Source organism: Rattus rattus, chromosome X, assembly GCF_011064425.1.
Source record: "Rattus rattus isolate New Zealand chromosome X, Rrattus_CSIRO_v1, whole genome shotgun sequence".
NCBI lineage: Eukaryota > Metazoa > Chordata > Mammalia > Rodentia > Muridae > Rattus > Rattus rattus.
This window is the reverse complement of record NC_046172.1, coordinates 58,332,606-58,403,446: the sequence shown is the minus strand read 5'-3', so window position 1 is coordinate 58,403,446 and position 70,841 is coordinate 58,332,606. Positions and strand designations below refer to the sequence as shown.

The 70,841-nt window shown below is 41.6% G+C and overlaps 4 protein-coding genes and 1 long non-coding RNA gene across 7 annotated transcripts; 3 read left to right on the top strand and 2 right to left on the bottom strand.

Moving 5' to 3' along the window:
* Positions 1-11,453: 11,453 nt before the first annotated feature.
* LOC116887921 (chromosome-associated kinesin KIF4-like) lies at positions 11,454-27,256 on the bottom strand. Its single transcript, XM_032889387.1, has 7 exons — positions 27,145-27,256; positions 26,717-27,045; positions 26,485-26,599; positions 16,832-17,022; positions 14,718-14,810; positions 11,865-12,031; positions 11,454-11,643 (listed from the first exon to the last, which is right to left on the bottom strand). The coding sequence occupies exons 2-7, from the start codon at positions 26,834-26,836 to the stop codon at positions 11,454-11,456; spliced, it is 876 nt and encodes a 291-aa protein (XP_032745278.1). The 5' UTR covers positions 26,837-27,045; positions 27,145-27,256.
* A 48-nt stretch (positions 27,257-27,304) lies between these two features.
* Positions 27,305-30,319, top strand: Pdzd11 (PDZ domain containing 11). 2 transcript variants are annotated; one of them, XM_032889696.1, is made up of 7 exons: positions 27,305-27,486; positions 27,929-28,028; positions 28,359-28,442; positions 28,646-28,702; positions 29,223-29,321; positions 29,547-29,607; positions 29,774-30,319. In XM_032889696.1, exons 2-7 carry the CDS (start codon positions 27,942-27,944, stop codon positions 29,806-29,808), a joined length of 423 nt encoding a protein of 140 aa, XP_032745587.1. In that variant the 5' UTR covers positions 27,305-27,486; positions 27,929-27,941; the 3' UTR covers positions 29,809-30,319. The 2 variants fall into 2 exon arrangements, with proteins under 2 accessions (XP_032745587.1, XP_032745588.1); XM_032889697.1 differs by lacking the exon at positions 28,359-28,442 and having other exon boundaries at positions 27,423-27,486.
* Positions 30,320-36,799: 6,480 nt separating this feature from the next.
* Arr3 (arrestin 3) lies at positions 36,800-44,545 on the bottom strand. Its single transcript, XM_032889386.1, has 13 exons — positions 44,527-44,545; positions 43,338-43,537; positions 43,177-43,236; positions 42,417-42,484; positions 41,538-41,673; positions 41,261-41,345; positions 40,982-41,054; positions 40,464-40,601; positions 38,273-38,356; positions 38,003-38,026; positions 37,781-37,845; positions 37,544-37,553; positions 36,800-36,956 (listed from the first exon to the last, which is right to left on the bottom strand). Exons 1-13 carry the CDS (start codon positions 44,543-44,545, stop codon positions 36,899-36,901), a joined length of 1,020 nt encoding a protein of 339 aa, XP_032745277.1. The 3' UTR covers positions 36,800-36,898.
* Positions 44,546-49,892: 5,347 nt separating this feature from the next.
* On the top strand, positions 49,893-51,046 carry LOC116888427. The gene is made up of 3 exons (XR_004386311.1): positions 49,893-50,511; positions 50,637-50,746; positions 50,843-51,046. It is a non-coding gene; the product is annotated as an uncharacterized LOC116888427 (long non-coding RNA).
* An 11,113-nt stretch (positions 51,047-62,159) lies between these two features.
* P2ry4 (pyrimidinergic receptor P2Y4) lies at positions 62,160-65,409 on the top strand. Of its 2 annotated transcripts, none has more exons than XM_032890390.1 (2): positions 62,160-62,421; positions 62,695-65,409. In XM_032890390.1, the coding sequence occupies exon 2, from the start codon at positions 62,701-62,703 to the stop codon at positions 63,781-63,783; it is 1,083 nt and encodes a 360-aa protein (XP_032746281.1). In that variant the 5' UTR covers positions 62,160-62,421; positions 62,695-62,700; the 3' UTR covers positions 63,784-65,409. The 2 variants fall into 2 exon arrangements, with proteins under 2 accessions (XP_032746281.1, XP_032746282.1); XM_032890391.1 differs by having other exon boundaries at positions 62,185-62,209.
* Positions 65,410-70,841: the final 5,432 nt, after the last annotated feature.

Sequence of the window (70,841 nt, the reverse complement as noted above, 5' to 3'; positions counted from 1 at the left end):
GGCGGATCAATGGCATGGCTGTTACTAAGTGTCAGCTCATGGGAAGAAAGCATTGTGCCCTTACTATGTAGATAACTCTCATGGCAAAGCAGCCGTATGTGAGCCTCAGTGAACAAAGGAAAATCATCTACCTAAACAGCCAGAGTAGAAGCAGTATACTAAAACATAACTTTTGCTTTTGTTTTTTTTTAAGTTGAAGGAAGAAGATAACTTAGTATTGAAAAAAAAACTCTTAAAAGAACTAAACAATTAGCTACTATTTGCAAAAACAATACCATTTATCATTCCAAATAATAAAATACTAAAACAATTCCAATTTAATTTGGAAGCTAGATTCCCACGAGAAAAACAACTTCATAAACCCAGGGTATATTCTTCGACACCCTTCTTACTCACAAATAAAAAAGGCAAGAGAAATTATACCAATAAATATTGGCAGAGGTAATTTTCTTTTTACCAATTTCATATCAAGAAAACTCAAGACTGTAATTAATAAAAATTGTATTGGAACAGAAATATATTACCAAATGGATGGATTTCAAGAACATAATGTTGAAGAAAATAAAGAACACACATACATAAAAGCCATTTATGTGAAGGAAATGGCAGAGTATCAGTACATGTTGCTAAAAAGTACAAGAATAGAGAAATTAATGAAAAAGACAAATGTGACAGCCCTCACTTAGAATAGTCATTAAATCTGTTCCTTAATCCAATGTAACCTGACCTAATTCCTTAGACTGCTTTGGCAAAAACCCTTGAAAACCTCAGTGGGAAAATCTATCCTTTTCTTGGCTTTCATTATGTAACAACAATGAAGCATTCGCCACAAATGACAATGCCTTATGCATAGAAACACAGACCTGGCCTTCCATGTATCACACCAGGCTCTGACTCCTCAGTGTCCACATTTGACTACTTTATTCCTGGCCTTACATTGTGAGTGTTCCTCACTAGTATGTAGTGCTGCTTTCTCAGTATCTAATTTGCATAATTTTCAAATATATGTCTCTAGGCCAGATGTTCCTAATATCTCATCTGAAATTTACTACCTCCTCCTGGACTTTTTCTAATATGTATTCCAAATCTGACATACTCCGAATCAAATCCAGAAGTTTTTCCTCCGTGGTTTCCTTTCTACTAGTCACTTGACAGCAGAGGGCATTGCAAGAAGCAGCACATTAGGTAATGTGATTATTGCTGTAAACATCACACTCACGTAAACGGAGATGACTGCAATGCCTCTAGGAGGTACAATCGCCTGGAACCAAAGTTGTGCATGTGGCCCACTGTGGATAGTCATGATTACGTGACATGGCTGTGCTTCATTCGCACCTTTCTCTCAGTTCTTAACACCTTTCACTTTATCTAGGACCCAACTGTGGCGTTTTTTCATTACCTTCTTTGCCTCAAAAATCAAATCAGCCACTTAGATATGCCTGCTTTCCTCATTCTCAGTAATACAGCATGTAGCAATATTCTGAGGATATAGCCACCCTCTCTGCAGGTATTATAGATGAGTCTAGCAACTTCTGTATTTCACAACAGGTAGAAAGTGGTTCCTTCTAATAGAGGAAGACTTATGTTTGAGAATGGAAACTGACATAATTCCATTAGTAAAAGCTACACCCATAAGACCCTCTGTCACGCTCAAAAAGACTTTAAATGCTAACAAGCACCTACCAAACTCCCCACAGTGTTAATTTAGCTGACAAAGTACAGAAATATTATAGGGTACTCTGTTGTTTATTAGACACAAATAAGAGAACAGAAAAAGAATTAATAGTTACAATGAAGCTACCAGTTCCTAGGACTTCTGCTAGTTTCTAACTATGAATTTGTTTAATCAGCATATCTCTCAAGAACATGCTTTTACAAGTGAAGTAAGTGGAAGTAGTAGGTCAAAGATAAGGCAGGAGTAAGCCCGCAAGTACAGTCAGTGAAATTCAGACTGGGGATTCTGTACGACAGCCTAGGTTCTTCAGTCAATAAGTTCCCATGGATGTGAGGGGAAGGAAAGGCTGGAGGAGTTATAGACAGATTTTTAAAGGATCAAGGAATCAGGATGTGGCACCTCACAACTGCAACCTCAGTCTTTAGTGACAATGGTGACAGGGACAGTAAGTAGGAGCATGAGTTCGAGGCCAGCCTGGACTTAACAGTGAGACCCTGTCTCAAACAGAAAACAAAACCAAGGGCCTATCAAATAACAACAAAGTATCCGTCTTATTTATATTCTTATTCAAATAAATAAAATTGGAGACGATTTAATTAAGTCACTTTAGGCAAGAGTCTTTTAAAAAGAGTTCTTTCTTTTTTTTTTTTTTTTACATATATACACTGAAATGAAACAAGACATCTGGGATTCATTTAAGAATATTATCCATCTACGGCCCCAAATCTGCCTACCTCACTAAAGTGCTATCAGAGAAAGAAAGTAGGCAGGATACAGAAAAAACAAGACTGGTCACATATTAATCACCATTAAAACTGCGTCACATGTCTAGGGGAGGCACCACTTTTGTACATGCTTGTAAACTTTCTAAAGGGGGAAAAAAAGAGGCAAACTCGGTATCAACCCGAAGATCCATACAAGGAGTACACAATCCAACAACCCAGGCACCAAGTGAAAGAAGAAAACTAAAAACATAAAGCCAGTCAACCAATCTCAAATGCGACGCGAAAAGGGAGAGAAAAAGTACAAACTAAAACAAAACACAAAATTAGACATGGAGTAAAATACAAAGTAAGCCTATTTGCAATATTATGTCAACAAATTTAAGAAGCTACACAAAATGAGTAATTTTCTGAAAAATACAAATTAGCACAATCGAATCAACATATTAAAATTCAAATCATCAAAAACACATTTGAAAGTAATTCAAATATTGTACAAATGGTATTAAAAGCAAAACTGAAAGCTTTCCAAATCATTTATTTTCAAACTAATATTAGATGGGAAAGCACATATACAAAAAAAATTACAGGTGCTTTCTCACAAGGCCAGATTAGCAAAAGTTCTAAGAGGTAATTAAGACAGTAAATCCATCAGCAAAGAGAAAACATAGCATCTCATGGACAATTCAGTACATTATAGAAAACCTATTTTTAGAATTCTATCAACAAAGTGTAGGAAAAAGAGTATTTCCTCCCTTTTAATCAATGATAAGTGATAAAATACAACACTATTTTATTCCTCTCTTTTGTTTTGAGATTGTTTCATATAGCCCAGGCTGGCCTCCAACTCGCTATGTAGCTGAAGATGGCCCTGAACTCCTGAGCCTCCAACTTCTATTTCCCATATGTTGGGAATATGGTGTACATATTATGTCTACTTGGTACTCATTTCTTCTTTGAAAAATATACAACTAGGGCTGGAGAGAAGGCTCAGTGATTAGGAGTACTAGATGCTCTTCCAGAGAACCCAGATTCCATTTCCAGGACCTAAATTGTGACTTATAACTCTCTCTTTTGGCCTGTGTGGGCACTAGGCACATATGTGGTACACAGTCACACAAGCAGGACAAACAGCCATAACACATAAAATAAAATAATAATTGAAAAGTACAAATGAGCAATAAAAGGCCACTTTCTTAATAAATGTACAGTAGATAGACAACAGTGAGACACTGGGGACTCTCTAGCTAGAGGATTAAAAAGAACACCTTTATCCCTGGCACCACCCAGCATAACCTTAATGAAGCTTATGAAAGAAGTGAGGCAGAATGAAATGAAGAGACCAAAGTGTTTAACTGAAAATAATGTGACATCACTCAGGAGGCAGGGGCAGAGGCAAGTGGCTCTTTGAATTCAAGATCAGCCTGTTCTACAGAGTGAGTTCTGAACCAGCCATGGAAAAGCTGAAAGAAAGAAAGAAAGAAAGGAAGAAAGAAAGAAAGAAAGAAAGAAAGAAAGAAAGAAAGAAAGAAAGACAGAGAGAGAGAGAGAGAGAGAGAGAGAGAAAGAAAGAAAGAAAGAAAGAAAGAAAGAAAGAAAGAAAGAAAGAAAGAAAGAAAGAAAGAAAGAAAGAGAGAGAGAAGGCAGGCAGTCCATACCCACTGAGACAATCTCTGAAACTCAACTGGAAGATGAGAGAAGCTAAGATGAGAGAGGCAAGGTAGTTAGGTATCAGACCAAGATCTCAAGAGGAATATTTTCCTAGACAACAAAGAAAACAGAAAAGCCTCAAAATATCAATGAAGCTATAATATGCTGGAGTAAACCTAACACGACATGTAAATAAATAAATTGTATCAAGATGGCTGCAAACTTTACCCAAATTCTCCTTAATTTATTAATTGAATTTCAATTTTTAGTCCTTGACAATCTCATTCTAAAGTTCTCAGAAAGCAATTCTGACAAAAGAAAAGCTAAGGGAAACTTGCCTTTCCAGAGTTCAATATAATACACACCTGACTCATAAACAGATCAATACATAGCACAGAATAGTCTAGAAATAAATCCTTCCTTCAAGGGTTTTGTTTGTCTGTAGTGTGAGGCTTGAACGTAGGTCCCTGTGCATGCTAGACAAGCATCCAACCACTGAGCGACACTCCCTGATTAATGAGAATACTCTTCAGAACATCAATCAGTGTGCATGCTCTTTTGGGAACATGTTTTAATTTTACTCCAGGACACACTTAGGAGTATAAGAGGGTAAATATGTGCTTAAAAAGGAACTTCTTTTTAATAAGTAGTGCATAAACCACAGGATATCCATGTAAAGGAAAAATGACCCTTAGTTCCTGTCTCATTTCATAAGCAAAAACCAATTTAAAACACATCAGAATATTAAATGCAAACTAAGTCCATGAAACCAGGTAGGAACGCACTTAATAATTTTGTAGTAGGCGAAGATTTAATGGATAAGACATCAAAAACCAGAATGTTATTAAAGAAAAAATTGATGGCTTAAAACACATTGAAGTTTTTTGTTCAACAAAAGACATCATTAAAATAGGTATGATGGGTCTGGGCGATGTTGGCACATGCCTTTAATCCCAGCACTTGGAGGCAGAGGCAGGTAGATCTTTGAGTTTGAGGCCAGCCTGATCTACAAAGCATTCCAGGACAGCCAGGGCTACACAGAGAAATTGATCTCAAAAAACCAAAGACATAATGATCAGTAATATGGTTTGGTGGGTAAAGGTGCTTGCCACCAAGCCTCATGATCTGAGTTTGATCCCCAGGACCCATATAGTAAGAGAGAAACAACTCCTACAAGTTATCCTCTGACCTTTACATGTCTATTGTGGTTTGTGCTTGTGGCACATATATACAAACACAAACACACATACAAAAATTCAAAACAAAATAGGCAGGAACCGAGTGTGATGGTACCCACCTATAATCTAGCAGTCGGGGGGCAAAGACAGGAAGATCCACAGCTCAAGGCTACCTCAGGCTACCTAGTGAGTTCCAGGCCAGCCTGAGCTACAAAACAAACTCCTATTTCAAGACAAAAAAAAACAAACAAAAACCAGGAAACTTGCAATCTGAAAAAGAGGCAACCTAAGTGCTTCCTACTGAAACCCAGGAAATATCAAGGTCTACAAACCTCAGCAAAAGATGGAAAATTCAAAGATCTGAGCAGACACTTAAGAAACAGCAGATAGTCGGTAAGAATACTAAAAGAGAGCCAGCAAATACCATCTAGAAATCTATAAGAATACAGTTTGACACCTATTACAATGTAATGAAGCCCCAGCTCCAAAAAAAAAAAAAAAAAAAAAAAAAAAGAAAAGAAAAAGAAAAAAATACAATGTAAAGCAATCTGAATTACACAGACAGGAACAAGTGGGAACCCTCATATATTGGAGATATAAAATAGTACCAAGCTTGTTGGACAACTGCTAATCAAGTAAGCACATATTTACCCTCTTGTACTCCTAAGTATGTGTTGAAGTGAAATGAAAACATCTTCACAAAAGGACACACACACAAATGTTCTAAACAGCACTTTTCATAATGGCTAAAATTTGAAATAATTAAAAAAAAGATAATGGAAATTAAATCATTGTCTAATCAAAGGCTAAAGGCTAGAACATTATTCAGAAATACAAAGAGATAATCACTAACCAAAGCAAGAATATATATAAGCCTCAAAAATATTATGCCAGGGTGAGGAACACAGCTCAGTAGTATAGTCCTTGTCTAGCATGTGCAAAGTCATGGGTCCAGTTGTCAGCACTACAAAGCAAACCAATGGAGCAGAGAAGCCGTTATGTAAAGCTGTGAAGGCGAAGCCTGGATTACCTCGAAGACTCCAAGATGTTCAAGATGCTAGAGTTGTGGGATATTTGCCAAGGAGAGCTGTTAACAGGGTATGGAACCAGCCCGAGAGAGAAGTGTGCTATCATCAACAAAGTTGAAAGGAGCTGAACATCTGAAGAGAGCTTTGACATCAGGCAGAAAGGCGGAATTTTAAGTTTGTTCTTCTGGTTTTCGGCCTTTCTTGCTTTGGTCCAATAGTTCCTCACTCTGCTCCCTTTCTTCCCTTTTGGAATGGTAATGTCCCATTGTATGTTGGAAGGATGTGATCTGCTTTTTGATTTTCGTTTTACAGGGGATTACAGTTAAGAGACTGTAGGAGTCTCAGAAGAAACTTTGAACTTTTAAACAGTGTATAGAAACTTTTGAAGTTGGACTGAATACAGTTTTGCATTATGATATGACTACAAGCCTATGGGGCCAGGGAGCAGATTTTGGTGGTTTAGATAAGAATGGTCCCCTATAGGCTCATATACTGGATTTTCTACTTTTAATATGCATACACACACACAGACACAGAAAAGATTTTATATGTCTATATAAAATCTTGGATCCATAATGAGAGAAAACATATTTTTATTCTGACTGACTTATTTTACTTAATATAATCTCCATTTGGTTCCATTTTCCTGCAGTGCCGAACAATTGTGTTCTTTGGCTACAACTAAAGTCAGCCTTAATAAATGAATTTTCATGATTCATTTATTTATATGTGTGCATCTGAGTAACTGTGCACGTGTGAGCATGGGGCCAGAAGATGACATGGGGTATCCTCCTTTATAATTTCATGCCTCTTCCTCTGAGGCAGGGTCTCACCTGAACCTGGGACTCGCACTTTCACTAGCAGGACGGAAGCCTGCAAATCACAAGGGTGTTCCTGCCTCCACCCTGTTCTGAACTGCAGACATTAGCAAGATGTCTGGTTTATTCCAAGAGTGCTGTAATCCAAACTGTGGTCACGATTGCTCTGCAAATTCTCTAAACTTCTGAGATCTCGCTGTAGCCCCAGTCTTAAGGTCTTGCTGTGGGCCTGGTCTGGCCTAGAATACATAATCCTTTTGCTTCAGCTCCATTTTTTATCTTGTTAATCTTTTTAGTCATCCTTTATATTTGAGTGGATTAGGAGTGTGGCCTTTTTGGAGGAAGTGTCACTGGGGAAGGCATCAAGGTCTCAAAAGCCCATACCGAGCCCAGTCTCTCTCTCTCTCTGTCACCAGCCTCCCTCCACTTGCGGATTAGGATGTACTTCTCGGCTACGTCTCCAGTGCCATCCCTGCCTGCCTGCCACCAAGCTCTCTGCCATGATGACAATGTGACTAAGCCTTTGAAACCGTAAGCAAGTCCCTGACTAAATGCTTTCTTTCATAAGAGTTGCCTTGGTCATGGTGTCTCTTCACTGTAATAGAACACTGACTAAAACAACTGTGAAATTATGGATATATTAATTAGCTTTGATTGTGCCAATCATCTCATAATGAATTTATATTACTAAAATACTGCACTATCTTGAACATATATGATATTTATTTGTAAAGAATAAAACTCGAACTTAGAGGGGAAAAATCACTCTAACAACAGTCAATTCTAATTGGCAAAACAATTGATGAAAAACATGTAAGATTTGAGATTTGCTTAAGCAATGAATAAATGCTAACACAGAGCTATAAAGTGCCTGGGTGTAGAAGGTATACCCCCCCTCCATACACAAAGCCCTTAGTAACTAATGGAAGCTTTCTAAGTCCAAGCATTTAAGGAGATGTGAGACTAGCCACTAGCCCATCACTAAGCTTGTGTGAGGGCAAACTAGACAGAATACAGACTACAGGATTAGGTCAAGAAAGCTACAAGACTGAAACCCACTAAGCAACACAACCAGAAACAAGGAATAAATGAAAGCACAAAAATAATGTCACCATGTCAAAAATTATGAAAAGCTCTTGGCAAACAGCCATACATAGTAAAAGCAATGCTCACCAAACCAGACATGGTGCTTCCTCAGCATGGGCAGAGGCGTCTACAAAAACTGCACAGCTAACAAGAACGCGGCAATATTCACACTTACTACTTCTACCAAATAACGTACTGAAGCATCTTCTACAAGGACAAGAAGGCAGAGAAGAAATGGAAAGCATCCAGATTGTAAAGAAAGAAGTACAATTCTCTCTTCACAAACCCTATATAGATTGGCATCCAGAAAGATCTAACCAAACTATTAGAACCAACAAACTGCGTAGGCCAATGGATACAAGATCAACTTATTAAACTCAATAAACAATTTTAAAATGAAATTAACAAAACAATTCCATTTTAATAGCTCTGAAAAGAATACTTAGAAATAAAATTAACAGAACCATTAAAGTAATACTTTAAAAAAATGAAGCTCATTAAAAGACAGGAAAGAAAACAAGCCAGCATTCTCAACTGTGAGACTGAACACTGCTGAAGGCAATGCTCTCCAAACAGATCTGCCGACTGGATAGGACGCCTATGACAACTCCTGCTGGCATCGTTGCAGAAAGCGATACGCTGATCCTTAAATTGCCATGGAAATTTAAGAAACCTTGAAGAATCAATGCAATCTTGAAAAAAAAAATGTTGAAGGTGTCACATTTTTTTCTCAACTTCAAAAGTCACTACATAAGAATAGTAATCAAGTTAGGGAGGGACTGGTGAAAGCAGAGAGCCAGATCCAAGGACTAGTCCCATCACTTCTCTACAAGGGGGGGCCACCCAACAAAATTCAGTGGGAAAAGAATAGTCTTCGAACAAATGATACTGGACAACTAGATATCCACATGCACAAGATTGGAAATAAGGAAATAATCTTAACCTCACATGCGAAAATTACTTGAAATGAATCAAACATAACAAATGGTCATTTTCCCTAAGAAGATATACAAATTGTCAATGAGTATGTCAAACAATTTTCATCATATAGGCATCTCTCCAACCAATATTTATGTCCTAGGAGGACTAGAATTAAAAAGGCATAAATATGGGTTAGAGAGATGGCTTCGTGGTTAGGAGCACTGGCTGCTCTTCCAGAGGTCCTGAATTCAATTCCTAGCAACCACACGGTGGCTCACAAGCATCTATATTGGGATATGATGCCCTCTTCTGGCTTGCAGGTATACATGCAAACAGAGCACTGGTATACATAAAATAATTAAATAAATCTTTTCTAAAAGACATAAATACCCAGTATGGTGGCAAAATGCCTTTAATCCCAACATTCAGGAGGCAGAGACAGGAGGATCCTTTTTTGAGTTCAAGGACAGTGTGGTGGTCTACAGAATGAGTTATAGGACAGCAATTCTATTCACACACACACACACACACACACACACACACACACACACACACACACACACACACACACACACCCCAAAAAAGAAATAAATATTCATAGCCAATATGGTAATGACACATGCCAATAATTCCTGCACTTGGAAGTTAGACATATAAAGATTAAAAGTTCAAGCTTTTGCTACACAGTAAGTTCAAGGCCAGCCTGGGCTACGTGATACTTGATTGAAACAAACAAACAAACAAACAAGCAAGCAAGCAAGCAGCATTAGTCATAATGACCAAAGAAACAAAAGACAATCAAACAAAACTTGGAAACCACTCAAACATCTCAAAGGAAGAATGCATGCAGTAAAAAGTGTTATCTCTAGAAAATGAATTATTGAATTCCAATAAAAAGGAATGAAGCATTGATACATGCTATAAATGGATGGATTATGAAACCATGATTTGAGAAAACCAGTCAATGAAGGAAGGGCTAGAGCTGTAGCTCAGGATTAGCATGCACAAGAACCTAGATACTGACTCAGTCAATGAAAACAGGGCACATACTATAAAACCTTCCATATGAGATGTTCAAAAGAGTGAAATGTGTAGAGGGCGAGAATTCATTATTGCCAGGGCAGAAGCAGACACTGACAGGAGTAGGGAGTGACTGCCAATAGGTATCAGGGTCCTTCAGGGAGGAATAAAAACATCCTAAAATTTATTTTGCTGATGGTTAAACAACTCCTTGTGAATATACTAAAATTCACTCATTATATATTTTAAAAAGGATTGAATTTTCTTTATAGAAAAAAGGTTAAAGTGGAGCTAACCAATAACCCAGCAATTCCCTTCCTATCTATGTTCTCAAGATATATTTACAAGATTGTCTGAGGTCAGGCATAGTGACACACACCTGTACCTCTAGCACTCAGGAAACGGAGGCAGTGGATCCCTATGAGACCCTGGCCTGGTCTACATATTGAATTCTGGGTGAGCCAGAAAGAGAGAGAAAGCCCCTTTCTCAAAGCAAAAACAAAACCAGTTTGTTTGTATAAAAACTTATATAAAGAGGCTCAGAGAACAATACTTACAACAGCCAACATTGGAAAATCGATGAACGGGACAAAATGTGGTATATCCATATAACTGAATATTATTCAGCAATGAAAAGAATGAAGTACTGACTACATGCTACATGACTGTATGCTAAGTGAAAGACATCAGTCACCAAAGCTCATATATTGTCTCTAGAGATAGATGGGGAATGGGGATTGGGCACTATGGGTTATGGTGCTTCTCTTTGGGATGATAAAATATTCTTAGATGAGGCTATGGTGATGCAGGCATAACTCTGAATATACGAAATCCATTGACATATACAGTTTTAAATACAATATGTGAGTTATATTTCAATTATGTATTCTCCTCCCAAAAATCAACTCAGAACTAAACACTTAAAAACAAAGAGGGCAAGAATTTTTAAAGGTAATATTAAGAAGGCTAAAACTCAAAGTGTGAATGTATAAAACTCATCCAGAAATTAAAGCCAGATGCCAAAGAAATAACTCATGCACATCACTGGGTTGCTGTCATATTAGAAGTTTCCAATGGCATCAACTTTCACGTGACTCGAGCAAAGATATGAAACCCATGTTAATAAGGTTTTCACATGGCAACATCTGCAAGGGACAATGGGTACACGGAACAATAAACTGGAATATTTTAATTATAAGTCGGTAGAGATAAATTAAAGCTAGAATTTACTGGACCAGACGTAAACCAACTTAAGAAGAGATTCCAATTTCACACCTGAACTTGTGAATCGGTGTAAGGGAAAGGATCATTTTTCACTATTTCTGAAAGTAATCTCCAATTTGAACTGTAGACACTTAGAAGAAGAACCGAAATAGTTCCTTCAAAATACCAACAGTAGCCACAAAAGCATGCAAGTTTTCACCGAGAGCTATGGCCATAATTGTCTCACCCTCTTTCAGACGATCTCCCTCGGCCTTGGTTTTCTTCTGTCTTTCTGATCCAGCAAGGTCTACAAGATGCAGCTTGGAACGGAAACTGCTATTTCTGTGGTCATAACAGGAAGACACAGTGAACACAATACACGAGCTTAAAAGTAGTTGAGTTATCAGAGCTGATTGGCCAGCTCTCATGCCTTTTGAGACAGTAAAATTAGCTCCAGTGATTATTAATGCTCATCCTTCTAAAGTTCGAATGTCAAATCAACCTAGGCAGCCACCTGGCATTTGGCCTTCACAGGACATGACAATTGTGACGCTGCAACTTACTTGTCATTTTTCTTCCTTTGCTCGATGGAGATTGTAAAGATGGCATGAGACCGAGATGACTGGGAGTTCATAGCTGTGGAGGCCACAGTCCTGCAGTTGTTACCCTGCTCTAGACAGGAAACAGTGTCCGAGGCAACTAGCACAGTCTTCTCCGTCAGTCCCACAATCTAATTGCAAGAGGAAAAAAAAGCCTTCCTTGATTCCTTCTTCTAATACTTGAATAGAAATATAGGGATTAGCAAGTGCAAAATGTCTTCCTGTTGTAGGAAAACATCAGTATACACAAGGGTTGTAAAAGGAGGACTTTTTAAAGCAGGAACTCTGTGATGATGTCTAAGAAGCAAGGTCTCCAATGTTCCCTAAGAAGTTGAAACAAAGGGTACTAGATAATACTGGAGTCAGAGAAGGTCTCTAGATCTTGGAGGGTAGCTAGCTTCTAAGGAGTCCCCAGTCAAAGTCAACTTTTACCCTGAAAGAGATCAAGTACAACACAAATTGCTACAGCATTCCTCTCTGCTCCACATTCCTTCCTGTACCAGCAATCCATTTTACACTCCATTTTCTTTTAAAGGAAGCAGCATGGCAGTTTTTACTGGCCTAGGAAGTCACAAAAAACAAGTTTTGGGCACAGTACTTTAACTAACTGTGGGAATTTACAGAAGTCACTCTCTTGGACTTTGAAGGTCATGTGATAGGACAAGGGAATTCAGGAGGTTCCTGCTAGTCTTAGTATGCTGTGAGCATATTCCTAATCTGTACCTGTGGCTCTAATTTCTCTTCCTTTATTTCTAGCTGCTGACTACATATCAGCCAGAAATCAGCACATTATAAACCAAATTCATCTTGCTCCTACTGATACCGTCTCCTCACTGCTGCTCCATGTCTATTAAAAGCTCTATCCTCAAAACTTTAAATCATTGTCAGCTCGTCCCACTCCTTCATATCCATGCATCACCAACTCAGATATTCTTGGAAATTGATTACTTCCTTTTTGTTTTGTTTTAAAGCACATCCACAGCAATATTACATCCCTAATCACATCTTTATCAGCCTGGTCTTTCTCCCTTTCAGTTTATTTCCAGTGAGCCTTTCTAAAATGCCACCATACTACTAACCTATACTAGATGATGAGGATACAAAAATCATTCTCTCTGAAGGTCCAGGAGCAACAAAGTTAAGAGATAGGCACAGAAGATAAAAAACGCAGTATGAGTAGCCAGGCAATGTTTTCTTCAGAAGTCTTGCACAACTGTATACTGTTGGTACGAGTTGAGGGTAGGGAGAAACTGAGCTGCTTCACAATCTTTTCCTGAGAATCCCCTTTCAATTCCCAGAACAAGTCTTCTGTCCCAGACAGACTGGTCTAGGCTTATTTAAGTTTCCTGCTACAGTTACTCCTCACTGTAAAGCGGCTTTCTGTTTTATTGTACAAGTGTATGTGTATACACGCCCAGCTGCTACTGCAAAGTGTCTGCCAAAGTCTATGTGCAGACGTCAGATGACAACTTGAAGGATCAGTTCTCCACCTCCGTCTTGTGGGTTGCAGGGATTAAACTTAGTTATAAGGCTTGGTGGCGAGCATTTTTATCTGCTGCATCATCTCAACAGATCTTTTATTTCTTAAATGCTATCTTAAAAATGTTTACAAACTTGCTCTTGCTCCAGTTTGTATTAGGGACACATACTTTTTTAATTACACCATCTTGCCTCAAACAAGGCCTGGGATTTAATTCCTGCCTTCATGCTGAGCATATAAAAAATCTTATGACATGGTCAAGAGGTAGTTCAGCACCCACATTCTTCTTGGTGATAACATATATTTTGCCTAGGTTTCTTGTCTTCACTATCCAAATTATTTTCCTTTATGTTTCAAGCTCACAGGGTCTAATATTTCAAGTCTGGCTTTAATACCTGGATACCAAAGTAAGAATCCCGAAGGAAAAGAGGCTCAAAAGAACAAGCACCTATTCTTTGCTTGCGCCCTGAATGGTCACTCTCTGTTCTTTGTGAAGAGAAAGTGGGGAAGAAGAAGACAGAGAAGCTATGATTTCCCACATTTCCCCAAGTCTGTACTCCTTGATGTCATCCACCTGTAGCCCAATTCTTCCTGTCCTGAGTACTCAACTACAGGACCTAGACCATGGAGCCAAAGCTCTCAGAGAAGTGATCCCCTCGCTACAGGTATGCGTGCTATATTTGTGTTTAATTTCCTCCTTTGTTATACCAGTCTAGAGCCCAGTATAGTATCTGCTGGGGATATGCAGTAGAATTGTCTGTGATCACGGCTATCTCTCACATCTGTTGTAGACTACAAAGCAGTCAGAAGCCACACAGAAAGGTGTCTCCTTGATAAGTGGTGAGTGTGCCTAAGGAACTGCTTGTCCAATTTTAATTAATTATACTTTAAATGCCTTCTTGCGGCACGTGGCTACCACACGAGAGAGCTTAGTTTCAGAATCCTGTAAACAATTAATGTTTAATTGCTGCTACATGCTTTAAGAAGTAGCAAGAAAATGAGGAAGCTGAATTCTCTTCCCATAAGAACACTCATCTAATAATTCTAGATTAAATAAAGGAATTAGTGCTAAACAGAACCTGAAAGACTGAGATGTTAGCAATCATTTAAAACCACAGCGGTAAAGACAAGGGACATGAGCTTTAGTAGTTATCAACATTTGCAATAACGTCAAAAAAGGAGAAGGAAAGTAGGGGTTGGGGATTTAGCTCAGTGGTAGAGCGCTTGCTAGGCCCTGGGTTCGGTCCCCAGCTCCGGAAAAAAAAAAGGAGGAGGAAAAAAAAGAAAAGAGAAACAAAGAAAAAAGGAAGGAAGAAAAGAAGGAAGGGTAAACACACCTTTATGCCTTCCTTAGGATCCTCCCGGATATTTATTTGAGATGCTTTCTCACGAGATGAACATAGAAGGTCCAAAATTTCTTCATTATAAATCTGGTATTGTTGAAAGGAAATGACAAGACATGTTAACAGTGGTCATCTGTGTGTGGACTGCAAGACCATAAGTAATTTTTGATAACATTTATAAAGGCTGTAATGGGCACGGGTATAACTCTGTGGTGGAGGCTCTTGTCTTGCCTGCCATTCACAAGACCCTAGCATTGCAAACAAGAGGAGCAAAGAGAAAACAAAGGGATGCGAAGAGGAGAGGACGAGAGGAGACGAGAGAAAGAGATACAGGAGGGGTGGGGACAGGAGGAGACTGGAGGGGAGGAAAGCAGAAGAGGGGGAGGGGCAGGAGGAGAGAAGGAAAGAGAAGAAGAGGAGATAGAGGGAGAGGAAAAAAGAAGGAAGGGGTAGAAGAAAGAATAAAGGGGAAGAGGAAGAAAAAGGACTTTATATGTATGAATTTGGTATTATTTTTAGGGTTAAGTTTATATAACAAAATTAATAGTGCTTTTAAGATAGTCTCTTGGAAACAGCAAGCACATGAGAAGTTATGTTTGGTGTTCAAATTCAGTTCTTTAAAAAAGATTTGCATTATTTAATTATGTATACGCTTGTATATATGTGGATATGCATATGTGAATGCAGGTTCCTGTGGAAGCCAGAAGCATCTGATCCCCTAGAGCTGGGGGAGCCGAACCTGGGCATTCTCCAGGAGAGCATGTGCTTCTCTTCAGAGATACCTCTCCAGCCCCCAAAGTCAGTTCCTTGATATCATAACAGCATCACTTTTACCAATTTAACCGACTAAAATGTAAGTATTAGTTGCTTACAGGAAAGCAGGGTGGAAGTTGGGAGCAAGAGAAGGGTTGTAACTGATATGTCAATAAAACAGTAAAACTTTTAACTAATGAACAGAATGATCCATATGTGATATGCGGGACGCTTCCTTACTATTATTGCTGACGTCACTCTTTAATATGCCAGTTTCTGCAGTCATTTGTATGTTCAATTATCTTAAACAAGGCTGGACTAATCAGGACTAAGAAGGCTAATCTGGGTGGGGTTGGAGAGATGGCTCAATGGCCCTCTACTGTTCTTGTAGAGGACCCAAATTTGGTTCCCAGCACGTATGACAGGCAGCTTACAAGTGTCTCTAACTCCAGCTCCAGGGGATCCTATACCTCTGGCTCCCTCAGGAACCTGCACTGATGTGTACATACCCACATACATATGAATTTAAAATAAAACAAGAAAAATAAAGGATAATTGTAATCATCTTTAACTCCCCTTCTCATTATCTCTTATATTTGGTAACAATGCAATTCAACATCAGGATTACATACAATTTATGAGTACATGCATAAACTTTAGAAGTTTAATTATAATTCCTCATATATAGATATCACTGCATTACTTTAGTAGAACCAATAAGTTAGCTTCTCAGAAGCCAGATTCTCTAAATATGCCTTCTGCCTTTGGGTGTCATGAGGTTAGATGCAATTAGACAGTCAATTTTATACTGATGTACACAAGAATTCAGGTCCCTATAAGAACAATGTGTTTAAAATCTGTTAGTCCACTGATCTCTCCCAAATACATGATCTAAGTACCCAGATCATGGTCTGGCGCATAGTAGATGCTCAATAAGTATCACCACTTATACATGGCATAATATTTTTGCCTGATTTTTAATAACATTCTCATGAACCCGCAGCAGCATTGTAATTCAAGCCTTAGCACTGAAGTGAAACGGAGCCCTTTTCTGCAGTCTCCAGAGAATCAGCGATAGAAGCCAAACTCAAATTAAAGAATTCCTATCATATTTTTGTACGACAGTGCCAATTCTTCTAACAATCAGATTAAGTAGATAATTCTAATTAAGAAAAGAACTGGGTAGCATCCAGCTCCAACTGAGCAAGTAAGTTTTTGCTATCAATTTATTAAAATACAATTTACGAAAAACTCAATTTGCTGATTTGAGTCATGCCAAGAAAAACCTCATTTGGATGTATTTTCCTACTCAAAGATGATCTTGAATTCAGAATAACTGGAGAGAAACCACTTACCTCCAAGTAAGACACTTTCAGAGTAAATTCAAAGTCAGTCTTTTTATTAATTTCTTTGAAGAGCAGTTGTATTACCCTGGGAATAACCCCAATGGCTGAGTCATGTTCTTGTTCTGCAGTGTATGCACCTCCCATTGAATAAGTCTTTCCAGATCCAGTCTGCCCATAGGCCAGGACAGTTGCATTGTATCCTGCCAAGATAGAAGCCATGCAGACAGTAGTGCTCAAAGCTATTCATCCAGTAACACAATTTCTATAGCCATCGCTTGTAAGAAAATTGAAGTTGCTTTCTTAAGAGAGAGTCTATTCAGAACAGCAAATACAAAGGAAAGTTCTGTGTGTTCCATGGTTTTGAATTCCTCAAGAAAAGCAAAGAAAAGTACTAACCTCCGACTGTGCCAGCTTTTAAAGCCCTTAAGAGCTAGGAAGTCAAATACAGACATGACTAAGATAATAAAGGCAGCTAGGACATGGTAAAAAGCCTTTCCAAGATTTATACTTGAGTATTTGTACTTCCAATCTTGAATAATTCTAAATTATGGAAAGCAAATACAAGTCTCAGCCAGGCAATGGTGGTGTACACCTTTATCCCAATGCACTGGAGACAGGCAGAGGCAGAAGAGGCTAGGGGATCTCTGAGCTCAAGGCCACCCTGGTCTATAGAGTGAGTTCTAAAAGAGTCCAGGGTGCATTGAGAAACCCTAATCAGCCACAAGGAGCAAAAACGATTCTGGTATGTATTTTTTTTTTATCAAGGCCTTGCCAGATATGGAAGCACACACCAGTATCTAGAAATTGGGTGTCTAAAACAGGAGGATTAAGAGTTAGGATTAGGACTCAGTGATTAAGAGCACTGTCTGCTCTTCCAGAGGACCAGGTCGATTCCCAGCATCCATATGGCAGCTCACAACCATTTATACCTACAGTTCCATGGGATCTCATGCCTTCTTCTGGCTTCTGTGACCAGCAGCCAAACATATGGTACATAGACATACATGAAGGCAAATAACCTGTACACATAAAATAAAATGAAATAAGCCTTTAAAGAAAAAAATGAGTTGGGATGGAAAGAGAATTGAAAAGAGCAGTATTTTAATTTTTTTTATGAGGACTAACAAGTTCCTATCTGGGGACTCCACAGGAAGATCAACAGAGTCAACTAAGCTGGACACTTGGGACTCCCAGAGGCTGAACCACCAACCAAAGAATGAACATGGGCTGGACCTAGGCCCCTACACATGTAGCAGATGTGCAGCTTGGTCTTTGTGCCATTTCCCCAACAACTGGGGGCAGGTGGGTGCTGTGCCTGAACTTGTCACCTGCCTTGGATCCTGTTCCCTTAACTGGGCTGCCTTGTCTGGCCTCAGTGGGAGAGGATGTGCCTAGCCCAGAAGGGAACTGATGTGCCAGGGTCGGGTGATATCCAGGGGGGGCGTCCATCTTCTCAGAGGGGAAGGGGAGGAGCTGGATAAGGGTGAACTGGGAGGAGAGGGCAGCCTGATATTGGAATATAAAGTAAATAAATAAATGAGAAAGAAAAATCCCTATCTGACTCCATGCACCCATAGCCTTTAAGTACACGTAAACATGACATAGACCCCTTGCTATTATGGAGTATTGGTACAGAATCATCCTTTCAGAGATGTTCATGAACCAGGCCTGGCAGAGTTTTCCTGATAATGCCAGCACTTTCAAACAGTTCAAACTAAGCTGGGTATGATAGAATCCATCTTTAATCCCAGAACTCTGGGGACAGAGGAAGGAGGATCTCTGAGTTTGAGGCCAGCCTGGTCTACAGAACAATAGTGAGTTCCAGGACAGCAATGGTAAAATAATAAGACCCTGCCTAAAAAACATCAAGACCAGACTGAGTTAATAGGGATCCTCTCTCTAAAACAGGACAGAATTTTTTTTTTCTTTTTTTCGGAGCTGGGGACCGAACCCAGGGCCTTGCGCTTGCTAGGCAAGTGCTCTACCATTGAGCTAAATCCCCACCCCCAGAATTTTTTTTAAAGTTCAAGATATAATGGACTAAAAAAGTGGGTTAAATGTAATCCAACTGTAAGTAAAAATAGAAAAGATCAAAAGGATATCAACTCACATTGTAACCATTTCCTGTGACCAAGAGTAAGGTAAACAACTGAGGTTTTTCTATTCACATTTTATAATTTATTTATTTTATGTATATGAGTACACTGTAGCTGTCTTTAGACACACCAGAAGAGGGCATCAGATCTCATTACAGATGGTTGTGAGCGGGTTGGGGATTTGCTCAGTGGTAGAGCGCTTGCCTAGCAAGCTTTAAGGTCCTGGGTTCGGGTCCCCAGCTCCAAAAAAAAAAAAAAAAAAAAAAAAACCAAAAAAACAGATGGTTGTGAGCCACCATGTGGTTGCTGGGAATTGAACTCAGGACCTCTGAAGAGCAGTCAGGGCTCCTTAATCTCTGAGCCATTGCTCCAGCACACATTTTATAAATTATTACATTGGATGCACCATGGAATAGTGACAGTGTTTTCTATTACAGTCCATATAATTTGTAATGTTTGCAGAAAGACAGGTAAGATCTATATCTGTTTGAGCTTAGTTCAAGTGAAAAGTGTTATTTTCTATATCTATTTTTATATTTTGTCTTGCTGGAGAATATGAATTACTATGGGTGCATTTCATTTTATCCCATAAGCCTTAAGTTTTGATTGGAACTGGAGACAGATAATTCTAGCTATAACTATAGCAATATCTTTAAAGAGAGAGAAATAGACAACAGATGGGCTATTCACACTTTAATTATTATAACTCGCTAATTGATTATAAAGTAGGGACTAAAGAAACTATAAATTCAAATGTGCTTCAACATTTAATAAATACCTCAGAAAGCCATCCTAACTTAAAAGAAAATCAGACAGTCTAAAGGAAACTCTTTTTTAAAAAAGAAAATCACTGTATTTTTGTTAAAGCTGTCATCTACTATTTACCCACATCATTTTGGAGCCTGACAAGAAATATCTCAGGGCTAGAGAGATGGCTCAGCATTGGCTGCTCTTCCATAGGTTTTAGGTTTGATTCCCAGCACCTGCATAGTGGTTCACAACTATGGGAATAAAGCAAGCAGACAAACAAAAAAAGACCCCTTTAAAACCTAAAAATAGAAAATGAAAAAAATCTTTAAAATTTGAAAAAACATATTACTTTAAGTGATGATTATGAAGTTTTAAAAAGAACTTGCTGGTATGGTAGTTCACTATCTTGAATCTCAGCATCTGAGAGGCAAAAGCATGAAGATGTGTGTGGGTTTTAAAGTCAGCTTGATCTACACAGCAAGTTCCAGGCAAGCCAGACCCTGTCAAAAGAAAAGAGAGGAGAGGAGAGGAGAGGAGAGGAGAGCTTTCTGCTCTAAATGAAAGCTCTTAACCTGTAAATTGAAATATATTGCTGTTATAATCTGATATGACTGTCATAGGGGCAAGGAAATAACATTTTATAACTTTCTATAATACTGCAGATAGGTATAAGCTGCAACATCTTGGAAAACCAGGTTTTAGTACTGTGTCTAAAACACTCTGGACTCTGGTACCAGGAGTCCAGAGTATAAAAGTATACTATTGAGCTGAATATAAAAAGACCAGATTTGTTCTTACAAATAAGGATGGTGTTAAAAACATGTATATTAGAATCACTTTATTCTTGCCACTGTCTTCAAATAATACAGTTTAATTCTCACGTTTCCCAGGTTAAGAACATAAGAGAAGGGGCTGGAGGGATGGCTCAGTGGTTAAGAGCATGTACTATTCTTCCAGAGGACCTGAGTTCAACTCCTAAGTACCCACTTCAGGTGACTCGCCACCAGCTCCAGGAGAATCTGACACTTCTGGCCTCTATGGGCACCTGGACTCAGAGCACATACTTATACAGAGAGAAAGGCAAGGAAGCAAGCAGACAGATGGACAGGCAGTTAGACAGACAAGACAGATACACAAACAATTAAAAATAATAAAAATAGATAAAAAAGACTACAGAAGTACAACTATTGACACCTTTACTAGACTGTGGAGGTACACATTTGAGGAAACTGAACTGACAGTGAAATCCAAAAAAATATTATTTCAGAAATGGCTAAAGAAAATGGTACCTGGCCATGGTGGCTCGGGCAAGCACAGGACTTAGGAGCTCACAACTAGTCTCTACTGCATTACAGAATGAGTTCAAAGGAGGCATGCACTCAATGAGACTGTGTTTTCAAAAGCAATAGCAGGATACACATGATATGAAGGGGGAAACGGAACAATGTTGAGGGCTCTAACTGCAGAGGGACTAGCGGGGGTCGATATGGGATAGGGAGGGCAGGGACAAATAACACTAAGGATGACTGAAAATCCCTAAGGAATCATGGTATTTTTATTTACCTAAAATTACATATAATACATAGAAATGTATATACATGTTCCCTTTCCCCTAAACAGCTCTAGATTAACTTAAAAAAAAAAAAAACCAAAAAACAAACAAAAAAATCTAGAAGTGAACATAAGACACTTCCTTTCAAGTTGTTGGTCAGGAAGACAAGAGATTCCCCAAACAGCACAGGTTACTCCTGCTGTATTCCAAAGGCTGAAGGTTAAGTGCCAGTTACTGAGGACAACATGCATTTTACACACTGGACTTGGAGGATCTGAGACAGATTTGACCTGGAAACCTCTTCCCCAGGAACTGGCTTCCATAGAACTGCAGGTATTATATAAAGTGCCAAGGGAGGGAAGTAACCAACAGCCATGCCTAGCTCTGAAGCCTATGGACCACAAGAGTTTAGCAAGATATCCTAAAGGTGACACTCATATCTGGGTGGTAGCCAACTGTTTTCTAATTGGACAAAGGTCCTTTCAACAGGAAGGAAATCATGCCTGACACTGGAAACCTAGCCGACTACTCAGGGATAGATCAGAGAATAGAACCTACTATAGCTATTTTCCTAACCCATATACTTCCTAACTGCACTCTAAATACTTATCCTTATACCCATAGGGAAGAGTACCACTCACGCTTCAAAGAAGCTTCTCTTTGCAACAGATGGAGCATTACAGAAAATCATAACTGGTCAAAATGCAGAGAACACCTGCTAAAGGGATGCTCACCCCTAATGGACAACACAACTCCTGCACCTAACTAAGAGCCAGGGAACATGGCAGACAAGGAGCGGAAAGACTGTGAGAGCTAGAGGACCAGGAAATCTCATGTGAGTCTGTGTCGCCTAGAAATGACAAGGTTTCACCCACAGTACCTCAACAGTATGGCTGCCTAAACAAGACCAGAAGAACACCAGCAAGTGACATGCTAACATGGAAGGGGCCCTTCCACAGAGAACTACAGGCAACTAACAACTGCTGAGTGAGGAAGCATCTGTCTTCTCCAGGGACAGCCCCCTTAATTGCTATCCATACCAAGTGGTCAGCCCTGAAATCATGTACACATGAGCAACACTGAGTAGACCCCACAGGTTCTATTCATATACCATGCAGTTGAGTGTGTGAGTGTTATATGTAACAGGAATTAAAAAGAGGCCATGGACTTAAGGGGGAAAGGGCAGGGCATGGTAGGAGTAGGAGAGGGGAAAGGAAGCAGGGAGCAATTTAATTATTAATAGAATGGAATGAAGAAGAGAGTGGAGGGAAGAAATAGCAAACTAGATGAGAATTAGACAAAATCGTGCAAAAGAAAAAAGTAGAAGAGAATTAGAACTATATAATGCTTTTTCAATTATGCAAGAAGAAAAAAATAACTTTACAGGAAAGATGTGGTCGGTTTATACCTTAGTCAGATTATTGATATATTAACAATTACAGTAATAGGACAAATCGAAATCATATACTGCCTGACAGGAATCAATGAGAATACAAAAGCATGTCTGTGGTGTTTCTGCTTAAAAAAAAAAAAAGCTCAAATTTTATCATAACATTAGATAAAAGCAAATGGAAAGACATAAGTGCCTTGTAATCTTCAAGTATCAAAACAATGAAAGCTTTAAAAAAAAAAAACCCAAAGGTTCATTTTAGACTTGGGGACTAAAAAAGGGCACAGCTAATCATAACACAATTTTTGAACTAAATCCTTTGCTATAAAGGGCATTACTGAAACAACTGGCAACATTTGAATGGGGCTGAGGATTAGAAGGTAGTAATGCGACACTGCAGCTTCTATGATTTTGATGGCTGGGACAGGTTATGAGGACTCTTATTGGAAATATATGCTAAAGTATTCAGGGGTCATAGGGTCAATAACTTATTACCAATGATTCCAGAAATAAATGGCTCCCTTATGCTGTTTTTGCAACATTTCTATAACTATAGTGTTTTCAAGTTTTACAACAAGGTATTTAGTCTGGAACTATACCTCATTTGGCAGAGTACTTGTTTAGCATGTACAAAGCCATGAGTTTGCTTTCCAATACAGCATAAATCAAACCAAACCAAATCAAACCAAAGGAGGATGGTGTACATCTGGAATCCTGACACTGGGGAGGTCACAGGGAAACCGGAAGTTCAAGGTCATCTTTGGTTATTTAGTGAGTTCCGGGAAAGCCAGCTTTCCGGGAAAGCTCTTAAGACATGAGCCTTGTCTTACGAAAGACAAAACAGGGGCGCTGATAAGATGGCCTGGTGGGTGACAGCACTTAAGGCCAAACCCAGCATCCTGTCTTTGGCCCTTGGAACCCATAGAGTGTTAGAACTGATACCTACAAGTTATGCTCTGACCAGCACATGTACAATGTGATACACCGGCACACACGAGTTACACAAAACAGATAAATAGAAAAGACATAAATAAAGGTTGGGTCTGGGGAGATGTCCAGGTGGGTTAAGTGCTTGCTGTGCAAGCACGAGAACATGAGTTCAGATCTCTAGTGCCCATATAAAAACTGGAGGGGAGGGGTTGGGGATTTAGCTCAGTGGTAGAGTGCTTGCCTAGCAAGCGCAAGGCCCTGGGTTCGGTCCCCAGCTCCGGAAAAAAAAAACAAAAAACAAAAAACAAAACAAAACAAAACAAAAAAACAAACAAACAAAAAACTGGAGGGGTTGGGGATTTAGCTCAGTGGAAGAGCGCTTGCCTAGCAAGGGCAAGGCCCTGGGTTCGGCCCCCAGCTCAAGAAAAAAAAAAAAAAAAAAAAAAAAAAAAAACTGGATATGACAGCATGGATCTGTGCAGCCCCAGTACTGAGAGGGAAGACACAGGGGCATCCTGAGGTCTTTGAACTGTCAGTCTAGCTGAAATAGTTCAGCAAGAGATCCTTGTCTCAAAACACAAGATAGAGAGCAATGGAGGGAAACACTTAATGTTGACCTCTGACCTCTACTAGACATGCACGAGCAAAGATACCTGTACAAACCTGTGCATACACTTTACACATACACAAAGATATTCAATATCCCCTGAGACATGACATCATTTTTAAGTTGTCTTGGTTTTTTTGTTTTTTGTTTTCAAGACAAGAGTTTTTCTGTGTAGCCCTGGCTGTCCTAGAACTGGATCCATAGACCAAGATGACCTTGAACTCAGAGATCCAACTGCCACTCTACCTCCCGAGCGCTGGGATTAAAGGTGTGCACCCCCACTGCCTGGCTTAAGTGTTCTGGGTGGGATTTTAGGTGCAGTGTATGCATGCAGGTACCTGTGGAGGCCAGGGGGATACATGTGGTAGGAAAGGACCAATTCCTGTAAGTTGTCCTCTGAGCCTCCCCCCACAAACGGTGATATATACACACAATAGTAACTGCAGAAGAAAAAACTGAGCTGTCTAAAAGAAAGCAACTGTCAAGTAGGTCACTCTATGATTCTGGGACTTCTTCGTCAAAGAATAAATTTAAACAGGCACTGGAGATGGTCGTGGTGATGAATTTGTATAACCAGAACATGTTAAGGGTAAACACAGAAGGATCAGGAGTTAAGGGTCAGCTTCTGTTACATGTCTAATTTGAGGTCAGTCTGGACTAAATGAGACCCTGGCACAAACAAGACACCAAAAGTTCATTTAATTACTAGAAAGAATTTGGGTGAAAAGTTCAACTAGATTATATGCAACACATTCATTAATTTGTTATGGTTCTAAGTTTTAAGTGAATAACTACTGAGCTCTGTACAAGATTGAGGCAGCCAAAAATCCCAGCAGAAACAAACACAGGGTTACACTCATGAAGTCCCACACTTAGCTGACCAACTACTAGAAATGGATGCCTACCGAAGGAAGGACAATCAGTTTTCTTCAGAGATGTGACCAAGAAGTTACCCATGCACCATAAGATGTTCTGACATACAGGCAACACTGAACTGACTCTGGGTTTAAGAAAAAAAAGAATATATAGGCCGAAGACAAGAGAAGAAGTGGACAGAAGGAAATGAGAGATTTGATAAAAAAAAAAAACCACTTATATGTATGTATGAAATTCTCAATTAATAAAAAAATTTAATAACCACTGTAAACTACTAATATGACAAGTAGATATCTCTCAGGTCCTGCTTGCTTTAGATTCCAGCCCTTAAAAGCTTAGCTTCTGCAGTGAAGATTACTAGCTGGCCATAATACTCAAGGACTTAAGGTAGAAAAAAAAATCTATCTAAAAAAATTCAACTCATCTTTCAATACCTATCTCAAAAGTTCCGTATGCTTGGAAATTAACCTAAACTCCCCTAATGGAGTTTAGTGCCATCCTTCAATCCTCATACTATGTTGTAGGAAAACAGTGACACTTCCATAGCTTCTATAGGTACAATTCACACTCCATACACACTACACAGTTAACAGAGTCTCACTATGTAGCCCTGGCTGGCCTGGAACCCTAGATGTGTAGACCAGACCAGGCTGCTCTTGAACTTACAGAGATTCCTTTCTGCTTGCCTCCTAGGTAATAGGATTAAACACATGGGCCATCACATCCATTTTTGGCTACATTGTGAGTTTAAGACCAACCTGAGCTATATGCAATACTGTCTGGGGAAATAAAGAGGAAAAAAAAAAAAAGAAAGAAAAGAATCACCCCCAATTTTTTTAAATAGGTGTAAAAATTTAAACTTTTTCTATGTATCCAAACTCACTTATGTAGTCATCTATGGGTGCCGTGGCGCCTGGGTAAAGCACTGGTGGATGGTGACAGAGGCTTCAATACCGCCCTCCTGGATCCCAGTTCCCACAGTCATCTACCTGTTTTCTGACCCTGTGGACTTTAAACTCAAGAGCCCAGAGACTATGTTACATATCTGAATATTCTTGGCACTTCCGCAGGTTAGTACACAATCAGCACCAAACAAAAACCACATATTCTTTATTTTTGCTTTGTTTTCTGTTTGTTTGTGAGACAGGATCTCACTAGGTACCCCTGGATGTTTTGCCACCCGCTATGTAGATCAGGCGGGCCTCAAACTCAGAGATGTCTTTGCCTCCCAAGCACTGAGATAAAAGGTGCTCTGTGAGGTCCCCCAAAACAGCAACATACGCCTAGGTCAAAGATAAACAGGACAGTCTGATACTAGCTTCAAGAGTAGAAAGACTTTCACAAATGGTACTAGTCTGTAGGCTGTTTTTAAAAGCTATTTCATCCATTCCTCTATTTGTAGTGCCTATATGACCCACACATAATATATGCTCAAAAAACCTGCCCAGTGAACAGCCTCACCTTTAAACACGCCTTTTATGAGTGGAGCTACTGCTGTATTAAAGACCTCTTCCTGTTCAGTAGAGGGGTCAAACACAAAATCGTAGGTAAATGATTTATCAGTACCAACCACCACCTGCAAAAGGCAAGAGAGAAGGGATAGGGGAAGGATTAAAAAAACAATGCCTGACCACGCCCCTCGCTCCTTTCAGCCTCAGCTGTGGAGAGAGCCACTCTAGACTTGACTACCCACCTGAGGCTCTCCGGGCACAAAGGAAAGGCACGTCTGGCAGCCCTCATTAATCTCTTTAGAGACAAGGGGGCGACAACGCAGTGCCACTCTTACAGGAATTCCCTTCACCTCTTCTTTCATGGTATCAGCTCAGCAGGTGTCCTGGCCAAGTGAAGCCAGCTCTCCCAGGAACCTTCCGAGGTTGGCAGGAGTAGAAAGGCCCTTCTCAGGCCGTAGGAGACTCGGAACTCGCTGATGCACTCTCCCTCCCAGCAGGATCACTGTGTCCTGTCACTCTTGGCCACCGCCTAATGGTTTGTCAGTCCCAATACTGCAAGGCGAAATGGTGTCTGAAATAAAGAAACTCCAGCGAGACAGCGACCGTGACCCCAAGCCCTGAAGTGCTACGAAGCACGGAATTTGAGCTAACGTGGTGCCCGGTAACTCACCAAACTAAACGTCCCTTCCCCGATCTTCCCTGGCGCCCTGTTCCAACCGGAGCTTTAACCGCCAAGTTTCAAATTGATCCCAGAGGCGCCAGCCAATCGGAGCGCGTACAGCCTGTGAAAAGTACACGGACGTGAGCACGCACAACGTGACGCCCGAGGAGGCTAGAGAGCTGGCTCGCCCAAAGCAAGCTCCGCCCGTGCTGGGTGATAGCAAGCATCCGCTTCCGGTTCCAGCGCGGAATTGGCTGTCGCTGAGGGAGGCCTGCTTACCGGTAAGGTGGCGCTGAATTAAGTGGTCGCGAGTGCGGGATACGGGCGGGTTGCAGGACCTGGATCTGGAAGGTATCCCATGTTGACAGAACTCGTCTGTGGACGCCACGTTAACTAATCACCTCTAGAGACTGGCAATGTGCCTGGCTCCAATCCCTGTGGGATAGTTATTGGCACTCCCTTTCTGTTTTAAAGTAGATCTTTATAGATGTGATTCTCATTTCCTATTCTCTAGGTTGAAAGCCTATTTTTGTTTGAAAATTGTAAGAAATGCAAACATGCCATTAGAGTGCTTAAAAAATTAGATTTTTTTTTTGTTTTTTCGGTTTTTTGTTTTGTTTTCGTTATTTTGTTTTGTTGCCTCTTTTCCCACCCCACGCCCTCATTCAATCTTGACACCTACTTGTGGGCTAGTCCCATAAACAAATGGCCCCTGGAGGGGATGCTTTCTGAAACGTAGAGCACTTGGTCCTTTTTAAAATCATTTTTGTTTCATTTGATTCTTCCTTTTCAGGGCTTTGCCTGAAATGGACAACCGGATTCCTTATGATGACTACCCAGTGGTTTTCCTACCTGCCTATGAAAACCCTCCAGCATGGATTCCTCCTCATGAGGTGGGAGCCATCTGCGTTCCTGAAGAAGAAATACCAATCCCCAAGCATGAGGTCTATGAAAGATAAGTAGCAGGGTTATGAAACTCAACGGAGACCGAATCTTAGGTGAATTTTGAGCAACAGTGACCCACTGGCAACTTCTTGTAGAATCACCCTGCTAGAGCCCTTCACACTGCTGAATTCTGAAACCTTAGCTTCCATCCTGTCAATAAAAAAGGGATAGGGATTTACCACTTCCTGACATGTATCTGATTTATTGATACTCCAAAAGGAGGTAGATGTAACACGGGAGACTGGGAATAAGATTGTTAAGATTGCTGTATCTTGCAGAGAGTGTACCACCCAGACTACAACAATGAGTTGACCCAGTTTCTGCCCCGAATTGTCACACTGAAGAAGCCTCCTGGTGCTCAGGTAAACTTATAGAGGCTCTTATTCCAGTTACATTTTGGCCATGCCAGAAGTTGGCCATGGTTGGGGCGTGGATGTGGTTTGGGAAGTAGGTGACTAGAAGTGTGGAGATGACATTTCCACAGCATCTCCTTTTCTTCTGAGTACACAGGTGTCCTTGTTCTTGTGTCTATGCTGAGTCTGCATCCTGTGTCCTTGTCTTTCAGTTGGGGTTTAACATCCGAGGAGGAAAGGCCTCTCAGCTAGGCATCTTCATCTCCAAGGTCTGTGTGAATGTGTGTGTATGACAGGCTGTATGGCTATTGACTTTGTTATATTAAAGTGCACTGGTGGCCCAACAGATTAAAAAAATGGATGACCGTTGAATTATAGAATACACATAATGGGGATTTAGCCTTTTCTTCTCAGACTTGAACTTGGGCCCAGTGTGGTGTGGGGCATGTGTTGGTACTCCAAGAACTCTAGAGGCAGAAGCAGGAAGATAGGTAATAATTTGAAAAGTCAATCTGGACAATGGTGGCATATGACTTTAGTCCCAGCACACAGGAGGCAGAGGTAGGCCAGTCTCTTATGAGTTCAAGGCCAGTCTCATCTACAGAGTGAATTCCAAGGCCACAAAAGAAAAACCCTGTGTTTGAAAAAAAAAGATTCTAAACCAAATTTTAAAAAAAAACTAATCTCCCTGTGGCATCACAAAATTAACAATTTGAACAGCACTGAATTCCCCCTGCAGCTTCCTAATTCATGCCATCTCAAGTACATGTGTTACCCCTTCACAAACAGGTGATTCCAGACTCGGATGCACATCGAGCAGGACTTCAAGAAGGGGACCAAGTTCTAGCTGTGAATGATGTGGACTTCCAAGATATCGAGCACAGCAAAGTAAGCACAGTGCATGGGCTGTAGTCATCCAGGAAGCCGTCTCAGGTAGGACAGGTTGGACCAGATTAGCCTAATCTGGAAGAAAGCATCTGTTCAAGGGAAATGTACCAGAAGAGAGCAGTTACCAGTGACCTAGATGTTTGAGGTGGCACATTCCATTGCTGTGTCATATCTCTGTCCTGGGTAATAGCTCTTCATTTGTACAAGCTGCTGTGTGTCTTCTAGGCTGTGGAAATCCTGAAGACAGCCCGAGAAATCAGCATGCGTGTGCGCTTCTTTCCCTACAGTAAGGCACTTTCTTTTTATCTTTTTCTTTTTCTTCCTTATATGGCAGGGCTGCAGGTAAGAGACCTCTTTTAAATACGGACGGATGATGGCAAGCCCAAGAAATTGGGAATGGGAAGTTGGGAGCTCATCCTGAAAATAATGTGCTGTGTTCTTTCTTACCCCAGATTATCATCGCCAAAAAGAACGGACTGTGCACTAGAGACTTGCAGCCCACAGCCCTACCTGTGGAATCTGCCAGGACAAGCTGGCTAGACCTCTGAGAAGTTGGAGAAGTCAGGAAATTCTATTCTCCACACCCTCCTGGTTTAGTGGATGGGGAGGATGGGGAGACAGCTTACCAGCTGTATTACATATTAACTGTACTGTACTAGGAATTCCCTAGTTTGCTAGGTGAGTTTCATTCTGGAAAGGGAGAAAGATAGCGATATCTAGATGTCTTTAGCCTGTGGAGGAAAGCCAACTAGAAAACAACTGGCATTTATCAGGTACCTTAGATTGGTCACGTATACAGCTTATTGTTTTATTTGTAGAAATCAGTAGAAAAGAGAATCTTGGGGACCTTCCATCTGATTTGCCTGGCCATGCCATCAAGTCCTTGTACCTTGGAGTCCCATACACTTCAGAGACTCCAAGGAGACACTTCCTTTTCATCCCTGCCCCCACCCATAGTAAAAACACAATACTGAATAAACGTGGCTTGAGTGATGCTGCTTGAATATAAAATGCCATTGAGGAAAACAAATACAACAATCAACCTGTGGGAGGAACAGCAGTGTCATACTCACTTTACAACTCATATCTGGCCAGACAACTTGGGAGCTTAAAAAACACTAGTCATAGAATCCACAAGGGATCCCCTAGAGTCAAGAGCCTTAGGTAAAGCTGCCCTCACCCAGGAGTGTTAGACTTTGTGCTGCAGCAGGATGGTGTTAATGTACTCTTTCCCACATTCTCTGACCTGGAATTAAGCCAAGGAAGTGGCATAGATTATTTTTTACAAGCAGCAGTAGGAAAGTGGTTCCTAACTTCCCATTTGTAGTTTCATTAGTGGTAACTACCAACTTCTTCCTTTTTCTGACCCTACATGTGAATAACTTTCTGTGGTCCTAGATTCTTAGTGACTGAACATTACATACCTGCATGTATGTGGTATGTAATGTTCCCTCCGTTGACTGACATTAAAATACCCAGTCATAATGGAAAGGTTTTCTTTTTCCTCTGAAGAAGGCGCTGCTACAATGAAAGCCCAACATTTGACTTAAAAGATCCTAGGGAGAGCCATCAAGATGACTCTCTGGGCTTAAAGGATGCCTTCTTCTAAGCCTGACAATCTGAGTTTGATCTCCAGGATCTCCATGCTGAAAAGAGAGAACAGATTCCCAAAGTTGTCTGTTGTCTTTTGCCTGTAGGGTGTGGCAAGCTAAGACAAGGATCCTGGGAGCTGAACTAAATCTCTTAATTCCTTCTGGAGAGTGATTCTTTTGGTTTGAGAGAGAACCTAGGACTCTTACCTTATTTGTTTACTTACCTGTTTTGTTTTTGAGACAGTGTTTCTCTGTGTAACCTTGACTGTTTTGGAACTCACTCTGTAGACCAGGCTAGCCTTGAATTCACAGAGATCGCTTGCCTCTGCCTCCTGAGTACTGGGATCAAAGGTGTGAGTCACCACTCCCACCCCCACCCAGACTGGAATCTACCTTTTTAAATAAGCAAGATAAATTTTCAAATGGATGAAATGTGGAAACTGACTCTTCCCATGAATCCTACCCCAGCTGTACTAAAGGCATTGCTAGAGACTCAGTTCTATTACATTGTTGGCACTGTACCTCCTGAGCAGAGCCGGAGGTATAAAATTAGCTTAAGTCTTCCTGGGAATTCCATCCTCTTATTTGCTCTGCTGACCCCCAGTGGCCATCAGAGAAAGAAAAACTTGGATATTTCCACAAAACTAATAGCTGTGTCCGCTGACAAAGTCAAGACTATTTCCATGGTTATCAAGTTTCTATTAACTTTTTTTCCTGAGGAAGGTTCTTGGTACATAGTTCAAGCAGGTCTTGGACTTGTGATCTTCCTGCTTCAGATTCTGAAGTTCAAAGGATACAGGTGTCTATCACTCGCTGCACCCAGCATGGGTAGCAGGATTTACTTTATGAAGGTCCAAAGTTGACATTGGCTAGCTTTCTTCAGTCACTTTTCCTTTTATTTTTGGAAAGTATATCAATTTACTGAACCTGAATCTTTTATTTGGCCAGACTGTCTGGCAAGGCCCAGAGTTCCTTCTCTCTTCCTCCCCAGTGCGGGGACTACAGAAGATGTGTGCTACCACATCCATAATTCCTTTTTTAAATTTTTTTTGAAATAGGATATTTTCTAGCTCTGGCTCTCCCTGGAACTTGCTGTGTAGACCAGGCTGGCCTTGAAGTTGGAGAGACCCACCTGCTGCTGCTGGGATTAAAGGTGTGTGTCACCATGACAGGCATCGAGCATTTTAAGTGCACTAAGGGATTCAAACTCGTCCTCATATTTGTACAATAAGGATTTTACTAATGTTGACATTTCTGTAGCCTCCAGTTAAGATTTTCCCTTACCATAATTTATTAATTCAACAGTCATTCTATTAGCAGCATTTAAAAGTTTTGCACCCCACCTGAGGTCCAGGGAACATTGCAGAAAAAGTGCAGGGGTGGAAATAGAGCCAGAGGATAGAAAGGAGAACTATCTTTCATCTAGATAACACGTAGCCATTATAGTCAAGAATACACCAAGCTGTGGTTACCCACACAAGACCTTGGAGATTCCTAACGATGAGCTAGGAAGAGACCCATAGAAGTTTCTCATAAAGATCTTACTCTAGGGGTTGGGGATTTAGCTCAGTGGTAGAGCGCTTGCCTAGGAAGCGCAAGGCCCTGGGTTCGGTTCCCAGCTCCGCAAAAAAAAAAAAAAAAGATCTTGCTCTAGGAAAGCAATTATCAACCTGTGGTTTGAGACCCTTTGGGGAGGCCTAATAACTTTTTCAAAAGGGTCACTTAAGACCATCTGCACATGAGATGTTTACATTACGATTCATAACAGCAAAATTACAGTTAGAAAGTAGCAACAACAGTAATTTTATTGTTCGGGGTCAACACAACATGAGGAACTGTATTAAGGGAATTGCAGCATTAGAAGATTGAGAACCACTGCTCTAGGATGAGGTTCAAGGCCCAGTAGAGTGATAGGCTGAGTTGGATTTCAGGTTAAATATTTAATGATTCAGGTGGCTTGCAGTCCAGGAAACTGAGAAAGGAGATCCAACAACTCCCAGTTAATAGGTTTTAAAACAATATGGGCCAATGACATGGCTCAGCAGGTTAAGGCATTTACTGCCAGGCCTGATGGCCTCAGTTAGAGCCCTCTGATAGGAGAGCAGACTTCTGCAAGTTATCCTCACACACACATCCACATGTATGTCATGGCACATGTGTTCACATACATGTACACACAATAATTACTAAACACAAAAAGCAACTTATGTAAGAAGTGTGATCTCAGCCATGGGGCAGAGAGAGTCCTCAGCAGTTAAAAGCACTAGTGGCTCTTCCAGACAACCCAGGTTCGATTCCCAATAGCTACATAATGGCTCAAGACCAGTAACTGCAGTTCCAAGGAATCCCATACCTTTTGCCCTATGCGCTCACCAGGTGTGCATGTAGTGCACAGATAAGGGGGTACATATATCATTATTCAAATTTATTTTTGGGGATCATAATATACCATTTCTTCCCCCCTTTTCTCCTAAACCCTCCCATACACCCCTCCTTGACCTCTTTCAGATTTGTGGCCTTTTATATATTCTTTGATTAATACCTTTCACTGATTGTTATTAAATGTATATATTTCTAGGGTACCTCATTCAATATCTTTTCTAGTTCCATCCATTTACCTGCAAAGTTTTTTGATGTTTTTTTTCTTTAGAGCTGACTAACACTATCATTCCTCCGTTGAGGGTGTTTAAATTATCTCCATATCCTAGCTATTGCGAATACAGAGCAATGGACATGGTTGAGCAAGTACCTTCAGAGTAGGATGTCCAGTCCTTTGAGCAGATGCCAATGAGCAGTACAACTGGGTCCCATGGTTGGTTTACTTTTAGCCTCTTGAGAATTCTCCATGGTAATTTCCAGAGTGGTTGCATCAGCTTGCAATCCCACCAACAAGGAATGAGAGTTCTCTTTTCCTTGTGTCCCCTCCAGCATTTGCTGAGTGTTGGTCTTTGCCATTCTGACTGGGGTAAGGTGAAAGGTCAACACTGTTTTGATTTGCATTTGCATATCCCTAATTTTTAGGGACAATGAACATTTTTGAGTTACTTCATATGTATGTATGTATGTATGTATGTATGTATGTATGTATGTATGTATATTCTTTTCGGAACTCCCTTGTTCAGGTCCCAGGCCCAGTTTTGGAATGTGTCATTTTTGTTTGTTTGATTGTTTTGGGGTTTTTTTTTTTAGTTCTTTGTATATTCTGGATATTAATTCTCTGTCCGATGTATAGTTGGCAATGATTTTCTCCATTTATGGGTATCTTATTCACACGGTTAATTGGTTTTCTAGCTGTACGGAAGCTTTTTAGTTTTATGACGTCCCACTTGACAATTGACTCTTAGATAAATGAAGTCTTATTCAGGAAGTCTTTTCCTATACCTGTATCATGAAGTGTACTGTTTCATGTTGAGGTCTTTGATCCATTTGGAGTTAGTTTTTCTCTGAGGTGAGAGAGATGAGTCTAATTTCATTCTTCTGCATGGACATCCAGTTTTCCCAGCACCATTTGTTGAAGATGCTTTCTTTTATACCAGGTATGTTTTTAGCATCGCACATAAACAAATTTTAGTAAGACTGGAGCAAAAATCATACTAGCCTTTGACATTATCCTAGCTGTTTTAGAGCTCCGTCCTGTATAAATAGATTTTAGTTATCAATGAAAATAGGTACTCTGCACGACCCAGTAACTTAGATGTGGTAAAAGAAGCTGACAGCAGTTCTGGAAGCTGTTTTATTCTTAAGTCTAGTTGTTAGAAGAAAGTGTTAAAACCAGGCTAGGCAGGGTGGTGCACACCTTTGATTCCAGCACTTGAGAGGCAGAGGCAGGAGAATATGAGTTCCAGGCCAAACTTGTCTACATAGCAAGTTCCAGGACAGCCAGGAGTACATAGAGAAGTGGTTCTCAACCCTCCTAATGCTGCAGCTGTTTACTATGGTTCTTGATGTGGTGACCCCCAACCATGAAATTTTTTGTTACTACTTCATAGCAGTTTATTATTGTTATGAATTGTAATGTAAATATCTGTGTATTTTGATGGTTTAGATAACCCCTATGAAAGGGCCTTTCTAATCCCACAGGGTTTATGACCCACAGGTTGAGAACCACTGTCTCAAAAACAAACCACCAGAACCTTAGGGGTGGAAGAAAATAGCTGCGATGGAAAGCCAAATACAATGTCTGCCAAATTAGGCAGAGATGACCTAAGCCATGGACAGGGAAATGGGTTTTAATGCCTGAATTCTAGAAGTTTCCAAGTCAGTTTTCAGCCCCTAAAGTTTATGGTAAGGATCATAGCACAGTTAAGGTGATGAATCAAATCTCAGCTAGGAACCACTTCTAGTAAAAATGAGGAATTCTGACCCCATGGGCTTCACTTAAACGAAGGAGGCACTTTTGGCTAAAGTTATTTCTGTTTTCCATTACCACTTAAGCAGAAAAGTGGGCCTGGCTTTTAAGAGTGAGTGAAACTTGCTTCTCTGCTTTCACACTCCCTACCCCAGAAAAGCTAAGAAAAAAGATGTACCCTTTATTTCTACAGTGGAGGTGAAGCCATTTATGGAAGGAAGGGCAGAAACCATACTAGAATAGCTGTTTTAGTATATGGACAGTGAATTAAAAGCAGTTTTAAAGGTTCAGAGGCTCAGGTGATTTTGTGCTTTCAGGCTGCTGATAGGGGGTGGTGGACGAACTTTGCCACCTCGCCATCGTAGGGTGAACTACGGTTATCTAAAGGTAAGTAGTAGTGGGAAACTAGAGACCTTGCAAAGGCTATGTCATAAAGAGGAATGGGTGTTCTGTTTCTCACACTGCAACTGGTTTGGGCACTTGTCCCATCAACCATCACATTGAGGTCTCCAGATTATTCTTCACCCTTTTCTGCAGAGACTTGCCTAGGCAAAGGAAAAGTAAAAGAACCGGATAGTGAAAACCTGTAGTTAGTGGATGAGGTTAAATCCTTACATATAATCATGCTGGCCTAGGGCCTGGAACACTGGAAGCCTTGAACCCATGACGTTTCCAACACTGGGTTCTGCTGCCTCGAGTAACAGCACAGTAGCACCTTCATGTGAGGATTAAACTTTAAGTGTGTAGACCAACAAACCTTACCATGTGTTGGTCAGATCAGCCATGGTACACACCACATTGATGACATCACCTCTTTCTCCTCACACATCTAGTATGTACTTGTCTCTTTGAAAGGCCAGAGGCTCTCAGACTCCCGTCCCCTGCCAGTACACACCCTAGCTGGTCAACAAAAAAGACTCAGTCTAGAAGTAGCCTCCTCATCTCATTCCATGCTCTTCATAGCTCCTTATCTTAAAGCCCATTTTAGACCAGGAATAGGAACCTGACCTTGCACAGAGGTCCGTATTTGTGTTTCTTATTAGTCTCTAGGACATGGCCTCTGGCCTCATTCCAGGACTCCTGGCCTCACCTTAAAAGGACCAGAAACATTTCCTTGAACTGAGCAGGCAGAAATACTGTAACAATGATTTTCTGTACTTGAACCTGTACTACCTGACATCACCATGTTCTCCTCCAGTAGCAACCGTTGACAGTTGTCATCATAGCCAAGTCTAGTAGTGGCCACACCCTTTTGGCTTCCTCTGTGGGGTTCTTTACAGTGTAAGAACCAGGTACTGCTAGACCAAAAGTAATTACAAGAGTAAGTCGTCAGGCAGAGACTAGGGTAGCTGAGGCCAGAGAGAAAAGGCAAGTGACTCAGAGGGACCACATAGGGGCAAATTACCTAACACAAGATACCTAATCAAGCTTGTAGGTAAGGGTGGGAGAGGCACAGGTGCCTGCAGCAGAGATCATTATCTGTAGTTCCGTGTTCTCCCAGAGGAAAACAAAAGGCACAGAGATCACACCAGCCATGTCCAGACAAAACCTTTTATTAGAGTGTTACAACAGGGGCTTCCACACAGAATTATCAGAGATGGCTATCGGCTCTTAACTGTGTCTGCTGTTGGAGCTTTCTAGCTTTGTGTCTGGCTGTTCTGCTGCATAAACTCTTCGACAACTATGTCCTCCGAGCTTGCAGGAGTAGCAAAGGGGAAAGGAGAGTTATCAAACCCCTCTCTGGGCTTCCTCCACATTCTTGATTCTAGAGAGGTAATCACTTCCCTGCTTCTCAGCCTTCCCCTCCATGCCCCACGGGGAGGGCTTGTTTCCCTTCTGAATCTGTCTAGACAATGGTGTCAAGGTGCATTGGAAGGGAAACAATGGAGCATGGGGTACAGGGAAAGGATTAAAAAAAGATGAGGATGATGTGGAAAAGGAGGACCCAAGTTGCAGAGAAAGCACAATCAACCTAGTTTTCCAGGGAGTGAGGGATCACAAGAACAACTTAACAACAGAATGGGATTTTGGAGGGAAGAAAAGAGAGAAAGAAAAATGGAAAGGATGGGGCGGAATAAAATTTCCCAGAAGAGCAGCAAGTGAAGGGCAGGGAGGCTGACAGGATAGAGGGCTGTGAAAAGCACCAAACTGACATGAAGCTAAACCATGTTTCTGGTGCACAGTCATAAAAGCAACACTTTGAGGAAGCTTTAAAAATTCCATTCTAAAACAGCATTGGGCAAGGGGGAGGGGTGGCATTTCCAAGCCTCATGCTGACCTACCTGGTAGCCACTGTGGCAAGCATGGAGGGGGATGGGAAATGGAACTGAAGCTCAGAAGCGTCTGTGCAGATCCATGATATTTTCATTCTCCCCCCACCCCGCAGTCCTTCCCCTCCCCCAAATGTTCCTTGAAAAGCTAGACATCCAACCTGCCTATTGTCAGTCTATCTGAAGCCACTCTTTTCTGAGAACTGCTTAGCCCCAAACCCACAGGATAATAGTTCCTGGGAGCCTCACCTGCTCTCTCACCGTGAGGTGGCTTTGGATGGATCAAGATCAGGGGGAGCTCCACACCAACATCACTGCAAGCATCCCAAGGTGGAGTTGCTGATGTTCTTAAAGGACCCAATCAGCAACCTTCCTTCAGTTTTCCCAATCCTCTCAGGCCCTCAGATTCTTCTGAGGGCACCTTTGGTCTCCTCCCTGTCCTGCCTCGGACCTCTCACCCTAGCTTCTCACCTGGCTGGCAGACCTCCTAGAATGCTGTGAATAAAATGACACCCCAAATTAGTAGCTAAAATGGGGAAGAGTCAACCCAGTTTTGCTAGGCATAAGGTATCAGAAGGCCAACTTAGTAACAGAATGGGACTTTAGCAGAGAAAGTGACTTGGGAACTTTGTCTGGAAAAAGAGGAATACCTTTGAATGGGTCAATCCAACAGGGAGAAAAACAAGTAAGAAACTCTTGGCTCCCAGCCCCTGCCCAGACCAAATGGAAATCCTCACTTACCCCCCATAGGACACCATCAAGTTGACTTTAACTTTGTAGGACACCAGGATCCCCAGTAGCTCCTTGTTCATTCCAGGTCGAAGACTTGACATTGTAGTATTAATTTGTGGTGTTAGGAGTATAATTGAATTTACTTCCCCCCAAATCCTTCCCATGCTTTCCTAGTAGCATGTTCCATTGCCTTTGTCTTTCCCCAAAAGATACCCCAGGCTCTAACCGTTTCTACCCAATTGAGATGACAGTTTTCTTCCTAAAATTCCATTTGATCATGTTACTGTCTGTTTGAGGGCCTAATTTGTTGAACATAATTATTCTGCTTAATTTTCAGAAGCCAAAGAAATCTAACCTTATCTACTTCTCTCTTTTCTGCCTGACTGCCAAACGCCTAGAGAACAGCCTATGCTGACTTGTCTTCCCATCATACTCCTCAGAGTGCCTTCTAGCATCTTCCCATGCCATGTTCCCCCCTGTCTGAAATTGTCCTTTCTTCTACTATTGGCATTTAGATTTTAAACACTTTTCAAGATCTAGATCATTCTATCTCCTCTAAGAATCCCTCGCCAGCTCTGTTGGCTTTTAACTTCTATTGGACTCATAATATAAACCACATGCACCAACACTTAACTGTTGGATTACATTTACATTCCTCTTTGTTCCTCATCCAGGCCATATATTTACTAAAGGAAAAGATTGTCTTAAATTTCTTTGTATAGCCACATTATATTGCATAGGAATGAGCATTTAAAAGGTGCTCAATAGAAACCTGCTGATGGAAAGATAAGATGCTGAAAGCTGGAAGGATCTTAGGGTAGTCTTTTGGTTGATTTGGGGGTGCTGATCCCCTTTCTACAAAATAATGCTATTTGGATAATTTCTAAGGCTATTGCTATGAATAACAACCTGTAGATACTGGATTGATCAGGCATGGGGAGAATTGGTCATTTATGATTGTAGATGGTAGACAAATGACTTTGGTGAGAAACACACTTAATGCTAATCTGAAGGCATAGAGACAAATGAATGCCATTGAAGAATTTTATCAATTCCTGCCATATAATTGTCATTACATATTCTCCTTTTCCACCATCTTTCATTGCCCAACCTTCTACTCTAGTCTACCTTCTCTAGATAGTAACTATTGTAGAGATCACAGTGTTTAGAGCCAGTTGGCATAAAATAGAATCCTCTTTGCTGCGTACTTATGCAATCTTGAACAAATTCCTTGCCTTTGAGCCTTGGAGTCCTTATGTGTAAAATTGAATAACATATCTGGCCGTGATTTGGGATGCAAGGCCCTGAGTTCATTCTCTGTACCTTAGAAACAACAATAAACCCAACCACCTGGCCAGTGTACTTTAATGGTATTCTTTCTTCTTTTTCTTTTTCTTTCTTTTTTTCTTCAAGACAGGGTTTCCCTGTATAGTCCTGGATGTAGTGAAACTGTTATCTGTAGACCAGGCTGGCCTCAAACTCACAGAGATCCACAAGCCTTTGCCTCTCAAGTGCTGGGATTAAAGGCACATGCCCCCACTGCCCAGTGCTACTCTTAGGAATATAATAATAGATGTAACTAAGGCCATTGTGAATTGTGTCTTGTTTTTAATTCTTTTATTATCATTGCAGTTTTGTTTATCCATTTTGTACCCTTGTACATTTGTGGGGATGGGGATGCCATGGTGAGCATGTGGAGGGCAGAGAACAACAAGAATTGGTTCTTTTCTTCCCCATATGGGTTCTGAGGAATCCAATTCAAGCAGTCAGCTTAACAGCAGGAGCCTTTACTTAGTGAGACATCACAGCAGCCCTGTTTGTATCATTTTTTGACAAGGTCTTCCTGCATAGTCCAGGCAGGCCTCAAACTTGTGATTCTCCTGCCTCAGTGCTGACCACTAAGTGCTAGGATTACAAGCACACACCCCCATCCCTAGTTTGAACTGGGAAATTTTATATAACAGAGGCTTTCTGCTCTCTGAATTTTCCTTTCTCATTACCTAAGATCTAAACTTACCATTGGTCCCATAGGCATTAATTTAACTTGAGCCTGGCTCTGAGGCTTGTACTGAACACTGGCTGAGGAACAATTTAAAAGCCAAGTAGGCTTGACTGCGGATGAAACTCCAGAGCCATGCATATAGCATGTGGGATGGCTTAGGAGTAGGAAGTAGAAATTCTAAATTACGTATGAACTTACATTGTGCTAGAGGCCAGATTGGTGTCTTCATGCTTGAGTTTGCCATCCAGTGCCAGGCCCTGCTTCTGACGGTTGGCAGCCAGGAGTGGGGTTACTGCAAAGGTCTGGGAGAAGCTGGAGTTAGCAGCTACTGTCTCTCTTTGAAAGAGAACAAGAGAGGAACTCAGGCTATGCTTGCCAACTAAATGTACTTTCACTCCCAAGAGTATCTTGCTTGGTCTCAAGAACCAGTGGAAAATATACAGAGAAGGGGTATATCTATGGAGAATGGGGAGATTAGCTCTGGTGAGAAAGCTCTGTCCTACAATTGTGATGATCTGATGAGTCATAGCCCCACCCATAGTTCTCAGGAGAGTCCCTCCCTTTTATGCTTCAACCCTCACCTTGACATTCCTCATTTCTAGGTTATTCTCTCTATTTCTTCCAAAAGAAATACAAGGATCGCTCTCTGTTAGCCTTCTTCCCACCATCTCACCCCTTTGCTTTTCTTCCCAGCCCCAGCCCCAGCCCCAGCTCACGTGAACTCCTGAATGAACACAGTCTTTGTGTACTTGTCTAGTGAATACAGGACAACATCTGTGATCTGGACAACTGAAAAAGTCAGGGAAAATACATGACCAATCAGTCAGTTGGCCACTTGGCCCCAGCTTACTGATCTTTGATGTGCTCTCGTGACCACATATGGTGATAGGCCTGTTTTGGAAGGAAACCTCAGATAAATATTAATGGGTACAAAGTACAGCTGTGTTTTAGAACCTGTGGTTTGCAGGCCAGGTGCTGAGCAATAGGACGCTCACCTGCAATCTTGATTCTTCTGATGACCTTGTTGGTATAGTTGTTGATAGAAACGTGTACAGAAATAGCTTCTCCATGGTAATGAACCTGAAGCAGGAGAAGCCTATGACAAGGTTGGAGGGAGGACTCCCAGACCTAAATCTAAAGTTATCATTTCCTTAAAATGTTTGTTGCCCTGGCTCCCATCTCTGCCCACCCAAGTTAAGGCATCAGTAAATAGGGGTAGCAGAGGGGTTCTAAGGTAGGAAATAGGATATGGGGGAGGGGAATGCCACCAACCTCCCTGTCCATCCAGGCCTGGAGTTGAAGGGGCTGAGATGACAGAAAGAAGCTGCGAATGGTCTGTGCCCAGGGACCAGGGCCTGGTTCCAGGGCTGAAAACTGCACTTTCCGTACAACCAGCTGCACAGAATCACTGAGTAAAGTCCAAAGGATAAGCTAGAACATCTTATTATGGAACCACAGACTACCCTTAAAGCTCTATGTTTACTTGGGGGTGGAGGCAGGGAAAGGCTCTCCTCAGAGACCTCCTTTTCATCCTTGATATGTTATAGACCAAGGAATTGCAAATTGCCCCACTGGCTAAATCTGTCCTCTTTCGTGTTTGTTTGTGGCCTGCAATTTAAGAATGATGAATCCAGGGGTTGGGGATTTAGCTCAGCGGTAGAGCACTTGCCTAGCAAGCGCAAGGCCCTGGGTTCGGTCCCCAGCTCCGAAAAAAAGAAAAAAGAAAAAAAAAAAAAAAAAGAATGATGAATCCAGTGGTAAATGGTTGAAATGAATCAAAAAGCTATATTTATGACACACAGATATTATATAAAATCCAAACTTCAGTGTTCATTGAATTCAGTTTTGTTAGAACACATCAACATTCTTTTCATTTCTATAGTGTCTGAGACTGCTCCAGCACTGCAATGACCATGGAGTTACATAGTTGCAATCAAGACTTGATAGCCCACAAAATGTAAGTCTGTCATTTGGCTTTTTACATACATATCTGCCAAGGTGAGTGAAGAAGACAAATGAAATCAGAGGGACTCAGAACAGGACATCCAAGTTGTTCGTAGTGATGCTATGGTGACTAGATCTGTTTCTGCCCTAAGAGAAGGGTCTGTGGTAAAGGCTTGAGGCAGGTATTTGGGAGAAACCCAGGACTACCTCTTAGAGATTTTCTCTTCCAGATTTTCTGCACAGAAACTCTTCACTTCAAAGTCAACCCCACAGGGCTGTAAAGAATCAGAAACAAAGAGAATACATTTTCAATTCTATTCCCCCCTCCCTGCCCCTCTGTGGGACTACATGAATACGTCTCCATCCCTTAGCTGTCCATTTCTCCAGTCTTGTCCATTTGTCTTTCTTCCTAGGCCCATTGTACTCACATGCCTATTTGTTATTGTTCAGATCTGAAATGTACCCTAGATGGTTATGGATCAAAGGTTTAGCCCCAGCTTATTTTTTTTTTTTTTTTTTTTTTTTTTTTTTTTTTTTTTTTTTTGGTTTTGGTTTTGGTTTTTTTTTTTTTTTTTTTTTTGAGATAGGGTGTCATTGTGTAGCCCTGGCTAATCTGGAAGCCACTATATCGATCAGGTTGGCTTCAAATTCAACAGAGACCTGCCTATGTCTGTCTCCTAAGTGCTGAGATGAAAAATGTGCACCACCACCCTCAGCCTAGCCAATGCTTCTATTGGGAGGTGGTAGAAAATTTGAGTTGAGGCCTCTTAAGGGCAATTGAGGAAGTTTGGTTATTGAAGACATTCTCTTCTTGACATTCTTTTTTGCTCCCTGCTATCGAGCCTCTTCTACCTCGTGTTCCCACCACGAGCCCAAATCATCTGAGTTGTGTAGCCATAGACTGAACCATGGGAAGAAAAGAAAGACAAGAAAAAGCCTTCCCTGTTTTTGAGTTAATTTTCCTTACCTTTCCTGAATCTTCAGGCCCAGGCTGCAGTGTTACTGAACAGGGCAGGTTAGCAACCATCTAGGAAATCAGAAAGAGATCAGAAAACTAGGGACAACTCTGTCTGCCCTCCTTTTATCTCTTAATCTTTGGAAACTTTGCCCAAGACTTGAGGTTAGTACCTGAAGTGTAAAAGGATAGGCATTGACCCCGAGCTTGTGTAGAAGCCGCTCCTGTAAGGCTGTGAGGGGACCCTGGATGCTGGTGGGTTCAGCAGGAGCCACTTGTTTGGTCTGTACATAGAGGTCTTTGCGAAATGTCAGACCAATCACATCCAAGTCATCACGGCCATAGCGAAAAGCACATGTCAACCTGACAAACACTGCGGACAAAGGAGGAAGACAGAGACTTGTCAAAATAGTGGCAAAGGAAATCTTAAATGGGGGCTAGGAAGAACTGGAGGGGTAAGCAAATATATTCCCAAAAGTATGGTAACAAAGAAAAGGATTGATGGTGGGGGGCACCCTTATGGGGGAGGGGAAGAGGAGGGGATAGGGGGTTTATGGACAGGAAATTGGGAAAGGGAATAACATTTGAAATGTAAATACAGAAATATATCCAATAAAAAAGCTAAAAAGAAAAGGATCGATACATTTGATTGCAATAAAATTTTAAACTTCTCTGTGTTCCAAGTTTCACAAAGGAAAAGGAAATTCTGAGTTAAAAGATTTGAAACGCATATAACAGTTTAGCATTTGGAATGCTGAGAGGCTGAGGAGATAGTTCAGTTGGCAAGGAACTTGCCGTAAAAGCATAAGAACTTGGATTTGGTCCCATGGGTAGAGGTGGGGAACAATCATACATGCTTTCGATCCCAGTGCTGCTAGGTGGAGACAGGTGGGTCCCTGAGGCTCACTGGCCACCCAGTCTGGCCTAATCAGTGAACTCCAGACCAGTGAGAGATCCACTCTCAAAAAAACACCCAAGAGTAACCTCTGGCCTCCACACATACCTGTACACACATGAACACATGAACAAAGTAACTGTTACCAATCGTTGGACACACACACACACACACACACACACACACACACACACACACACACACACACCAATCTAAAAGTGTACAAGAACGTAGGTGGATTCTTAGCAGAAGCTAAGAGGAATGGCCAATGATTTGTGCAGTCTCAGTAGTAATCAGATACATTCAAATGAAAACCACAGTGGGATAACATTTCACACAGATCATCTTGTCAAAAATATTGAAGCCAGACAACATTATGTGTTCATGATGATGTAGCTCAATTGGAGTTCAAATGTACAGGTGGTGGGAGCTACGGTCATATAACCACAGACTGAATCTTTTCTCACCTTCATTTATAAGTGGCATTATGACCCTTATTACAGAAGCCTTATGTGACATCCATCTTTTTTCCAGCTCACCTTCTGCCACCTAAGTATGCAACATTCCTGTCCTCTGGAGGACCCAGCAATAAGGCCTGACTTTGTGTGCAGAGAGCATTCTCTCCAGACAATTGAACATGCTACTCATTTGAACTTGGATTTGCCAGGCTACTGAATGGTGAGAAAGTACATTTCTTTTCCTAATATATTATCTAGTTGGGTATTTTGATATAGCAGCATTAGTGGACTAAGAAATATATTAATGATTAAATCTCAAAAAAAGTAAAAACAGTGAGTAAAAAAAAAATCCTAGCACCAAAATTAAATGTGCACGGTTACATTTATATACAGATTAAAACTGTGTGTAACAATATAAAAATATAAAATTTCACAAATGTGAAATATAAGTGTACAAGCATCATGGAAGAAATAAACAGTAAATGTTGGATAGTGGTTGCCTGGGCAGGAGAAAAGACCAGGATAAGAGAGAGAGAGAGAAAGACTCAAAAAGAAGGACACAGGAAGCTTCAGGTTCTAGCCTTCTTTTCAAAGCTAGGTGGTAGACATATTTTTTTATGCCTGAAATATTTAATAGTTTAAAAGAGTTAATAAGAATTAGGGTCAGGGGGGCTGGAGAGATGGCTCAGTGGTTAAGAGCACCGACTGCTCTTCCTGAGGTCCTGAGTTCAAATCCCAGCAACCACATGGTGGCTCACAACCATCTGTAATGAGATCTGATGCCCTCTTCTGGTGTGTCTGATGATAGCTATAGTGTATTCATATACAATAAATGAAAAAAATAAAAAAGAGAATTAATGCTATGGGGGTTGGGGATTTGCTCAGTGGTAGGCGCTTGCCTAGGCGCAAGGCCCCAGGTTGGTCCCCCAACTCCAAAAAAAATTAAAAAAAAGAATTGGGTCAGGTACCAGCAAGATCCAGAAGGGTAAAAGTGTTTGTTGCATAAGCTCGATGACTTTATTTCAATGCCTGGAACCCAGAAAAAACTGGAAGTCATGGCTTGTAGCTGTAATCCCTGCTTTCCTAAAGGTGAGATGGGAGGCAGAAATTCCTGGGTCAGCTAGACATAGTGGCAGAAACGAGAGAGGCCTTGCCTCTATAAGATGAAAGAAGAGAACTGACATTCTAAAGTCATTCTCTGACCTCTACCCACACACCACGCACACACACACACAGTGCTCACACATAATGCATTGACATACATATATTATACACATGTGTGCACAAAAAACACATAATGTTAACAGCAAAAATTTCAAAACAGATTTGGGGTCAGGATACTTGGACTTTAAAAGGACTTACACAAATCCTTTAGCTTCCCTAGACCTGTTAGTATATGTGTCAAAAGTGGGACAGGGGCTGGGAGATGACCCCGTGGGTAAGGGCACGTGCTGTACAAGCATGAGGGCAGAGTTAGAATCTGTAGAACCTATATGAAAAGCTGGGCATGGGGCCCAGTGGAAGGAGAAGCCCTTAGTCCTGCCAAGGTTGGACCCCCAGTGCAAGGGAATGTGGGGGGGTGGTAAAGGGGAGTGAATGGGGAGGGGAACACCTTTATAGAAGAAAGGAAGGAGGAGGGAATAGGGAGCTTATGGACAGGAAACTGGGAAAGGGAATAACATTTGAAATGTAAATAAAGAAATATATCCAAGTTAAAAAAAAAAGCTAGGCATGGCTGCTTGTGCTTGTAATCCCAGCATTGGGGCGAAGAGACAATCAGATTCCAGAAGGTTACTGGCCATCCTGCCTAGGTAAAATGATGGGTTTAGTTCAGTGAGAGACCCTCATCTCATAAGGTGGACAGTTATAGAGGAAAAGACACTTGGAGGTCTCCTCTGGCCTCAGCATGTGCACTGGCATGCACAACTGCTCACTCACGTGCATGTACTACCACCGCATACTTACAACATGTATTATGCCCTCAATACACAAATACACTTCACTGTGCGCCATAACTATGTTATTTACACAGAAGATTCCTTAAGTAAAGAAAAGGTTAAGCAATGATTCAGGATTCCTTTCCTTCTGTTTATGTATTTATTTCTTTTGACACAGGGTGTAATGTAGCTTAGGATGGCCTTAAATTCCTGAGTATAAGCCACCACGTCTGACTTATGCAGTGATGAAGAGTAAACCCAAGACTTTATGCATGCCACGCACAAACATTCTGTCAACTAAGCTACATTCCCAGCCAGGTGCAGGATTTCACCTCAGGGAGGTCCACACTCCAAAGCCTACTCTCATTTGGGGAGGAGTATGATCACAACACATACCATACATATACATGTACGTATACATGTATACATACACATACATATATATGAACTTGTCATTAAATAAATAAAGTAAAAAAAATATAAAAAGATCAAAGCTTGTCATTGTACCATATGCTTGTAATCCCAGTGCTTTGGAGGAAGTAGTCTGGGCTCTGCAGTGAGAGTATGTCTCAACAAAGCAAAAATCAATACAAATTAGCAATGAGGAAAATGAATTATATTTAAAGATATAAGAAAGGCTAAAATTAATGATAATACTAATGTTTTTATAAGGTTTGGAGCAATGGACATCAAATTTAGCTGGACATATTGGCATATTGGTACATGCTATTATTCCAGCACTTGGGCGACTGAGACAGAATGATGAGTTTGGGGTCAGCACAGATTTCAGGACAGGTCACAATAAGACCCTATCTCACTAAAGGGAAAAAAAAACAGAACAAAAAATGTTACAAACTTTTTGGGGAACATTAAGGCAATAAATATAAATCTCTGGGAATTCAGCCTAAAGAGCTAATTGGATGCACGCAAGGGGTTGGGTGGGGCTTTACAGAGTTGTTTATAACAGCAAAATGTTGAAAACAAAGGAAATTTCTAACAATTGTAGAATGTAAGTGCAGTTATGGTAAGTGCAACTTCATAGGTTATAGATTCTTATATGTTAACATAGGCTAAAAAGAAAATTATAAACTATTTATGGTGTAACATTTAAATAAAATGTAAACGAATGAAAGCTGAAATGGGGTTCGCAGTAATAAGGTTATAATCCCTTCATCTGCGATGGCCTTGAACTCACAGAGATCTGACTGCCTCTGCCTCCCACAAGAACAGCCCCTCCGGAAATGCTAGGCTTCACACTACCACAGAGCTACCCCCGGGAGCCAGCCCTGCAGGACAGCTCTTTCCATTTCCTTGACGTCTCAGTATTTTGCTTTGTTTCATCTGCTCTTGCAGTCAGAAAAAGGCTATTTCCTATCAGAAGGAGGAGATGATGCTAAACTGCTGAGGTCAGGTCAGAGGTCAGACAGACTCTTTCTGCTGCCTGTGTTAGATACAAACAGCAAGGTACAGTTTATCTGGGTGACAACCTCACCTCAAAGGCCATCAGACCTTTGACTATCCCTTATCTGTTTCATCTGTCCTGTCACCCTGCCTTCATCTGACTAACACTTTTAGTGGCCATGTGGTGATTATAGGGATTAAACCTATGGCTTTTGTAGTTGGATTTTTTTTTTTTTTAATTTTTGAAACTGGTCTCTCTATGACGTTCTTACTGGCCTGGAATTCCCTATGTAGACCTGACTGGTCTCAAACTCACAGAATCTCATGCATGCTAGGTAAGTGCCCTACCACTTATCTTTCTCTGTAGTTTATTTTGAGGGAAGATCTCACTCCATTTGCCCAGTCTACTCTTTTTTTTTTTTTTCTTTTTTTGGTTCTTTTTTTGGAGCTGGGGACCAAATCCAGGGCCTTGGCGCTCTAGGCAAGCGCTCTACCACTGAGCTAAATCCCTAACCCCCAGTCTACTTTGAACTTGTTGGTGATCCTCCTGCCTGAGCCTTCCTTGCCCAGGTAGCTGGGATTACAGACCTGTATTACCAGGCCTGGCAGGTTGCTTTTATTTTCTTCTAAAAGTCAACATCTACTCCAAATCTGTCCATTTTATCTTAATTATTTTAAGTATATACATATGATTTTGAGTATCAAAATATAATCAAAAAGGAAATTCAAAGCTGTTACCACAGCATCATATCCAGAGATAAGCGCCATGTGATCTGCTGTGCTGCCTTCCAAATTGTTTTGTTTCTATAACCGATCACCAGGTTATCTTAGGTACTTATAGTTTTTTGCTTATTTCTTTTCTGAAATTAAACATTTAAAAAATTGTGAACACCGTTTATTTACATGCAGTTTCAAAGAATAACACCCAGAGAGGCCAAATAGACAGTAGTGTGTGCATACCATATCCTGTATCTTTTGCCTCATTCGCCTTTACCACTCAGTGAATAGACAAGGATGCCTTTACATTAAAACATAGACCTGTGATGGAGAAGGACACACGAGAAAATATGGTGAAAGTAGGATGATACAACTGGGAGGGGATTTCAGAAATATGTAAGATTAAAATGAATAAGAAAAAAACTCTATTAAAGAGACATAAAAAGTTCAAATGAAAAGAAAAAATGTATCTAATTTCTGAGTGAAGCTGTACTTTTTGAGAGATAAGTTCTTACTATATAGTCTTCACTGTCCTGAAAGTCGCTATGCATGCTCGCCTGGCCTTGGCACTTCCTGCCTCAGCTTCCAGGATGCTGGGTGTAGATGTTAGCCATGATGCCAAGCAACATTCGATTTTTAAACAGTAAAGATTTCCTTTCATAGGTCATTCTGGGTATTTTTAGGAGTTCAGGGATAAAGCCACTTTAGATTTTAGAAACAGAGTATCTGTTACTTATAAATGAGTTGGCTAATTGTGCCCATACTGGAAAGTTTCTCTGACGTTTGAAATTGTCTCGTTGTTTTATCCACGGTGTTGAACCTCAGAGAGGAAAGCTCTTTCATTCTCAGCATCTAAAGGCTATTTCTGGACGAGAAGTCACCAACTGGTTCTGAATCTTTTTTCCAGTTGAACGCAATTTTCAGTCCAGTTGGATCACAGTGGGGTTAATCCATAGTGAGAATTAAAAGGAAAAAAATACCGTGGAAAGCATTCAGTGCAATCTTGCACTAGAGTTCTGCTGCCAGAGTGCGTGCTGTCTCCTGCTGGTACGGCCAGTGCTTATTATTTCTTTGGAATTTTTGTTAAAGAAATGTTTAGGCAGTTTCTCTCTCTCTCTCTCTCTCTCTCTCTCTCTCTCTCTCCACCCACCTACATACACACACACACACACACACACACACACAGAAAAAACAAACAAATGAAGAAAAAAACGCAATGGGATGACGTATATCAGAGCTTTTAAAATGGAAGTCCGAGGGGCACTTAAGCTATAGGGGAAAAAAAAAAAGGAATATTTGATTTATACAGATCTTAAAAAATCATTTAGTGAGTCATTAACATTTGAATGTCAAGAAATGTATGTAAAACTATTGATTTTCTGTGTATTGGTTCATCCCATAGGTAGTCTAAGCCTAAACTGAAACCAGTAGTCAAGCAGAACCACCATAGCAATAATGGGGGAAACCCACAAATTTTATTGACATTGTTTTAATTTCAACACATATGTTTGTTTTGTGTAATTCTGCAGAGTATGATTTTATTTGTTCTTTAGACAATATAGTTATTTTGAATAGCATTTGGGAAAAGAATAAAAAAATAAGTCTTTGGAGATTTGGGATCTATGAAGTACTTAGTCTGAGCTCCATTTCCATTACTTTTAATAACTGAAAGACCACAGCCACATTGAGCTGAACTTCCCTATTGTCAGGACCCAACAAAGTGTTCACAGCTCCTGCTGCTTTTGGCTTTCCCATGCTCCTCTGCTCTAAGGCCACTTACTCATTCGCCTACTTTGCATGCATTGCATTTCAGTTGAGCTTTACAAAAACCAGTAAGAATTTCTACTTACTCTTTCGACCTTTTAGGTACTCAGGGTCAACAAGGACTACTCCATCTGCAGAGAGAGGAAGAGATGGCATACTGCTCAGGAAAATTTGAGTATGAGTGAAACAAAAGTTGATTCCCAAATTGATTCTCTCCTTTCTACCTTTCAAATGGTCTCATTGCTCTGCATGGTCATGCCTGGGCTTTCTTTAACTTCCTGGTTCCCACTCCCTTCTCAGGCTCTTTCCCGCTTTGGACTCACTAACCAATGGGCTCCACTGTGTCCACATCATCCACGAAGTCTCGTTTCCCCAGGTAGATGGAAAACTGTTGTGGAACAACTTGCTAGGTCAGTCTCACAGTTATCTTTGAATGAATGCCCTAAAGCCCACTGAGAACCTGAAGAATATACCCATTCATCCCCTTTGCCTTTCCGTTCCCCCAGATGGGCCAGGTTCTCTTACCTTCCCATTGGAGCTAGTCTTTTTAAACACTCTATGGTGCGAGCAGTCATAAAGAAGAAGGATGGTCAGTCAACAGAACAGGAAAGAGGAGAGAAAAGAAGAAAAGAAAGGTAAGTTTGGGGAACAGGAAAACTTCCTAGGATTGGAAGAAGCCAGAGATCATGAGCCAGAGTAAAGGTAGAGATAATGGGATAGGGTCCAAAGCGCAAACCCCTCCCACGCAAAAAAAGTACAGCAGGCTTGATAAGGAACACCCCACAAATCCAGAGCATCAGAAGGATTCTTAATGGGACATGCTGGGCTAGGGAACGACGCTTGACTTTCCCTGAGATGAGGGGAAGGAGAACGCCTGTTATTTAATCCCTTCTTTTATTGCATTAAAGTATCCTAATGGAGGTGCATCAGTAAAAGATAGAATAACTGTTTTAGACACCACACCAGCACCCAGTGCTTCCTGCTTTCCCTCTTTTGGGGACACCTCTTCAGTTACACACTTATCCAACTGGAGAAAGGGAAAAGACCGCCCTCCTTATTCATTCTCATATTCTCTCTCTCTTTCTGTGTGTGTGTGTGTGTGTGTGTGTGTGTATACACATGTATGCTCAGGTGCGTGTTTGTGAAATCCAGAGGGCTGTTTAGTGTCTTCCTTGATTGTTCCTCATCTTATTTTTAACTCCTTCTATTTATCCTACTTGCTTGTACTCCATCTCTTAAAATACATTTCTTGGTCTGTATTGATACCAAACATCAATTGGCACACAGTTTGTTTTCTATAAAATAAACAAATGGATGGATGAAATCTCCTCTTGTCTCTGTACTGGACTTGAGCCTGAATTGGGATGATTTTGACCTCCACCTAAGAAGGCAGAACAGGGGCGGAGGTGGGGGAAAGAAGAGGGAAAGCTGTGAGACAGAAGGGCTTGGGCTCTCTCTTTCTTGGGGATGGAGGTAGAAACCTCTGTGGAGACTGAAAGCCCTCTTTGTCCTAATTCATCATCCCTCTTGTCACTGTCTTCAAACCTTTCCATCCTATCTATGCCCACCCATCTCTTCACTCATTGCTTTCCCTCCAGAGAGGGAAAGGTCTTTCTGGTGCTTTCCTTCAATTCACAGTAAGCTTGGTCGGAGGGATGAGTTGAGGATGGTGGGTTCTAGAAGTCTCTAATATCTGCCTGAAAATCCATTGCTTACATCAGAAAGGATGCCCCTCTCCTTCTCCTAAAATAAATGCTAAAGGCAAGGGAGGTGGACTTAGCATGGGCCAGAAGCAGAGAGATTTAGAATATTACCTGAGGAAAGAGATGAAGCTCACATCAGCCTCCAGCTCTGGTTGCTAAGCTGGCCTCCCAGCCTCTTATATCCATAATCCTCTGAATGTGTAGATTAGTGGGAGTCAGAGAACAAGAATAGGGTTGGGGTGGGTGGCATGAAACACTGCTATAATTAGCTCAGGGGCCAAGAGTTTGGAAAACAGATTAGTGAGTACAGATTAGTGGCTATGGATCGGCGGGGTTGTTACTGAGGAGGTAGAGGCCAGACCTCCGGGATCCTGATGATGTTCTGAATGAAAAAAGAAAGAAATAATTGCCCTGTGTATAGTGGAGGAGAAGGTCTATCACACAGAAGAGGGAGAGCATAGCTAGAGCTATGTGGAAAGGTCCAGAATGAACATGATCCTGAGCTGTGTGTGTGTGTGTGTGTGTGTGTGTGTGTGTGTGTGTGTGTGTGTATGTGTGTGTGTAGGAACAAGACGCAAGTGCAAAGGTGTATTTGGGGAGGTGGGGGAGCCAGGAGATGGGGAAAGCAAGAAGCCAAAGGAACCAAACAGGTAAAAAAGACCATGTAGCCAAAATGGTTGGATTATATAGGGAAGAACCACTAGGGAAGTACAGCCTGGCCTCTGGGCTGGAAAGTTCAGGGTAGGTTATGGGTAGGGACTGAGGGACTGGGAGGGACTGGGGGAACCTGGAAGCCAGGTCTGCTTTGATATGTTCATTAAGCACCTCAGCCATTTGTCCTGGGATTTAGACCTAACAGTTACTGGTAGGAGCATTTGAGAAGGAAATTACTGGGTATTGGACTTGTGAAGCCTTGCATATGAAGGCTGGGACCAAAATCAAGTGAAAGGTGAAGCATAACGAAGGGTAAAACTATTAGAGTTCACAGTTGCGGACCTTGGTTTGTCTGAGCAACTTGTGTCACATTCCAGCCTCTGGAAATTTCCAGACCACAGGAAAGCCAAGATCATGGGAAAGAGTAGCCCTTCCCCACGTTCCTCCACTTGAGACTTTGGACTCTTGAAGTCTGATGTCAATCAGAAACCCCATTCTCTCAGCTCCAGTGCACAGCAGGAATCCATCATCTGTTGGTGATGAGGCAGGAGATCCTTGGCTTTCTTTTCTTATCAGAAAGGAAGGTATCACAGGATTCCTGGCCTAGAGGCAGGTTCTCTGCTAGATGGACTGAACAATATTACACTCGCAGGGAATAGGCAATTGACACTGTCTGACCCAGACCTAGAATAACTTCCCTACCTCCCAGTGCCCAGCTCTCCAGCCCTTCCAATCCCTGAAACTAGGTCCATGCTCTAAGCAGCTTCCTTCACCTCGTGTGACCACTCTTACAGAATTAGAGATATTTTTGTCCCTACAGCTGTCAGGACATCCATTTCTTGTTTTTCTCATAGGGCCTTGGGCCCACCTCTGAAGGCATGAAGCATATAGAATTGAAAACTCCAAGATCTGAAGATCTAGGACTCTGATCCCCCTTAGACCTAGCTGGTCTATAGGATTTACTTATATCCACAGTCTTCAATTCTTGAGATGGGCTCTCTAGTCCTTGGATAGCTATGGCTGTGGTTTAGAAGACTGGCTGAGCTGGGTCTTCACCCAAGCCTTTCTTCACCTAAGGCCCTATGTAGGGTGGAGACAGAAAATTAGCATATGTTTGGGTGTGGTGGCACATGTCTCTAATCCCAGCGTGCAGTAGGTGGAGGCACGTAGATCTCTGTGAATTCCAGGACAACCAGGGCTATATAGAGACCCTGTCTGAAAATTAGCATATGAAGGAAACTATGACTGTGAAAGATCCTAGAACTCACAACCAAAGGCTAAATATATGGGACAGAGTGCCCATGTGAAAAAAGTCCTGATATACACATGCTAGAAAAGGTCCGTACTATATTCATGACGTCTGAAAAGTCACACCTCTGGTAGCCCAGTGCCATTGAGCTTCCAGTTCTCTGGTTCACTTCCTTGATTGGAAATGTTCTCTTTCTTAAGAAGCAGTCTAGCACTATCCAGATGTCTCTCTCCAATTCCTTTAGGTCCCAAGAATCTGGAAATCCAGCAAGTGCCCTGCAGATTCCAACATCTGCCTCTAACACCTAGATGGAATCCCTAGATAGTAATCAGGCGACTGAGCCAGCTGGTGCCGTTTGTGACCGGTGTGCACCTCAGGGGCTTCTCCGTTAATTGTTCTGTCTTTCACAGGCACTCCCAGGTAGCTGGACAGCCTCAGATTCTCCTGAGACTCTAAGGAGACAGAAACTAAGCTTCAGCATGAGGGGAGAAGCTGGAGACTTGCTAAGGTTGTGATTATGGGGTAGGTAATAAAACAAGGATCAATCTATTTTGGGCCTAACTTTCACCAGACTCACACTCAAAGCCCCACTCTCCCTTTTAGGTGTTTATTATTCCCTCTTTTTAGTCAGGTTATAGCCCCCTCCGTGGGAAGAAAGGAGACCGTGTAGGTCTTTAACTGCTTACTATGATTGCACTCAAATCATTCTCTCTTTTATTTCTGAATATTTGTAATTTGAGGCGGTGATGTAATCTGTAGATGGTAAAATGTGCAAATCTTTTTTTTTTTTTTTGAGACAGGGTCTTATGGTTTAGCACAGGCTAGCCTGGAATACAACTCCTGCCTTAATTTCTACAGTTCTGAGATTACAGACATATGCCACCATGCCCAGAATAATAAACAAATCTTGAGAGCACTTCAGTGAATTCTTACTTAATATGATGGGCTAAATATTGACCCCTAAACAGCAGGTCATAATCATTGAAGCCTATAGACATTACCTTACATGGTGAAAGGGATTTTACAGATGTGATTAGGGTCCTTAAAATAGAGAGATTATTCTGGATTATCCAAGTGGGCCCAAATGGAGTCATTAGTCTTATTATTGAAAGAGAGGCAATGTGGGCGTGATGACACACACTTTTAATTCTAGCATTTGGGAGGCAGAAGCAGATGGATCTCTGTTAGTTCGAGGCCAGCCTGGTTACATAGCGAATGCCAGGCCAGCCAGTGCTACATAGTGAGACCCTGTCTAGAACAAAACAAACAAACAAACAAACAAGCAAACAAACATAAACCAGATTTGACTGAAGAATAGAAGCAAGATAGAAGAATAGCAATAGAAGAAAGAAGCAAGATGCTGCCACCACTGGCTCGTAGACTGGAGAAGAAGCCACTGCTGTGGGATACAGCTCTGTAGGCTGAAAACAAAGGGATAGATTCTCTTCAGACTTAGGTTGCAAGGTGATTCTCACACTTTAAGTAAAACTCTGCTGTCACCTTGATTTTAGCCATTGATGCTGAGTTCAGATGTCTGACCTCGGGATTTATGAGAACTATCATGTGTTATCTTAAGTCAAGTCTGTGATAATTAGTTTAATATTCGTTGGAAACCAATACTCCTATGTCCACCCACATTCCCCCAACAAATCTCGCCGCTTTCCTATTAAAAAATCCCCTAAAGAAAACTATCATGCTCTTTTCATTTGACCCGGAGTATCTGCATTTTCCAAGGATGCAGGGGTAAGAGAGCAAAGAAATACATCTCTGATACACTGTTGGGAGGGAACAGTATTTTCAGGTCCTTTCCACTCCACTCTGCAAACCCCAATGATATTCCTACTAGACCCTCCAGTTAGGATGTGATAATCACACGTCTGTATGGAGAAGGGATGGCCTTATTTACAGACAGGACTGGAGCAGACAGGATTGCATACCAACTCAGTAGCCTGGTCCCCGTCTTTGTAGAGAGAGTCCCTATTTTTAGAGGTATCTACCCTCCTCCAGTGTTCCTTTTAATAAATCAGATAGCGTTGTTTCATCTCCTTGAAAGTGACTGGGTTAGCTAGGCATGATGAAATTCAGGCCACTGAGATGTGAGGGGTAATATGCTGGAGAGATTCTGAAAAAGGTTTCCTGAGGGATAAAAATAAATACACAGGAAGAGAGGCCTTCCTCTCTTCTCATTGAATAGTGCCAAGTTTGGATGCAACGCACAAACTGCCACAGTCCCCTTGTGACCAGGAACGTTCCTAACAACATGCTGAGGGTTGCAGATCAGAAAGATGGAACAAATGTAGCTTTGTATGACATTCCTGAACTGCTGAATCTGTTCCTGGACTTAAACGAAAGCTAATATACATTTTTCTCTTTTTTAAGTTAGCCGAAATTTTCTGTTATTATAACTGAAAGCAAATCAACAGATTTTAAAATATCTTATTAGCATGTGTTAATTATACTTAATACTAGGTTTCATTGTAACATTTCTAGACATGAGCATGATGTATTTTGACCGTATTCACACTCATTACTCTTTCTTGTCCCCTTCCCCCTCTTCCTAAGTAATCCTCTTTATATCTTCATGTCTGTTTTCTATGACCCAATGAGATTAGGGTTGTTTACAGGAGCATGGGGCAGACTTTGTTTACGGAAGCAGGAGGCATCTTGCCAGCAGCAACACCACGGAAGAAAACCTCTCACCCTCTCTACCATGAGCCATTAGCTATCCATAAATCCTCAGGGAGGGAGTGGGGCCTCAGGAGCTCCTCTCCCTTCCACAATGGGGGTGTAGATGAGCTCAATTCTGTGCAGATCTTGAACAGGTAATTATAGCTGCAGTGAGTCCAGGACTGGAACAGCCATGCCGGGCCTGGAACTCAGTGTTGTTCCACACGGCTCCCCCACCTTTCTCTGGCTCTTATATTCTTTCCAAATCAACAGATTTGAGTGGGATGTGAACAAGGGCATTGGCTCAGTGGGGGAGGATGGAAAGGTGATAGATGGATCAGCTACCGGGAACTACCTACAGGAACACATTTAGAAAGGCAAGGAAGGCACACTAAGCTGGGCGTGGTGTCGCATGCCTGTAGTGCTAGCACTGTGGAGGCCAGGGTAGGAGGATTGCCTAGTTCAAGGCCAGCCCAGAATCCATAGTGAGTTACAGGGAAGCCTGAATATGTGGTAAGGCTCTGTTTTGCCCCTCCTCCTAATTTCCTTTAAAGGTGCACTAGAGGGAGCGTGAGCAAAGCCTAACTTGAGTCTAACTGCATGGTGCCTCACTTTCCATGTGATTTTGTTAGTAAGTTTGGATTATCCAGGGTTCTGATTACTATTTCTATCCATCAAGCTTTAAGTCTCAGGAGGTGACCTCATTTTTTCACTTCATAAGGAAGAGACTCCGAATATAGCCTCCAAAATACACCTACTAACAATGATGCTGATGGCACCAGCTAGACACTGTGCTGAGTTCTTATGTGTACTGTCTGCTTTTCCAAGGGAGGCTTCTTTAGTCACGCAGCTGATAGGTTATGAAGCTGGAACTGTCTGCCTTTGTTTTTCAATGTTACCTCCCATTCATTTCCTCCCTCCCTCCGTCCCTTCCTTCTTCCCACCCCTTTCCTTTTCTCTCTTCCTCTCTCCCTTCCTCCCTCCACTCTAAATTAAAGAGCTTAGGAAACATGTTTTTGCCCATTTTCTACTCTGGCGCCCAAGTAAAACCACAGACATATGTTGAGGGACCAGGAAGGAGAGGACTGGGGGAAACTGGAGTAGTAGAATGGAATGGTTATCACTGATGATGGTATGGAAACACTTATGTATTAAGTAGTGAATTGATATCCAATATCCATGTGGACATAATCTACAACAAACCACCTCTAAAGGGGTAGGTTATAGATGTAGAAACCATTCAACTTAAAAATCCACAACTCTCATTCACTCAATACTGACTGAATGCCTACTATGTGAAGGTACCTGCTTTCTTTCTTTCCTTCCTTCTTTCCTTCCTTCTTTCCTTCCTTCTTTCCTTCCTTCTTTCTTTCTTCCTTTCTTTCCTTCTTTCTTTCTTTCTTTTTTTTTTTTACAGTGAGATCCAAGTTTGGTACCTGCTTTCTTAACTCTGAGTTGAGAAGCGATTTTGAACAACCATACACCTCATTTGGAGAAGCTGTTTTTTCTAGATCATAACTTTATAAGAAGGCTGTGAGGACATGAGCTTTGGGTCTAGTTTAGGGGTGAGAGGAACAGAAGGAAATGGATAAAAACACAACTGAGTATAATTATTGGAAATCTATATGTGCCATAATTTCTATGAAAATCAAATGCCATGAAAGCATGAGAGAAGTACTTTTAAATATCTATTTTTAATTATGTATGTGTGTATGTGTGTTTTGTGCACCTGGTGTAAGTGCCACAAGACAAAGGCCAACAGGGATGTCTGGAATTACAGGTGGTTGTGAGCTGCCAGATGTGGGTGCTGGGCCCCAAACCCAAGTCCTCTGTAAGAGGAACAATTACTCTTATGTACTGAGCTTTCTCTCCAGCTTTGAGAAAGAAATTTATAGGGGGCGTGGAAGAGTGAGTGAGTGAGTGTGTGTGTGTGTGTGTGTGTGTGTGTGTGTGTGTGTGTGTGTGTGTGTGTGTGAGAGAGAGGGGGGAGAACTACGTTAGAATCTCTTTATTGGAATCACTGATAACACCTTCCAGGTGTGTGGTAGTATATATTATAATAACAGCACTAAGGAGGCAGGGGGTGGCACATTGCGAGTTTAAAACAAACGTGAGCAAGAACTTGTCTCAAAAACAAAAAAGGGGTTGGGGATTTGGCTCCGTGGTAGGCGCTTGCCTAGCGCAAGGCCCTGGGTTGGGTCCCCAGCTCGAAAAAAAAAAAAGAAAAAAAAAAAAAAACAAAATAAAGAGAATTATTGATAACATCAAATGTCAGTTAAAATCATGAGGGTGGTTTTCTGAGGAATGCTGGAAAGGGGAAAGTGAGAGAGAGGTGATGAGGGGAAGAGGAGAGGAAGGAGGGTGGTGGCAGGGGGGGAGCCTGATTGGGGAAAGGGCCACATTTGGTGGAAGGATGACAAAAGGGAGCCAGAGAAAGGAGCCACAGAGACCAAAGTGAAGAAGCAGTTCAGAGGCAAGGAGTGTGGTCTATGGTGCTTGGTTTCCTTCCGGAGGGGGCCAGAAGCTGGGACGGCCATTGGGAATATTGGGGAGGTCTTTTCCTGAAGTAGCCACTGGGCGGCAGTGGAAGCAGCCGCTGTTATTGCAGCTGCGTCCAGGACAAGCCCAAGCCTGCTTGTACTTCAGGCAGTTGAAGCCTGGCAGACCTTAGTCAGTGGAACCCGAGTTAAGCCAGCTTGAAGCAGTAGAGCAGGAAGCTGCCTCAGGCTGGATGTTTTCTAATGTGACACTTCTCCATGGCTCGAGTCTACACCGAGTCTTAGGACACCCTTCACTTCAACTGAAGAGGCCATTGTTGTCCCTGGGAACAGAATAATGTGAAGGAAAGTATTACAGATTTGCAGCATTTTAAGACTTACACCTACTGATCAGTTCATATTCTGATACCTATAGTTTGATATTACTACCCCCATTTCACTTGTGAGGAAATTGTCACAAATAAATACCTAGGGTTATACAGTTAATAAACAGAGCAAGGATTTGAATTCAAGCTGACTGGCCCCAAACACTTGGGCTTTTTATACCATATGCTAGGTGCCTAGGGTTATACAGTTAATAAGCAGAAAAAGGATTTGAATTCGAGCTCACCTGGTTCCAAACACTTGGGCTTTTTATGTCACATACTAGTATTCAGTAGTCCAGGACTCGTAATTCCACCCTGAAACAAGGCAGAGTGTCCAGGTCCACCCTCCACCCCCTGATCCAGGATTGTAGCTCTTCCAAGAGATCTAGATCCTGGAATCTAGAGTGTCCTTTGCAAGCTTACCTCCTCCTCTCCCTTCTAGGATGCAGTTAGGTTACATTCTTAGGACCTGAGGATCAGGTTCCGAGTCTTCATTGCTTCCCAGCTTAAAGATTCTGCTCCGGCCTGCTCAGCCTCCCAACGAGTCCTGTGAACCTTATCCACAGCATCCTCCAGACCCAATTTGCCTTGTATGCCCAAGACAGTGATACTTACAAAGTCCCAGTTATGTCCAGAAGCCTCAGACCCACAGCTGCTCATAACTGTTCTCTGGCACTAGGCTTTTAATAGTGGACGCTTACCCTGCATGCCTTCTCTACTGTATTAAGACAAAGTTCTCTTGGAGTGATGGAGAGAGACAAGGTGCTGTGTAGGAAGGGGTGGGATGTGTTAGGGAAGTTTATTGGCTGGCATCCACAGGGAGATATGAACTATTTCCTGGCCATCTGTTCTTACATGTGTCATAGGCATCTGAAAACATACATGCTGGAAAATGAACTTCCCTTCTCTCCCCAAACCTGCTTTCTTATAGCCCTTCCTGAGCTTGTTAACAAGAGTTCTCTTCTAGTCACCCAGGAAAGAAACCTGGAATCATCTTTTTTCTTTGACAGAGATTTAGTATGAGACCCATGCTCTGGCCTTGAACTTGGACCAGTCCTCCTGCCTTATCCTCCTAACCCAAGTACTGACATTATAAGCATGTGCTTGTTAATTGTAACCAGGCTGCTGGCTTAGGGCTACTCTTGACTTCTTTTCCTTTCATACCCTACATCAGTAAACTTTGTCTCTGTTTTCACATTCTACCCAGAACATGATGACTTCTTGTTACCTCTCTCACCTTGGTCCACGCAGCCATCATCTGCAAAAGCCTTTTCTTGTGCTACCAACTCTGCTGTCTAGTCTCAGAACAGAGTTGTCTGGAGAGTGAGTCAGACCATGACACTTCTCTTCTGCAAACCCTCTATAGCTTTCTTCCAATCAGTAAAAGTCTTTCCCTAACTCACAATAACCTTCAGGGTCCAGTCCCTCTCAACTGTTCTGACCTCATATTCTGTTTCCTTCCTCAAAATTCCTGCTCTTCAAGTCACTCCAATATTCAAAACAACAAATTCTTCTTCATTATCTTCTTTGTTTTTCTTTATAACAGTGATCATATTCTATATGTTTTATTGATTTAGTATTATCTCCACAATTTTGTGATCTCTGTTAGGCTGGCAGTTTTTGATCTGTTTCGTTCACTCTTAGTGCACTACCAGGGCCTAGAACCAAAAACTCCCAGGAAAGGTTTGTTGACCCTTTCCCCGATTAGAGCCAGTAGCTTGGAGGATCAAGTTATCATACTTATTAAGTCATTGTTATTAGAGTTTGGTCCATGGAAGGCTTGTTTGGGTTCAAGTCTTGATTTTTACCATGAGTCATCAAATACTTTTCTTTTTTTTAATTTATTTATTTAATGAATATGAATACACTGTCGCTGTTTCAGACACACCAGAAGAGGGCATCGGATCTCATTACAGATGGTTGTAAGCCACCATGTGGTTGATGGGAATTGAACTCAGGACCTCTGGAAGAGCAGTTGGTGCTCTTAACCACTGAGCCATCTCTCCAGCCCCACCATGAGTCATCAAAATACCCAAACTATCCATGGTTTAATTTTCTCATCAGTAAAGTAAGAACAGTTATAGAGCCTACTTGATAGAGAACCTGTGGTACCATCAACAGGTATAAAGTCCTTAGAACAGTGCCTAGCACAGAATAAGGTCTAGATAAACATTTGCTATAATTAAATACACACAGAGTTAAGATGATTATCAGTAGTTTACATTTTCAAAAGTCCTTCAGTGTGTTGACTTGCTGTTGTCCATGTAAAAATTCATTTCCCATGTTTCTACACCCATAAACTTATATGATCTTCCTGTAATTTAATTATCTTCAGTGGCCTGCCTCTTTATCTGTAAACCTGAATGTCTCCTTGTGTACACAATCATTGTGAAGCTGTTAGACAGTAATCTCACTAGGTCCTAGTTTCCCAATCTGTGTGCTGAGTGGGTTGGACCAGATAACCCTCCAAGGGTTTTTCTAGCTCTGGCAATCTTAGGGATGGGACAGGAGGAAAAAAATAGGCCCCACCCCAAGTCCCACCCCCAACAATATGCCCTCTGGCTGCCAAGAGGAAGGGTGACAGAGTCAGCTGGGCTCAGCTTCAAGGGCACCCGGTAGGAGTCTTGCCAAGGTTCCTAGGCAAGGGTGGTGGTGGTGGTGGTGCTCCTGGGCTGGAAGCAGGCGTGAAGTGGGGCTGCATCAGGGGGAAATAAGAGTACAAAGAACTAGAACAAAGGTGAGAGGAGAGGGAGGACAGAGCTGTGGTGGTGAGTTAGATGACAATTTGAGCCTGGGTGTCTTCCCTTTACATGGTGCTGGTAAGCCTCCACCCTCTTCAGCTAGCCAGGTTCTGCAGGACAGAGGAAGTTGCAGAACATCATTGACTGCCTACCTGAGCCCAAGCTCTGTCTGATGCCATCAGTCCCTGGGCTGGACTAAGGAAGCTAGGTAGGAGCTGAGCTAAGGAAGCTGGGTAGGAGCTGGGCTAAGGGTGTTGGGTAGGGGCTGGGCTAAGGGTGTTGGGTAGGGGCTGGGCTAAGGGTGTTGGGTAGAGGCTGGGCTAAGGGACCTGGGTAGGGGCTGGGTAGGGGCTGGGTAGGCCTGGGTTGCACATGGAGCTCCTTCTAGCTCTCCTGGGTGCTTTTCCTTTTTTGTTGTAGGTTCATCAGGACTGGAAAACTAAAGAAATCAGATACTGACTTCTGTCCTTTCTACTTGTAGGGGGCCATGACCAGTGCAGAATCCTTGCTATTCACATCACTAGGTCCCAGCACAAGTTCTGGAGATGGTGATTGTAGGTTTAATGAGGAGTTCAAGTTCATCCTGTTGCCCATGAGCTATGCAGTTATTGTTTGCTGCTGGGCCTGGCCTCAATGTCCAACCCTCTTATTGTTCCTTTTCTTTCGACCCTGGGATGCAACAGCCACCTACATGTTCCACCTGGCATTGTCAGACACTTTGTATGTGCTGTCACTGCCCACCCTTGTCTACTACTATGCTGCCAGAAACCACTGGCCCTTTGGCACTGGCCTCTGCAAGTTTGTCCGCTTTCTCTTCTATTGGAACCTCTACTGTAGTGTCCTTTTCCTCACCTGCATCAGTGTGCACCGCTACCTGGGCATCTGCCACCCACTGCGGGCAATCCGCTGGGGCCGCCCTCGATTTGCAAGCCTTCTCTGTCTGGGTGTTTGGTTGGTAGTAGCTGGCTGCCTCGTGCCCAATCTTTTCTTTGTGACAACCAATGCCAATGGAACTACCATCCTGTGCCATGACACTACTCTGCCAGAGGAGTTTGACCACTACGTCTACTTCAGTTCGGCAGTCATGGTGCTGCTCTTTGGTTTGCCCTTCTTGATCACCCTGGTCTGCTATGGACTCATGGCCCGGCGACTGTATCGACCTTTGCCAGGAGCTGGACAGTCATCTTCTCGGCTCCGTTCTCTCCGCACCATTGCTGTGGTGCTGACCGTCTTTGCTGTCTGCTTCGTGCCTTTCCACATCACCCGCACAATTTATTACCAGGCAAGACTGTTGCAAGCTGACTGTCATGTGCTGAACATTGTCAATGTGGTTTACAAGGTGACTCGACCCCTGGCCAGTGCTAATAGCTGTCTTGATCCAGTGCTCTATCTCTTCACGGGGGACAAGTATCGAAACCAGCTCCAGCAGCTATGCCGAGGCAGCAAACCCAAGCCCCGAACGGCTGCCTCCTCCCTGGCCTTGGTGACTCTACATGAGGAAAGCATCAGCAGGTGGGCGGACACCCACCAAGCCAGCACCTTCTCTGCTTATGAGGGAGATCGATTGTAACCCTGCTGCTGGATATGAAGGGAACTAACTGCAGGGCAGAGGGGAGGGAACTTGTTAGTATCACTTGACGGGCATCAGCTGTCCTCTTTGATAGCCGAAGTTTGAAGGAGCTGCTCCTCTGCCTCTACTTTCTCTTCTTCTATCCCTACCTGGGGCCACCGTTCCTGTGTCTAGAACCTCAGTATCATTTGCCCAGGTCCTTCCATGGCATGGATTTCTCTGACCAGAGTAGAGAATTCAGCTGTAGGGGTGAAGAGCAGAGTAATCTAAAGGCTGAATCAGGAAGCTGGGGTGATAGCATAGCACAGATACCATATAAGCCACATGTAAGCATCCACACCCACTTCCTGGCTCCTTCACAAAGACATTTGCCAATGTGCTGAAATAGGGTACAATGTGAGTCTGCTTCGCAGGGCCCCACATACCAGCTTGAGCATCCATGAAAAGAGAATAATGCTCTTGGGTGCTGACCCTAAGGAGCCGCAGGAAGCAGGGTCCAGGTTGATAGCAGCCTTGGAAACAGGAATGAGATTACACCTACCTCTAGGACTGCTGAGAACACGCTTGATAGCTCCCAAATGTTTAATGAGAGGAGGAGCGGACAGCGCTGACCGAGAAGGAAGAAAACCTCTACAGTCTATGGCTTCAAGTTCTAGTACTGGTGGGCAAAGCAGGTTTGTGCAGGCTAGGGTGGTGACAGGAGTAGACGCCCAGAACTGACTCTTCACTGCTCTCTCTCCCTTTTCTAACTCTAGTTAGATAAAGGATAAACCTGTCACCAGCTCTTTTTAGTCAGGCTATAGGATTTCAAGACCAGGGTGGAGCACAGTTTCCCACCTGTCCAGTCCTCTTGCCACAGGTCTTATGGAGCTGGCGGATCTGGTGGGTGTATGGAGCCGAGGAACCCTGAGAATGAGAAGTAAGAGTTTCTGGGCGGGCATTCACGAGAAGGGCAGTCTCTTTTCAGCCTCTTTTCCTGCGAAATCACCTGACAGCCTATCAGCCTTCTGAGTCAGACCCCAGCCTTCTCTGCCCTCTGTGATCTCTTACTCATCTACGCATACCAAATTCTTATTGGCTTCAAGTGTTCTCTCTGCCTGGAGAGTAGGTGAGGGGGGTACTAGGCTACAGAGTCAAACAACTTACTGTGATACCTCTATGCCCTCCTTTTTGCTCTTTAAATGGATCTCTCTCCCTTGAAGCCCAAGAGTTCTTCTATTAGGAGTAAATTAAGTGGCCTTTTTGATTCTTACCAGGTTCCCACTCTTAGGAGCACAGTCTCCTTGCCTGTCACCTCTTGTACTCGTTGGCCCCACATAGTAACATTATTCTCTTCATTACAATTCATTCAAGCTCCTCCATCATCAGGTCCTGTAACTCCAAGATGCTTAGTCAAGACTAACTTCCTGGACTTCATAGTCTACTATTTTATCCTCCTGTCTCTCCCCAGGATCTCGCTGTGCTGTGCACTGTTGTCTAGGCTAGAACTAGCTACAGAGACCTGGATGGCCTTGAACTCATTGAGATCCACCTGCTTTTTATTTATTTATTTAATTTTTTTTGGCTTCCCTATTGCTGGGATTAAAACATACTGCACCAGACTGGGTAAATACCTCAATGTCTCTCTAGATGTTTCATTCATGTCTGCGCAATTGTTCTGCTTTGTCTTTATCACTTTCTTCCCCGTGGCCCCTTAATGAAGGGCCTTGGTCCTTTATTCCTCTGTTTTCATCTTTGTCAGTTACTTCCAGCACTGATTTTATACCATCATTAAAAAAAGATATAACCTGCCTGTCTCACCGTGCCACCATTCTCTTAGTGTCTCTGAGTTTCACTGCTATAAACCCCACTTACAGGATCCCTCTGAACTCACCCAATCCGAGTCCCTCCCATTCTCCTGCGCTTAGAACATATATTACATCTTTGGCAAAAACTTTAATATTTTCTCTACTCTTATCCCTCTTTGACCTCTCTACTTTACTTTACTGCATGCCTTTTTATATGTATTTTAAATATAAAAATAACATTTAAAATAATATCACTATGACAACACTGAAGGAAATGTGGAGAGAAAATATCACCTATTTCAACCCCAAATTTCTGTTTTCCATACTCTACATTTTCTTGGTTTGAACTCATGTATTATAGAAGTATAACCACAGCATAGACATCTCTTAAAAGCCTGCTTTTTAGTGCAGTTAAGGTGTGGTGATGTATGCTTATAGTCTTAAGAGTTGATGGTAGACATAAGATGGAAGTTAGCCTAGGCTACATAGCGAGACCTGTGTCAAAACAAACAAATACATATAATCCTCTCTTATTGTAAACTTTCTCCAGGTTGATGCAATCTTTCACATTTATTATTTTAATAGTTACATAGAATTACTCCCATTGGTAGATTACATCTTAGTAGGTTATTCCCTTATTACTGAACTTAGAAAGCTCAGTTTTTCTGTGCTTTGAATATCTTCCTGTTTGTGACTTTTATCTTTTTGTAATTCTAGTTCTAGTCCAAGTTCTCAAGAGTGAGATTACCAGACCAAAGAGCATGAGCGCTTTTATAGATTGTGATTTTTCACAATGACTGCATACATTTTTACTGTCACAATGATATATGGCTATCCTAGTTCCATTGCCGTTCCAGGATCAGACTTTATAGGAAATCTTTGAGGACGATAAACATTCAATTTGTTAATTTCACTTCTTCGCTTACTTATGGCATTGAACACTTTCTCCCATGTTTACTATTTGCACTACTCTCCAATTACTATCTCAGTGGTATATTTCTATTGAAATATACTTATTTAATATGTATACTATCATTGGTCATATTTGACTTATATAACCCACTTATTGTAATACTTCATTCCCTTGTTTCATTCCCTAGATTTAGAATTGCTTTCCCTCTGCTTTCCGTTGATTACTTCCTCTCTCTTCTTTGCTACCATTTTTTTTGTCCAATTCTTGACATGTGAGATTATTTAATCCTCTATTGATCATCAGATTGTTTATTTCCTCTTAGACAGAACAAATAGCAGGTAAGTACAAGTCCATTGGCTTCTAGTCCTTAATGATCTTGGAGATCATACAGAGCTTGGGTTCCCCTTCGTTTTCCAATGAAGAAACAATCCCAGTGAAATGCCATGCATGTGACTTTCTACATAGTTGCAGGTAGAAACTGGGCCCTGGACTGCTTTCCCATGACTCCGTTCATTCTACCATGCCAACTTGGTGCTAGGTCAGACCTTTGTCTCTCAAACCCAACTGGCTGATGGATAGGTTCACCTAGATCTTCCACTGTTGCTTCTAACCCATAATTTTTTAAACTGCCTGAACCAGTTCTCCCACTCATCTTGCTCATTTCTATTCATGACACCTTTCTTTAAACCACCTAGGCTCAAACACTACAGGGAAACTCCACTCTTTCCCTATCTCCCCAAGTTCTGACATTGCTCTCTTTGCCAGTTGTAATTGGCCTCCTTCTCTAGTCCCTATGCTACCATTATAATGCTGCTTCTTTTTACCTTCTCCCTGACTCAACGTCATAGGTTTCTGTGTCATCCTTACCTCCAGCCACCTTCCACACAAATGCATATTGTCAGATCAGTCTAACACTACTCTCAAAGTCTCACTCTCTTAGAAATCTTTGATGATCTTTTTTAATTGTCAAAATACTTTGTCAAAATGACAGAAATTCAAGAATTGCTTCTATTGTTCTTCAAAACAAATTTCTCTTTTCCAGGTTTTTTGGTTTGTTTGTTTATTTTGTGTGTGTATGTATGTGGGAGGGGGTAGGGCTCTTGGGACAGAGCCTAAGGTCTTGCCCTTGTGCCAGTGAGCTACATTTCTACACTTCTCTAGGTAAATCAGTCTCTTTCTTCTCTCTCCAGAAAATACTTGCACTTTCTACCTCTGTTCTCCCTTTCTGTCTGACCTCTATACTCAAATATACTCACCCCCAGTCTTACCTATTTTTCAGGCACCAGGCTTAGGTCTCACATATTTTCTGAGACTTTCTCTATCAATTCTTACCAACAGTGATCTCTCCAATTTTTTTTCCTGAAATTACTGTCCACACAGTCAGTTGGCACTTTTTTTTTAACATTTCTTGAAATTATGGACACTAATTTAAGTTATCAGTTAATTATTCATGCATGCTTGCCTTGTGTACCCCACCTGTAAACCTCTTGAGTTAATGGAATATAGATAAAAGAACACAGGATCGAAGATCAGAACACCCAAGTTTGGCCTTGAATCTCAAAAGGGGGCTCAGGTGTGCCACCTTGGATGAGTCACTCAAATTCTTTGAGCCAGAATTTCATCATCTATGAAATAAAGATTATAATCTCAGCTTTATGTAATTCTTCAGGTTGCAGCGAGGCTGTGCAGAGCTTGAGTACTAAACAAATATCATTCTATTTGTTTAAATAAATGGTGCTTAATAAATATGTAATATATGATTGCATGTTAGCAATTCAGGTGGTTGTTTATTTTCCAGGATATCGTCCACTTTAAGATGCTTCCCTGAATCTCGAGGAATTGAAGAGCTAAAGGGACATCAGGAACAGCTGGGTTGAGGCAAGCACTTAATGTTTTGAGAGGAAGTAGACTTAACCAGAACCTTTCTATTTTGCTACATAGGTTACTTGGCCTGTGTATAAAGCTAAGGTGGATGAGACAGGAGCTACTGTAGCTGGACTTCCACTTTCCCCACAGTTCTGTGTTTCCTTCATCCTATACTTCCTAGCTAACTCAGCCAAGGTAGTTGATCTCTTCAAGCTTCAGTTTCCTCATCACTAAATTAGGATGGGAATAGCTACTTGTCAGGGCTCTGATGAAGAGGCCATGGAGCGATGAATGAAGAAGCATTTATTACAGCTCCTATAGGTGGGAACCCTTTTCAGTAGTTTTCAACTTGAATAAAACCAGATGAGCAGCCCACATTGGAGGGCTGCCTAGAATTGATAATTAAGATCATGACAAAAACAAAGCCTTGTGGGAAGCAGGAGGCTAAGAATGGAACCCTGAAGGATGGCATTAGTGATGAGTTGGAAGGAAACAGGTCAAGCTTCTGGAAATCAAGGGAAAGGGGAGCTTTAAAAGGACAGACCAATTTTTTAAACATTTGACTTAAAAAAAAAACTACTAAGAAAATAAATCGCTGCATCAAGTACCAAGAGATTTTAGGAAGTATGAGACACCCAGTTAAAACAAACACTTCAGGTCCCACCCTTTTGGATTTATGCTTCCCAAACATTAGCCAGTGACTTTGATCAAAGAGACCATTCGTAAATAAATTTCTTTTTTAAAAAATGTAGTTGCAGTTTATGTACCACGTGTGTGTGTGTGTGTGTGTGTGTGTGTGTGTGTGTGTGTGTGTGTGTGAGGGGGGGATGAATGAATGAATGAATGTGTGTGTGTGTGTGTACTCATGAATGCAGATGCCCTCAGAGGTATGAGAAGATTGATCCCCAGGAGCTGGGGTCATTGGTGGTTTTGATCTGCCTGACATGGGTTCTGGGAAGTGAACTCAGGTCCTCTGGAAGAGTAGTACACATTCCATTGAGACATCTCTCTTCTGCTCCAAATCTTTTTTTTTTTTTCGATTTTTTTTTTTTGAGGCAGGGTCTCACTATGTACTTGGCTATCCGAACTCATTGTGTAGATGGGAGGAGCTTGCAGGGCTTCTTCATCCTCCTGAATGCTGGGATTAAAGACATGAGCTACCACACCTGACCTTAAGTAAAATTCCAGATGAAGATCCATTGTCATACTTTTTATATTCCACCGTGAGTTTCTAAGTTTCTTACTTCTTTGCACAGTCTTCAGAAGGACCCACAGCATAACCTGTAGGGCTGATATTTTCTACATGAGCTGAGGAGTAGATTGTCACTAAAAGAAAGTGTTTTTTTTTTTTTAATTATTTCAGTGCAACTAAAGAGCTAGTCTATGAGGGACCTTGGTGTGTTTGGTTGTCAGAGACAATGGATTTGGATTACAAAGTGGGACAAAGACAAATGATTCATCCTTGAGCTAAAGTGTAGATTATTAAAAGATACCGAGTCTCTAAGAGAAAGAAGATGAAGTACTTCTTGGGGCAGGATGATTATCACCATCAATTCTGTACTACACTTTGGGGCCCTTATCATCTTCTTGGATCTGCTCAAGAGAAGAAAAAAAATACATTGTGTTTGGAAAATTCAAGAGAAAAACTAACCAGTACACAAGGACGATGGCTTCTGCTCAATTTGTGTTACTCTCAGTGATATTTACCTTAGAGTTCATCATAAATCTCATTCTTTTTACTACACAATAGCCTTCTACCTCCAACATCAATAAGAAATCAACCACTCTGAATCTGGGGATATTTCTTTCCAGGGGGTAGTCATGGTTTTGATCTCTGACAACAAATTATTATGGTTTTGATTTTTTAAAAGTTTTGTCTTTGTCTTCATCGAGGGGCACCTGGGTTGTTTCCAGTTTCTGGCTATTATGAATAAAGCTGCTATGAACATAGTTGAGCATGTGTCCTTGTCATATGTTGGAGCATCTTTGGGGTATATGCCCAAGAGAGGTATAGCTGGGTCTTTAGGTAGATTGATTTCCAATTTTCTGAGAAACCACCATATTGATTTCTATAGTGGGTATATTATGTTTGCACTCCCACCAGCAATGGAGGGAGCGGTGTTCCCCTTGTTCCGCATGCTCCCCAGCATGTGCTGTTACTTGTGTTTTTGATTTTAGCCATTCAGATTGGTTTAAGATGGAATTTCCCTGATAGTTAAGGATTTTGGATATTTCTTTAAGTGTTCCTTAGCCATTTGAGATTCTTCTGTTGAGAATTCTGTTTAGATCTGTACTCTATTTTTGAATTGGATTATTTTGTTTGTTGATGTCTAGTATATGTATGCATATATATGAATGAAATTAGCCCTCTGTCAAATGTGGAGTGTCCCATTCTGTGGGCTGTCATTTTGTCTGAATGATAGTTTGTTTACCTTACAGAAGCTTTTCAGTTTCATGTGGTCTCATTTATTAATTGTTGATCTTAGTGCCTG

Coding starts and splice junctions, on each gene's coding strand:
- Pdzd11 (XM_032889696.1), top strand. CDS start 27,942: ATGGACAACCGGATTCCTTATGATGACTACCCAGTGGTTTTCCTACCT. Junction 28,029..28,358: donor CATGGATTCCTCCTCATGAG/GTGGGAGCCATC, acceptor TGTATCTTGCAG/AGAGTGTACCACCCAGACTA. Junction 28,443..28,645: donor AGAAGCCTCCTGGTGCTCAG/GTAAACTTATAG, acceptor CTTGTCTTTCAG/TTGGGGTTTAACATCCGAGG.
- LOC116887921 (XM_032889387.1), bottom strand. CDS start 26,836: ATGAAAGAAGAGGTGAAGGGAATTCCTGTAAGAGTGGCACTGCGTTGT. Junction 26,600..26,716: donor TTGTGCCCGGAGAGCCTCAG/GTGGGTAGTCAA, acceptor TGCCTTTTGCAG/GTGGTGGTTGGTACTGATAA. Junction 14,811..16,831: donor TGAAAGTGTCTTACTTGGAG/GTAAGTGGTTTC, acceptor CAACAATACCAG/ATTTATAATGAAGAAATTTT.
- Arr3 (XM_032889386.1), bottom strand. Junction 40,602..40,981: donor GTGTTCATTCAGGAGTTCAC/GTGAGCTGGGGC, acceptor TCTCTTTCAAAG/AGAGACAGTAGCTGCTAACT. Junction 38,357..40,463: donor AATCTGGCCTCTAGCACAAT/GTAAGTTCATAC, acceptor TACAATGTCAAG/TCTTCGACCTGGAATGAACA.
- P2ry4 (XM_032890390.1), top strand. CDS start 62,701: ATGACCAGTGCAGAATCCTTGCTATTCACATCACTAGGTCCCAGCACA.